General features: G+C 51.9%; 2 protein-coding genes and 1 long non-coding RNA gene across 3 annotated transcripts; 1 reads left to right on the top strand and 2 right to left on the bottom strand.

Moving 5' to 3' along the window:
- Positions 1–15,151: 15,151 nt before the first annotated feature.
- CEBPB (CCAAT enhancer binding protein beta) lies at positions 15,152–17,239 on the bottom strand. The gene has a single exon (XM_045574311.1). The coding sequence runs from the start codon at positions 16,840–16,842 to the stop codon at positions 15,793–15,795; it is 1,050 nt and encodes a 349-aa protein (XP_045430267.1). The 5' UTR covers positions 16,843–17,239; the 3' UTR covers positions 15,152–15,792.
- Positions 17,240–31,065: 13,826 nt separating this feature from the next.
- On the bottom strand, positions 31,066–51,655 carry LOC118707454. Its single transcript, XR_004984290.2, has 4 exons — positions 51,641–51,655; positions 48,784–48,788; positions 46,913–46,918; positions 31,066–31,442 (listed from the first exon to the last, which is right to left on the bottom strand). It is a non-coding gene; the product is annotated as an uncharacterized LOC118707454 (long non-coding RNA).
- Positions 40,084–70,118, top strand: LOC118707452 (plasmanylethanolamine desaturase). The gene is made up of 6 exons (XM_036417740.1): positions 40,084–40,308; positions 47,681–47,800; positions 63,579–63,670; positions 64,434–64,578; positions 66,628–66,840; positions 69,104–70,118. The coding sequence occupies exons 1-6, from the start codon at positions 40,185–40,187 to the stop codon at positions 69,223–69,225; spliced, it is 816 nt and encodes a 271-aa protein (XP_036273633.1). The 5' UTR covers positions 40,084–40,184; the 3' UTR covers positions 69,226–70,118.
- The last annotated feature ends 314 nt before the right edge of the window (positions 70,119–70,432 follow it).

Below are 70,432 nucleotides of genomic sequence, written 5' to 3'. Positions count from 1 at the left end.
GCCAGGATTGTTGCATTTCCTCCTACTTCCTTCATCATTTCCCCTCTATTTACATTCTCTCTTGTACCTAATTGAGAGTCTGTTGTAGACATAGTGTCCTTTGACCACTGAACCCGGCGTTATGGATCTCCTGACGCCCTGTCACACACACCACACAGTTTTCTCAAATTCAGTGCACTTGTCATCCATAAGCATTCATAGACTCTGCACGCCATGTTCACCATTCCATGCTTGTCCCTATAAAGGTCTTATTGCTTTTTCCTGGTCCAGGTCACACCTAGCTTCCTCCTATTGTATGTAGGTTCTTTCAATAGCTCCTCGGTCTCTCCGTGATATTCTTGTCCTTGACACTTTGGAGAATGGTAGGCCAGCTATTTTGTCACGTGTCCCTCCCTTGGGATTTGTCTGATGTTTCCTTATGGTTATTACATTCAGGTCATGCATTTTTTTTCTTTTCTTTTCTTTTTTCTTTTTTCTATTTTATTTATTTTTTACAGAGAGGAAGGGAGAGGGATAGAGAGTTAGAAACGTCAATGAGAGAGAAACATGATCATTTGCCTCCTGCACACCTCCTACTGGGGATGTGCCCATAACCAAGGTACATGCCCTGGATTGGAATCGAACCTGGGACCCCTCAGTCCGAAGGCTGACCTTCTATCCACTGAGCCAAACCGGTTAGGGCAAGGTCACGCATCTTTGCAGGGACAGAACAGAAGTGATACTGTGTTCGTCTTGTGTGTCCTGTCAGGTGTCACACCATTATGACCTGTCCCATCGCTGGAAAATGGGGATAATAAAGCCTTCCGCCTCCCAGAGCTGGTACGGGGATTACAGTAGACACAGCTCAAAGCCTGCCATGATCATTATCATCATCTCCTTTGCATTTGGAGGGAGGACCTGGCACGAAGTGGAAGAGGAAGCAGAGGGCCGTCCCCACCCACACCTGTCTCCCGGCCCAATCCTTGCCCTGCCTCTTAGGCCCTGCAACCAGGATGGAGGGGACACACAGGAATGAGAATTCTAGTCCGACCTGATGCCGGCTCCTCCTGACCCCGAGTGACGGGGCCTGAGCCCCTGAGAGCGCAGAGGGGTTTCCCAGCCTCACACAGCCACCCCTTCGGCCTGCACACCAGGGTTTCCATCCGATGGGGAGACGTGCAGGGTCTGGAGACGTTTTTGGTTGTCCTAGCTGGGGAGAGGGCACTCCTGGCATCTAGCGGGTGGAAGTCACGCAATGCACATGACAATCTCCCACAACAAGGGGTGACCCTGTCCCAGGGCCAGCAGTGCCGAGGCTGAGAAGGCCAGGTCCACACGGCAGGCAGCAGGGGAGTCCCTGGCCAACTCACGCCACCCATTTCCTCCCAGGGCCCAACTGGCTGCAAAGAAAAGGTGGTTCAGACCCTTCAACCCTCCAACGTGCTCAGGCTCAGGAAGGGGAGTTCCCACGGCGCAGATGCGGTTTCGCTGCCTGAGCCTGTCTTTTCCTGAGTCCACGAGGGTTCCAATCCGCACTGCTGGGGAGGATTGGAGGATGTCACTACCTCTGAAGATCTGCGGGGGGGATCCAGGGGTGCCAGGGCCCTGGCCTGGAAACGGACGGGATGGAGATTTTAACCGCCTTTGGCAGCCGGAATGCTAGGTGGGTGGGGCAGTTACATCCTCAGTCTTTCCATCTTTCCTGGGCTCTGCCTTTACAGTATCTGAGGTTCAACTTGCAGGCAGAGAGAAGCTAACCCTGAGATGTGGCAGATTCTTATTAAATGACATGTTGGAAAAAATGAACTGTGATAGTAATTGGTATTTACTGAGCATTTACTGTGTGTCACGCACTGTCCTAAGCACTATGCGTATATCATCTCATTTCATCTCGCCACGCCCTAGGAGATAGGTACTATCATTGCCATCCCATTATGAATAAGGGGTCATTGGGGGGAAGACGGGGACATGTATTATATAACAATTTCAACAATAAAGATTTAATTATAAAAACATTACTGAATCTGAAGTCTGGTTACAACTCTACTTTGTGGAATAACAACCCAAGCCCAAGTTCCCTGGCTCCCTGGTCCTCCCCATGCCAGCCCCTCTCTCTAGCTGCCTTAGGGGCACTGTGTCCCCAAACCTGAGCTTGAGGTAAAGACTTAAGGCATGAAGGTCTAATATAATGGGACCTTTTGTTTATCAAGGGCTTACTTTCCACCAAGCCCCACACTGCATGATAATCAGGGATGTGACGAGACCCATAGACCCATTATACAGATGAGGAAACTGAGGCTCAGAACAGGGAAGGCCCTTATTCCAGATCAAACATCTAAGTGACAAAGCTGGAATATCTGACTCAGGAGCTTGATAAGGAGATAGTGAAGGAACAGATGACAATCAGGAAGAACTGTCTGGCAGGGGGACCATGGAGAGGAAACCTCAGCTCATCCCTCAACCACACTCTCCCCAAACTCCATCTGTGTCCAGACAACCTAGCCAGTGGTTCATCGTAACCATGTTGGAGGCAACATCGGTGTCCATCACAAGAGGAATCGTTGGTTGAAATGCGGCCGATTCAGACAGAGGAACAGCACGCCTCACAGTAAAAACAAGGCCTTCGAGGGACGCAGAGCAATGCGAGGCGTCTCACAAGCACAGCCTTCCGGGAAGGGACGCTGCCCTTGCGCTGTGGCTGATCTGCTGTGGCCATCCACTGCAGCGCTGTGAGAGCTAAGAACATGTTGGAAACAACCTGAATGTCTGTCAGAAGAGGACCGGTTAAACAGTTCCGGTCCCTAATACAATGGATCACTAACAAGAACCAGGCAGCTCTATACTACTGGTGTGAGCAACATCCAAAACACATTATTGGATGGAAAAAGCAAAGTTTAGACCAGTGTGGAAAGTGATACATGTGTGATGTCATGTGTGATGTGTATAAATATCACACGTGTGTGTGTTTGTGCGTGTGTGTGTGTGTGTGTGTGTGAGAGAGAGAGAGAGAGAGAGAGAGAGAGAGAGAGAGAGACTGCTGGGTGACCTGAGGGGAAGGTAACTGGGAATGTGCAGGCAGGAGTGGAAGGCAGAGTAAGTTTTCACGATAAACCCTTTCACACTTTTTGAATCTTGAACAATTCGCACGTATTATGTATTCATATTAATTTAAAAATGTGAAGACTCGCACAGAGGCCAGAGGGGAGTCGAGCTGAGATCATCCACAGGAAAGGTGGCACAAGGTGGGGTCCACAGCAGGGAGAGGAGGCCTCCAGTTGGGGACAGAGCGAGCTGAACAATGTGCAGAGACTGGAAATTGGTTACATGTAAGCGGTTGGTCAAAAAAGTAAATATATTAAGAATGATAGATGCCAAAACTGGTTTGGCTCAGTGGATAGAGTGTCAGCCTGCGGACTGAAAGGTCCCAGGTTCGATTCCAGTCAAGGGCATGTACCTTGGTTACGGGCACATCCCCAGTGGGGGGTGTGCAAGAGGCAGCTGATTATGTTTCTCTCTCATTGATGTTTCTGATTCTCTATCCCTCTCTCTTCCTCTCTGTAAAAAATCAATAAAATATTTTTTTTAAAAGAATACTAGAGGCCAATTTTCTCACTGTCAAATGAGAGAGTTCCAAACATAGAAAGGTAATTGGAATAAATTGTGTGGTGTTGGATTGGAATTGGAGATATAACATGAACTTGTAGTTGGCTAAGTAGAAGACAGATAAATAATCATGAGATGCGGTTACAGAAAGAATACAGATCTGAATGTGTATCTATGCATGTGCATACACACAGTCCTTAGTTCTGCTCACTGAGAAGGCTGGGAGCAGTGACAACCCAGCAGCAACGAGCACACTTTGTGCTGAAACCTTGGTTTCTAATCACCATTCTCCCCTCAAAGGAGCCAAGAAATGGCTGATTCCAGGGCTGGGGCAGAGAAAGCACTAGATGAGCCCACAGCACCTACGCCAGAAGTTAAAGAAGTGCTCAGAAAATGATGGTGACATGCTGAAAGGGCACAGAGCCAGCTCAAAGGGGCTCCCAGTGGTCACATATTGGAAAATGTGAGCATAGTAACACTTAATAACAATGTACTAAAGCCTGTTTAATAAAATAGAAAACCATGAGCCCATAAAAATCAAGAACTACGGGAAGTTTGATGAGGAACAGATATGTATATATTATAGTTCTGAAGTGCCACCCCTCAAATACCTATTACTGCAAAGCTGGGGGGAAGGGGGGAAGTAGCTTTACACATGTGGAGTCTGGCAGACATCTCTTCAATCAATTATCAAATGAGCACCTTCATTCTCATCACAAGAAAAATAATTGTAACTATGTGAGGTCATGGATGTTAACTAAACTTGTGGTAATCATCCTATCTAATAAAGAGGGCATATGCAAATTGATGATCACGTGGTAATGGCCAAGATGGCTGAGCCCACAGCGGAGGCCGAGTTCCCATAACGAGCCTTAACGAGCAATCCGCAGAAACCAGAGGCTGGTGGGGCTTGACAGGGGACCTCAGGCTGCGCCCCTGCCCTGGCATCAGGCCACACCCCCCAGCCAGCGAGGCTTGATGGGGGTGGGGCCAGCGGGTCTGGGTCTTGCACGATTTCAAGGCCCATGTGGGTGGGTGAGTTCCCATGGTGCGCCCCAGACTCTGACAGGAGGAAGATTTTCGTATACATTTTACTAATTTTCTTTCATCTCTGACACTTCTATTATAGAGAAAGGGCAAATAGCAATATTAAAATATTTCCTCTTATTAATTCCTCTAATTAATTCTCTTTTAACATGCACAAATTTCGTGCACTGGGTCACTAGTTTAATAATATATACATATAATAAATCATTATGGTGTACACTTTAACACATGTGATGTTATATGTCAATTATATCTTAACAAAGCCATCGACCATGGGACAAAGAGAAGAACACAGCCTCGCTTCTGTGATTTACCGGCCAAAGATGCATAACTTGAATCTAACCACGAGGCAACAACAGACAAACACGAAGTGAAGGACACACTACAAACAGCTGCCTGTCATCCTCAAAAGTGTCAAGGTCATGAACATCCAGGAGAGACCCAGGAGTTGTTCTACATCAAAGGAGACTAAAAAAGACGTGGCAACTCAATGCAGTGTGATTCTGAACGAAGTCCTTTTGCTGGACATTATTAAGGTGATTGGCACTTATCAGAATGTTCATTTCCAGATTTTGGTGGTTATGTTGTCGTTAGATAGAAAATGTATCTGTATCTCAACGTTTTAGGAAGTAATAAGACAACAGGTGAGCAGTTTATTATCAAATAATTCAAAGGGGGGGGGGGAGAAGTTCATTGGACTTTTTTGGTAACTTTTCTAAAAATTTATTTCTAAACAAAATGTGCTATAAATTGAGTGTTTGTGTCCACCAAAATCTATGTATTAAACTAGCCCAATGTGATGGTTTTCGAAGGGGGGAGGGGGGAGAAGTCTTTGGAAAATGATTAGGTCATGAGGGTGGAGGCCTTGTGAATGTAATTAGTGCCCTTATATAAGGGACCCCAGCCTGGCCAATGTGGTTCAGCGGTTGAGCATTTACCCAGGAACCAAGAGGCCCCGGTTTGATTCCTGGTCAGGGCACTAATTATGTTTCCCTCTCATCAATGTTTCTATCTCTATATCCTTCTCCATTCCTCTCTCTCTAAAAATAATATATAAACAAACAAACAAATAAATAGGGCCCAAAATCACTCCTGTGGCCCTTTGCCATGTGAGGACAGAGTGTGTATGAATCAGGAAGCAGGTCCTTAAATCTGCTAGCAAGTTGATTTTGGACATCTCAGAATCCAGAATGGTGACAATATTCTATTGTTAATATAAGCCACCAAGACTATGGTATTCTGTTTGAGGAGGCCAAACTGACTAAGATAGTTTATTTTAAACAGGAAAAAAAAGTAAGAAATTGAATAACATCTAGTGTTGAATACCATGAACAGGAATTAAAACACGTACTCACAACATTTCCTATGAGTCAGCAAGGCGCTCCCAAAACATGCCCCGCTGAAATATGTACATATGTTCACCAAAAGACATGGATTCTCGAATGGTCATCACAGCCCAAGTCTGAAGAGCTAAAAGCTGGAAACAACCCTTATGTCCCTCAGCAAGGAAATACACAGGTGGGCAAAGGTAGGTTTACTGCTGTTCATATGGAAAATAAAAGAATAAAAAAGAATAAGAGTAAACTCTGCTTCGCATACTCACAGCAGTAGAGCTACTTTTGCCCACCCCTGTACTGTCAGTCCAGGCAATGAAATTCAGTAACAAAAAAAAGCAACAAATCCTGATAGGTACACACAACAACTTGAGTAAATGTTACGGTCACAATATTGAATAAAAGAAGTCAGATATAAAAGAACACATAGTATCATTCCACTTATATTTACAGAAATCGGCAAAATACATGTTTGCTGTTAGAAATCAGGATAAGGATCGCCCTCAGGTGCGGGTGGTGGCTGGGAGGAGAAGAAGGGGCTTCTGGGGAGCTGGCGTGGTCTGCCTCTGTGCCTGGATTCGGTTCCGTGAGGGCTTCCAGGCAGGGAACATGCATGAGCTGTGTGCCTGCGTTGTGTGCGCTTCCCTGTGTTTGCATTTCACTAAGAAGAAAAGGCATAAAATAAGGGATGATGCCCACTTTTGGGGGGGTGCTGTGAGGAGTGGTGGCATGGATGCAGGGAGCTGGAACAAAGGAGGAAAATAAACCAAAAGGCAATGCAAGGGCTGATGGCAAGTAGAATCAGCTACATGCTCTGCCCCTGAGTTTCAAGGCCAACGGAGTGACAAGATCCCATGATCTGCGTGTCCCTCACCAACACCTGAGCGGGTCAGCAAGGCAAACTTGATGACAGGCCCCATTTAGCACTGGAGGACAAAGGCCTGGCTTGAGTGTGGTACCCATGCCCCAGGGGGACCAAGCCTGTCCCAGTCCTCGCCCCTCCACAGCTTGCTGACCCCCGCCTACCCGTTTCTCTGAAGAGCCCTCCTCCTCCCTAGACACCTCTGACCCCTCTAGGGCTCCAGGGCTGGGCCTGAGGGGCAGGGATCTGGTGACAGCTATAGAAGTAAACGCTCTCCTGACCAGCTCCCTGGCCTACAGACTCACCTCGCAGAGAGTGCAGCTGGGCTGGCCCCAGGCAGGCTGGCAAAGGGCTCCGGGGAGCAGCTGGTGGCAGCAGCATGGGGCAGAGGGGTTATTCGAGGTGGCACGGTATCTGGTCCCAGTGAGCTGCAGCAGGGCTGGCCCTCTCCGTCTCCGAGCGGAGGGCTCCTTGGTGGATCTCATATGGAGGGTGGGGAGCAGGATCTGAGCTCACCAGAGTTATCAGAAGTGCCCGGCCAACATGGCTTAGAGATTGAGTGTGGACCTATGAGCCAGGGGGTCACCGTTCCAATTCCCAGACATGTGGACTCGATCCCCAATGTGGGGCATGCCGGAGGCAGCTGATCTATGATTCTCTCTCATTGTTGATGTTCCTCTCTCTCTCTCTCTCTCTCCCTTCCTCTCTGAAATCAATAAAAAATTATTTTTATAAAAAGTTATCGGAAGAGCCGAAACCGGTTTGGTTCAGTGGATAGAGCACTGGTCTGCGGACTGAAAGGTCCCAGGTTCAATTCTGGTCAAGGGCATGTACATTGGTTGCGGGCACATCCCCAGTTAGGGGTGTGTAGGAGGCAGCTGGTCAATGTTTCTCTCTCATCGATATTTCTGGCTCTCTGTCCCCTCTACCTTCCTCTCTGTAAAAAAATCAATAAAAAAAATTTTTTTAAAGTTATCAGAAAGAGATTCTGTTCACTCCCAGGGCCTGGCTCATGTCTGCCCTGATGCACACTGAGGTTTAGAGTCTCAGGGGAGATGGGTATCTGAAGACACACAGAACAGTTTTGGGCCAGATGTCTCCGAGCATTGCTGCTGCGGTTAAAATGAATGAAAAGAAATGCTTCCACCACCTCATCCTTCCTCACCAAAGCGCCAGCCCTCCGTTCTGTGTTTCCGTGCAACAGTGTCCGTAGACATCCTCAGACCAGGAAGCACTGGGCAGCCCTCGGAAATGCAGGAACCAGAACAGCTCATTCAAGTCGATTCTGCTTTGGCAAATGTATCAGAAATAGACCCAGCTGCCAGTAACACGGAGACGAAATGACAGAGACCTCAATAAGCAGAGATTTATTTTTGTATCAGGTAAACAAGGCCAGAGCCAGGCAGGCAAGGACCTGTGTGGCTGGCTGCTCCTCCACCATCAAGAACCCACCAGCCACCCTAGCCGGTTCGGCTCAGTGGATAGAGCATCGGCCTGCGGACCAAAGGGTCCCGGGTTCGATTCCGGTCAAGGGCACGTACTTGATTGCAGGCTCTTCCCTGGGCCCCGGTCAGGGCTCGTGCAGGAGGAAACCAATGGATGAGTTTCTCTCACATGGATGTTTCTCTCTGTCTTTTCCTCTCCCTTCCACTCTCCTTAAAAATCAACAGAAAAATATCCTCGGGTGAGGATTTAAAAAAAAAAGAAAAAGAAGAAGAAGAAGAAGAAGCCAAGAGCCTTTTGTCTTCTGGTTTCACCACCTTCACGACGTGACTCCTGTGCTTCAGTGTCTGCCTCATGGTTCAAGATGGCCCTGAAACTCCGCCATCACAGCTGAGTTCCAGGGAGGACGGAGGAAAAAACAACGGAGGGAAAGGTGATGGCAGAGGAGAGAGGGAAAGGGGAATGTCTCTCATAGCTGAGTCAGGCCCCTTTAAAGAACTTCCCTGGACTGCCGAAGCTGGTTTGGCTCAGTGGTAGAGCGTCGATCTGTGGACTGAAAGGTCCCAGGTTCGATTCCTGGCAAGGGCATGTACATTGGTTGCGGGCACATCCCTGGAAGGGGGTGTGCAAGAGGCAGCTGGTCGATGTTTCTCTCTCATCGACGTTTCTAGCTCTCTATCTCTCTCCCTTACTCTGTAAAAAGATCAATGAAATATATTTTTTAAAAAAGAACTTCCCTGGACACCTCACCTATAGCTTCTATTTATACCTCCCTGGTCATCTCCAGCTGCAAGAGAAGCTGGGAAATGTAGTCTTTACGAGGGTACGGACCCCAGGAATACAGGGGTGCCACTGCTAAGGAAAAAGAGGAGTATCAAATAGGGACATCAGCTATAATGAAATAAAAATACACATGGCATGAAAATTCTAGGAGGAAATACAACTGCCACATACACAGTGTTCTCTCTCTGACCATCCTGTATGAATTAACCTGTCAATGCTTTATACAAAACCCTGGGAGACGTTTTATTCTCTTCTTGTTACCAGATGGGGAAACTGAGGCACGGCAGGATATAGTCACCTGTCCCAAATCAAAACTAGCCAGGTTGTAGCATCTGGGCTCTCGACCCACCAAAGTAGTAATGATGTTATTAATAATGATGGTGACAAATAATGGTGTGCAGGCACTGCTCGGGAAACATGTTACAATGATTAACTCCCTTAATCCCCACAACAATCCTATGGGGCAGACACTAGTCCATTGTGTAAGGAAACTGAGGCACAGAGAGGTGAAGTGACTTGCCCAAGGCCACACAGCATGTGTTAGCAGGGCTTATTTCTGGATAGTGGAATTATTGGTGCTTTTTATGTTCTTCTTTTCTGATACCCTGCATTCTCCAAACCTCCCACCACAGTCGTGCATTACTTAGGAAATCAAATAAAAACCGCCTCCTACCTGCCCCCCGCCCCTCCACACACACACACACACACACACACCACACACACACACACTGCCTGCCACTCCCACCCCAGAGGCCTCCGATGGGCCTGGCCCTGCCTCCCTCTCCAGCCTCCTCTCTCCCTCCTCGGTGCCCTCTCCCCTGCAGTCACGCTTCCCAAAGAACTCTCCCTCTCTTGGCTGCCAGCCTCTGCTCCTTGGGTACCCGCCTCCTGGCATGCCCTTCCCCTCATTCCTGCCTGGTGAACAGCTCCCCGTGGCTCCGGGCCCTGGGTCAGAGGCTCCTCACCCACAAGGTCCCCTGGGCCCAGGCAGGGGGCCTCCCTGTGCCCTTCACCCACTGCACTCTGCCTCCTCCAGAGACCGGGCGGCCTGTTTTTTCCCATCAACAAACTTGTCAAGGGCTTTCTGGGTGCCAGGCCTTGGCATGAACACCTAGTCATTCATCCTCAAAACAACCTCTCTCCGCCTCACCCTGGCCCCTGCAGCCCCCGCACGACGGCCCCTGCACCCTCTGCCCTCCGCGCCTCCCCCCACCCCGGCTTCCTCCGCTCCGTCCGCACTGAGGTCCGTCCTGTCTCAGGGCCTCTGCACCTGCGGCTCCTTCTGCCCAGAACGCTCTCCCAATACCCTTCCCAGCCGCCCCTGCCACTCCCCCAGGCCTGTATCACAATCTAAAAGCGACCTGCCCTGCACCGCTTGTGCGTCTCCGGCCAGAATGTCAGCTCCAGGGCCACGGGGCCCACCTGGGGTCAGAGTGGGCGCTGCCGTGACACTGGCTGCTTGTGTGCGCGGCAGCCGGCACTGCTCTCACCCACACCAGCCAAGCACCTTGCCCAAGGTCACCCAGTAAGGACAGAGCAAAGCTCAGAGCATCCTCTCCCACCACCTTCCCCCTGAAATGGTGCTATCCTCGCCGTCTGTTCCCCCACAATGCTGTGGCCCGCAGAGCAGGAGAACAGCTCAGCCTGAGGCTGAGACAGAGCTGGGTTCAAATTCCAACGCCTCCCCTTGGTGGGCGAGGGACCGTCCTTCTCAAAGCCTCTGCCCCACTCTTTGAAATGGGGCTGCTACCTCTGGGCTTCAAAGGACACCTGGGAGGGGCTCAAATGCCAACCATCTGGAGCCTCAGCGCCCCCCACCCCATTCCCAGCCCACCCCGGCCGCCCTCTCTGCCCGGTCCATGGCCAGTCAATGCAAGGTTGAAAAGCCCCAGTGAGGGGCAGATGGCCAGCTGGGGCCCCTGGGACTCTCCCACGAGTCATGCAGGAGGTCAGCCAAGGTAAGAAAGGATAAAGTGGGGTGGGGACGGGAAGGGGGGTGGGGAAGAGGGCAGAAAAACAGAGCAAATGAGAGGTTTAGGGTTATGGTGGGGAAGCCGGAGACAAAGGCCTCTCAGGTCCAAATATAACGTGTGCATTCAAATCTCACAGCAGCCCCTCATTCACCAGCTGTTGGGCCAGTGACTTCGCTGCTCTGTGCCTCGGTTTCCCCACTAGGGAAGGGGGTGATGAGCAGCACCGATGTCAGTGTGAGGATAAAGGCACTGATACACGCACAATGGCACCTGGTGAGGAGTGAGTGCTCCATCAGCAAGGCTCTCCCCCTTCACACCTCACCTCCACCAGGCACCTGCCAGCCGCCACCTCCTAGCTCAGGCCGCCCCGGACCTCCCACCCCTCCCTGCCCCACTTCCCTTCCTTCCTTCCGAGCCCTCATCTCCACCTGTCACTATCTTGTTCCTGTTGCCGGACACCTAGTCTCTGTCTCCCCTTGTAAACTGTCGCCTCCATCTCAGTCGCCCCATGTCCCCAGAGCCCAGCATCGGTCCTGCGCACAGTGGGTGCTCAACATGCTCACTGATCAAATGGAAAAAAAAAAAATAGCTGGACGAATAAATGTCTTAGAGACGGGGATAAAACAGTGCCAGGGCGGTCTAGAGAGGACTTCGGGAGAGGAGGGAGCATTTGTTAGGTGTTTCCATGGAGACTAAACTCCATCTAAAGTCCACCTTCTTTCCTTCTCCGCTTCCACCATTCTTAGCTGTGCGGCCTTGGGCAGCTCGCTGCCCCTCTCTGAGCCCGTTTGCTGTTGGCAGGGAAACGCCAATAGCAAAGCGGATCCTTCAGCCCAGAATGCTCTCCAAAACCCTTCCCAGCCACCCCCTGCACTCCCCCAGAGGCCTGTATCACGCAAATAACTATGCGTCCAAGCCCACCTCAGAGGTGAGGTGTGAAGGGGGCAGAGCCTTGCTGACGGAGCACTCACTCCTCACCAGGTGCCATGGTGCGTGCTTTATGTGCCTCTGTCCTCACACTGTCATCGGGGCTGCTCATCATCCCCCTTCCCTAGTTGGGGAAACCGAGGCACAGAGCAGCAAAGTCACAGGCTCCGGGAGCCTGGTTACACTGACAGCACGCTCCGAGCGCCGGGCCTGGCAGCTGGCGGAGTCTCCAGCTTTCCTTTCTGACACCCACTTTTCTCCTTGGTTAAGATCACTAGGCCAGGGGGCAATTGCGTAAGATGATGAGGTGTGAATGTGTCTGTCACCTCTCCCGTCCTGAGCAAACACTGGCTGGGCTTCCCAGCCAGCCTCAGTGGTCAGCCCCACTGGATGGGTCTGTGGTTACGGTGGCCGGCCTTGTTGGAGAGACGCAAGGATGCCGCCTGGGAGGGGTGCTCTACACGCTGTAAGCACTGAGCTTGCTTCCACGATGATTCCTAACTTGTCCCTAGCCTCCTCCTGAGCATTTTGAGCACCTACTGTGCGCAGGACCGATGCTGGGCTCTGGGGACATGTGGTGACTGAGATGGAGGCGACAATGTATAGGGGAGACAGAGAATAGGTATCCTTTTGCTTCACCCATCTAATCTTCTCTTGGGGGGGAAGAGAGAGAGAGAGGAGGAGCGGGGGGTGTATGGGACACTTCAACCAGCTGAACCACACTGGTCAGGCTCTACTCTTTCTTGTTGCCTGGCTTTTGAATGATCTGGTCCCTCCTCCTGCAAGCCTTTAGCCCTCCGAGCCCAGGGATCCACGGGGCAGGTATTCCCCAACCTGTGACATTTCCTGAAGTCCTTTGACACAGCTCTGTCCACCATGCTCCCACCTCAGAGCCCCACACCTGGTAACTGTGTGTCCCAGCCCTCCTCTTCAGGGGCAGTCAGACGGGCTCAGGTTCGAATCCCCTTATCTGTTGCTTCCAAACTGTGAAACCGTGTGCAAGTCACTGAACCATGGTGCTTGGGGTGCCTGCGTTCGGGGCCAGGCCAGGCCAGGCGCCCTCCAGGGAGGGCCGGGGACTCAGGGCAGGGGCCTGAAATGACACGCCAGATCCCAGCCCGAGCTTTCCCCAGACACCCGGGATCGTATCACTGGTTCCTCCATGAGCACGGATACCACCTCTGCGGGCCTCGGTTTACTTCTGTAAGATGGGTGTAATGCCTTCCACGGGATGTTATGTAGATCAAAGCAGGACACGAGCGTGTAAGGAGCTGTGCTCCAAGCTGGCCGTGGGTGAAAGGGGCGCTGGGTGTCACTGCTCCCTCCTGGCCTCCTGTGTGTCCTCTGCAGAATGGGTGAGCAGCAGCCACCAGCTGTCTCTCAGTGACAAAGGGGAGAGCAGGGATTGGAGAGATTCGTTCCTGAGTTGTGACACCCCTTTCCCCCAAAGACTGAGCCACCGCCTCCCCCAGGCCCTTAGCCCCGGCCTCGGCACTCCGGCAGGTAAATCCCAGCGGTAGTTGAGCAGATGTGCTGTTGTTGGTTCTGGACTGGATTGGAGGCTCCAGGGTCCTTCCTGGCCAGTCACCTGGCCACCCAGGGCCGCGGGGAGGCCTGTCCAGAGCCAGACTGGAGGCCCAGGCCCCGAATGAGGTGACCTCTGCCCAGCAATCAGCACAGCCATCGTGCACACACAGGGGACACGGGCATCAGGGAGGCAGAGATTGCCTGGATCCTCAGCTCCATAACAGTGGGGCTGAGTGTGTCTGTCCCCCACGTCCCAGGCTCCCAAAGGGGAAGGGAGGGAAAAAGCGTCCTGCTGTCCTCAAAACACAGTATCAACAGCTGCTCCCCAAACCCCCAGGCTGCCCCAGGCCCTTGGCAAAATAATATATGGACCCCCCATTTCACACACACACACCCCACTGCTGAGTTCCTACCCACTTTCTTACCCGCTGGGATTTGGCAGTCAAAAGCTGCTCTGCAAACAGGCCCCGCAAGAGTACCTAACTCTCCAGAGGTTGTGAAGTTGAAATGAAACAGGGCAAGTCCAGGGTTTACCGGACGCCTGGCCCTTGGCAAGAGCTCGGCACACTCACTGCTCTGCAGACTGGGGTGCCAAACGCCAAGAGCCTCCCGGTGAAAAATAATAACAAGAGCAAAGGCTTATATAACACCTCCTGCGTGCCAGGCACCGCAGGACGCCGTACGTGTATCCACTAACCCCTCTGTCTACATCCTCAACTCTCAGGAATGCTGTCCGGGGCTGGAATGGGGGTGTGGGTGCAGCGAAAGGAGGCGGGAGGCTATCAGAGGGCAGGGATGGGGAAGCCTTGCCAGGGGCTGTTTCTGTCCCAGGGAATCAAGAACAGGGGCCTCAAGTTCAAATCCAGGCTCAGCACCTTGAGCAAGCAGGTGAGGCGGGCCTCAGTGCCCACATCGGGGCCAAGGGCAGGGGTAAACCTCCCGTTCCCAGGAGAGGGAGTGGGAGTGCAGGAACCCTTCCCCCCACCTCCCTCCATCTGGCCGGGCTTCTCCCCTCCTGCCAGACAGGGACACCCAAACGGGCGAGGGACACACAACACAAGCTCGCCCACACATCCAGGCTCCTCTCTTAAAATATATAAACGCGCAGAGTTTTGTTTTTTTGTTTTTAAACAGCCCAACCCATTACACTTACCCAGAGAATCTGTCCCAACTTGGGCTCAGCAGGACCAAGACCTGTGGCCCCTCCTCCCGCAATCACAGTTCCTATACACTGTGCAGGGGACACAGACCTCCAGGTTCCTCCAAACCCAAACCTAGAACTCAGGACCTGCCAGAGGCCCTGGACCCCCTCCCCAAACGGGGTTCCCAGTCATTCCTCCGCAGCGCCCAGGGGCCCTGAGTCACCCTGAAAGCCTGACCCAGCGGCACTCTTCTGCTCTTCCCTCCCCCTCTCCCGCCCCCCAGTTCTGGTACCTGCATCTCCAAGCAGACTTTTGGGAGGGGGAGTAGCAGAGAAGAAAAACCAGCTGCAACACCCCCACCCAACCGCAAAAAAAGCCAAAAATATTAGCAGCCCCCACGCACCACCCCCCCCACACACACACACCAGCCCGTAAAGCAAAAATAAAACCATAGAGATCCAAAATGAGGGGGGGAGAGGGGGGAGCAAAAGCCAACTACTGCTCCCAAAAGGTTTTTTACACTATTCTCAAAAAAAAAAAAAAAGTTTATTAAAAGTGTTCTTAATGCTTGAAACGAAAAAGATTCCCAAATATACAGACGCCTCTTTCTCATAGAAATAGATTATTTTTTATAATACAAAAAAAAAGACCAAAAAAACAAAAACAAAAACATCAACAGCAACAACCCGGTGGAACATCTTTAAGCGATTACTCAGGGCCCGGCTGACAGTTACACGTGGGTTGCGTCAGTCCCGTGTACACACGCGCTCAGCCATGTTTAAGCCGATTGCATCAACTCCGAGACCGACCGCCCGCCCGCCCGCCGGCGCCCGGATCCGGAGCGGAGGGACAGCCAGAGTTTATCATTCATCTGTACACACAGGAATTCTTCTTCTTTTAAATATCACGGGCGGGCGCCCGTCTGCATGTGCGGCTGGCTTGGACAAAAATATAGATATATTTATATATATATAATAAAATATTAAAGTTACCGACGAGCTCCCCGCGCTGCCAAGTGCCCCGGTGCCAAAGTTCTGCCGGCGCCACCGCGGGCCGGGCGGGGGCGCGGGCGGGGGCGGCGCGGGCGCTCCCCGGAGTCTCGGCCGCCGCGCGCCCGCCCGGCAGCAGCGCCGAGGCCGGCCGGCAGGGGGGCGCGCGCGCGGGGGGCCGCGCTAGCAGTGACCCGAGGAGGCGAGCAAGGGCTCGGGCAGCTGCTTGAACAAGTTCCGCAGGGTGCTGAGCTCGCGGGACAGCTGCTCCACCTTCTTCTGCAGCCGCTCGTTCTCGGCCGTGAGCTCCAGCACCTTGTGCTGCGTCTCCAGGTTGCGCATCTTGGCCTTGTCGCGGCTCTTGCGCACCGCGATGTTGTTGCGCTCGCGCCGGATCTTGTACTCGTCGCTGTGCTTGTCCACCGTCTTCTTGGCCTTGCTCTTGGCCTGCGAGGGCGCCGGCGCCGCGCCCCCGTAGCAGGCGGCCGGGGGCGCCTTGGCGTCGGCGGGGCTCGGCGTGCCGGGCGGGCTGGACGACGAGGACGTGGACAGGCTCCCGCTGCTGCCGCTCGGCACGGCCTGGTAGCCGAGGTAGGCGCGCAGCGCGTACGGGAAGCCGGCCGCCATGCCTGCGCCGCCGCCGCCGCCCGGCGCCCCGGCCTCCTCCTTCCGCTTGCAGTCCGCGGGCTCGAAGCCCGGCTCCGCCTTGAGCTCGGAGGGCTGCGGCGGCGGCGGCGGCGGCGGGTGCAGCGGCGCGAAGCAGCCGGGGTGCAGCGCGCCTTTGGCGGCCCCCAGGCGCCCCAGGCTCACGTAGCCGTACTCGGCCGCCTTCTTGCAGTTCTTGCCCCCGTAGTCGTCGGAAAAGAGGTCGGAGAGGAAGTCGTGGTGCTGCCCGGAGGAGGCGGGCGCGGGGGCGGGCGCGGGAGGAGCCGCCTCGAAGGTGTCCGCGGCCGGGGCCGGCGCCGCCGGGGCCTGCGGCGCGCCCAGCGGCTCCAGGTACGGGCTGAAGTCGATGGCGCGCTCGTGGTCTCCGATGCTGCCCAGCTCGCCGGCGGCGGGGGCGCGCGGCCCGGCTCTGGCCGCGGGGGGCGCCGCGGGGGCCGCCTTGCCGCCGTACGCAGCAGCCAAGCAGTCCGCCTCGTAGTAGAAGTTGGCCACTTCCATGGATTTAAAGGCAGGGGGCGGCGGCGGCAGGGGGAGACATGCTGGGTCCCAGGCCACCAGGCGTTGCATGAACGCGGGTGCCCGGGGGGGAGGGGGCTCAGGGCTGCCCGCTCCGGCCGGCCCGCAGGTGGCGCGGCCTCCGCGCTGCGAACCGGGGCCGCTGCGGGGCCGCTTCGCTGCTGCCGCTGCTGCTGCTGCTGCCGCTACCGCTGCCGCTGCTTCTGCTGCTGCCGTCGGGGTGGCTGCTACCAGTGCGGGGGCTGGTGCCGGACCCTGTGTCAGGTCCCCTTCCCGGTCCCGTGCGCGGCTCGGACTCGGTAAAGTTTCTCCCGAGCCGCTTATTTATAAGGCGGCCAAGGCGGCGCATGGCAACGGTGCGTCACTGGCGGCCGCCCCGGCCCCTCCCGCGGCCCCCGCGGCCGCCGGGACCCGGCCCCGCCGCGGCCGCCGGAGACCCCCGCGAGGAGGGCAGCCGGACGGAAAGGGGGGAGCGCACGCTCCGGGGGACCCCAGCCCCGGAGGGGGCGGCCTCGCGCCCCCTGCCCACTCCCCCCCCCCCCTGCGGCTGACCTGGGATTGGGAGCGAGAAGGGGCGGCGCGACCCCGCCCCCGGCCCGCCCCCTCCGGGCTCGGAGGCCGTCCTGGAAGTGGGAGGGGACCCGGGGAGGGGGCCACGCGATCGGCTTACCCCACCCGAAACGCGGCGGCGGCCCGCCCCCTGCTGGAGAAGGCGGCGGCGGTGGCTTCGGGGTCAGCGGCGCCCGGCCCGACGCCCCACAGAGAAGGTCCTCCTCCTCCTCCTCAGGCCGGAGCCTGGAGACCTCAACCCCAGCTCTGCCTCCTGGAGAGGTGAGCAGCTCCTCTCCTCTTCCTCGGACGGACGCGGCTCTGCCCCTACACTTGCCCCCGTGCCCAGTTCTTGGAAGGAAAAGATTCCACTCCTGTGGTGACTCCCCTCTAAGCCACGTCCAATGGGGGGTGAGGGGGTTGGAGGGGAAGGAGGTCAGGGGGGCGCTCCACTGGGCCTCTGCGGGGGGAGGGGGGCGTGTTAAGCCGCTCCCCTCCCGTAGCCTCATCTGCCACACCTGGGTCTTCTCCAGCCCCACCCCAACCTGGCCTGGGCCCCCAGGAGGGTGGAAAGGGACAGAGTGCTGGGTTCTGCCACACGGTGTGACCTTGGGCAAATCACTCCACTTCTCTGAGGGTCCATGAAGGTGTCCTTCCCGCTATTAGTTGTATAAGTTTAAGTCCATTTGGGGGTGCATATCAGGAAGAAGGGCCTCTCCCAGGGAGTACTAGGGGTCCAGAGGGGCCTCGCACACTCAAGGTCTCACGGCCTCGTGTCCCCCGTTAGTCTCGAAAGGATAGCCCTTATCTGAGTGCGCTGAGACCTATTTGCCCACCCAAGGCCACAAAGCCTGCGTCTGAGGCTGGTGGGGAGGGGGTCAAGCCAGGCAGGAGAGAGAAGGGACTTCCCCCATATTTGCCAAGTCCCTACCATGCACTGCAGGTGGGCCTGGACCCAGGGTTCATGCTTTCACCCTGCCCGGGAGGAGGCTCCTACTGCCCCCGGTTCACAGGGGGGCAAAACGGATGGCCCATCCCGGACTGAAATGTGTATGAGTGGGCTCAACAGCCCCTTGCCCTCTCCAGCCCAGTGGTCAGCAAACTGTGGCTCGTGAGCCACATGCGGCTCTTTGGCCCCTTGAATTTTTAGCAAAGGCCAGCTTAGGAATACCCTAATTAAGTTAATGACAATGTACCTACCTATATAGTTTTAAGTTTAAAAAAATGGGGCTCTCAAAAGAAATTTCAATCGTTGCCCTGTTGATGTTTGGCTAATGAGTTTGCGGACCACTGCTCCAGCCCCATTCCTAGGCCATTTGAACAGCTCCTTGGGCCCACCCCTCTGGTACTCAAGCCCAGGCAAGAGCTCCCAGCCGGCCTGCCTGGGGCTGACCCCCGGCCCACTGACCCCAGCCCCGGCCCTGCCGGGCAAGCAGGCATTGCTCAACTCCCAGCGTTATCTGCCGAGCTGGGGTGACCTCTGCCCCGGAGGGCTGGAGAAATGACATCTCCGAGCACCCTTGGGGGGTGGAGGGCAGGGAGGGACGGGCTGAAACACGGGCCCAGCCTGCTGGCTCTGGGGGCCTTCCCACCGCTGAGGCAGGATCCGAGGCCCCAGGGCCACACAGCCAGGCCTTCTGAGATGCCTGAGAACACGCAGGACTGAGCTTGCAGCCCGCCGCCTCCAGGAGGCCCTCCCTGCTCCACCTGTTGGTGAACTTCCTTCCTAGCCCTTATCTCCAGCTACCACTATCCTGGCTGTCTGGTCCACCTCAGTCTCCACCCAGACTGCCCACTCGGTGAGGGCTGTCCCCTGAGTATTGGGACTCCACGGCCAAAATGCATCGTGACATTTCCTACCACCCTCTGGACCAAGAACGCTTTTCCCCCAGGTCTGCCCGAGGCTCAATTCAGAGGTTACCGCCTCCAGGAAGCCCCCTCCCTGACCTCTCCTTTGAAAGTCCCAGGTTCTCAGTCACTCCTTTCACATCCTCCTGCTTTGTTTCCTTCACCTTTCTCATGACTATCAACATTAGGTTGCACCTATCCATCGTGCTGTCTGCCCCTGCTGTCTCCTCCTCAGGTCTGCCCGCCAGGATAGGAACATTTGCTCTGGTCACTGTTGTTCGTTGCTCAGTGGATGAAGGTGAGGTCCCTCGCTAGCTGGGCCGTGTGGCCTTAGGTAAGATGGCTCCCCTCTCTGAGCCACAGCACTCTCCTCCTAACTCTCGGGGTCCTGGGGAGATTCGATGGGACCTGGGGGTTGGGGGCCATCTAAAGCTAACTGGAGGGTTTCCTGTGTATCCTCAAGTCAAACCTTCTACCCTCTCCGAACCACATTTTAAGCCCTTTGCATGTATGAACTCACTTAATCCTCCTGATTAAATCAGTGAACTGGTAGAAAAGGGATCAGGTCCTATTGTTACAGCCACTTTACACATGAAGAAACTGAGGCCCAGCAGAGCCACGTTGTCTGCTCGAGGCCACATTAAGGAGAAGGGAAGGAGAATTAAAGTCTTTCCAGCCTGACCTTCCCCTTTGGGTTATAATAAATAATAACATGTCTGGCGATGTGAACCCCATTTTCTGAGTAGAAAAACTGAGGTCCAGAGAAGGCTGACAAGAGATCACACGGTTGGTCCAGAGGCAACCCAGACCCTAGGGACTGGCCCCACCAGGTCTTGCCCTTCTGGCCTCTGGGCTGGGCCTAAGCTCACCAAAGATGGAGCCTCTTGCTTTCCACCCTGTCCTGCCCTGGATTCCCCAATCTGGCCTGAAAGTAAAATCCGTGCCAGGTGCACCTCAGTGCCACCCCAGGTGTCCCGCGGGGAGGCCATGTGCCTCCTCAGGTGACGTAAGCCCTTGTCACAAGGCTGGTTGCTCAACAGGCCCTGCCTGCTGCCTCCCCATCAGGACTCGGCCTTTCCCGAGGAGGGGCTGATGGGAGCTGAACGGCGATGGCCCAGAGGTCCTGGGCACGCCCACCAGCCCTGTAGGCAGCGAGAGCACAGAAACCGGATCCAGCTGGCACCACCCACGGTGACCTCTCCCGCGTAGGTGTTCGCAGCAACCTGGACCGGGAAGGGTCTCAAACAGGCAGCTGGTGGCCAGATCCAACCCAGAGACCGGTTCAGTTTGGCCCCCCTGGTGTTTTGCTTTGTTTTGTTGTTTCTATGAGTTTATTGCCAGCATGTAAAAATCAGGAGACTTCACATCAAAATTCAAATTTCCAGCTCCTCTCCCCACCCCCACCCCCAGCTTCTCTTTTAAAATCAATAGCTGTGGGCTGGGCCCACGTGGCTATGAGTGGTGGGCAGGAGCCCGGTGGGGGCTGTGGAGGGAACAGGCACTTTGCTACCCAGATGCTCTCTCCTCTGCCCAAAAACTGCTCTCAGGATCCCTTCTCCTCGCCCCTGCAGCTTTTCCTCAGCCCTATTTTCAGGAGGCGGGAACTGGAGTGACTTGCCCAGAGGAAGTCCCATCGTGACTGCTCTGACACAGAGTGGTAAAGGTGTTTGCAGAGGGGCTTAGAAATCGGTCAGCGGGTAGAAATATAAAGCAGAAAGCGGACCAGAAGATCCATGGAGATCATCTCTAATGGATCTGCAGTGGAGGGATGCAGGGGTCAGACCTTTGTTTTTGCTCTGTAGCCTCCTGGTGGTGGCACTCTGGTGTCCCCTCTAGACCTCAGTCCCTGATCTAACCTTCTATGTAATAAAAGGCTAATATGCAAATTGACCAAACAGCCAAAACAACTGGTTGCTATGATACACACTGACCACTAGAGGCAGACACTCAATGCAGGAGCTGCCCCCTGGTGGTCTCTGCGCCCCCACAGGGGGAACGCCACTCAGCCAGAAGCCTGGCTCATGGCAGCACTAAGGATGTCCCACTAAAGCTGTCAGTCAGACATCCCCCAGGGGCTCCCAGACTGCGAGAGGGCACAGGTCAGGCTGAGGGACATCTCCCTAGCACGTGAACTTCAGGCACTGGGCCTCTCGTAAAGGAATAATATCCCCTCTTTCTCTCTCGGGAGTTCTGAGCCAGCTGGCACATGGGAGCGAATCAGACCTGTCCCTAGCCCCACAAAAGTAAAGTCACACAAACCTCACAAAGCAGGCAGATGGAAACAGGCCCGGAATGTTTGGCTTCCCCTAAGAGCACAGTGAACTGGTAGGAAAGGGGGACTTAAAAACCAGACCCCCAGATTCTGGTGTCTGAGATTTTCCCCATCATGCCTCTTGTTTGAGCCTCACTTTCCCCTTCTGCCTAATGGGACTGAGAGTAAATCCCTGAAGGCTGCTAGGCCCAATGTCCTGGGCTTTGGAATTTGGGAAACTGAATTTCCTGGGAATTAATCGCTGGCGGCTGGCTAGCAAAACTTACCTGAGCATATGCTGCCGCCAGGTGGCAGGCTCTGGTAATGCAGGAGTGGTTTAAATGAATCCTTCTGAACAAGGACCTACTGGGGACTTGGCTTTGGGATTCAGAGGTTAGCCCTGTGAATAGATGGATCAGTGGTCGGCAAACTCACTAATCAACAGAGCCAAATATCAACAGTACAACCATTGAAATTTCTTTTGAGAGCCGAAAACCAACTTCTGCGCATGGGCCATGAAGTTTTAATTGCACTGTACGCGCGTGCCAGCACATGGTATTTTGTGGAAGAGCCACACTCAAGGGGCCAAAGAGCCGCATGTGGCTCACGAGCCACAGTTTGCTGACCACTGTGATAGATGCTCACGGTACATGAGCAGCCATTGAAAGAAATAAAAAATGTCCAGCAAACAGTCAAAAGGTGCTTTCAATTAGCGATTCAGCAAATACTTTTTCGCACCTACTGTGGCTCGTGCCCTAGAGATATATATATTCATGCACAAGACAGAAGCAATTCCTGTTCTCATGAAGTTGACACTTCCCTTGGGGAAGACAGGCAATAAACAAGATAAATGAGAAAAGTATACATTGTGTTACATTCTGGTAAGCACCAAGGAGAACAGTACAGCAGAGGAGGGGAGTGGGGAATGCAGGAGGGAAGGGGGGTTGATTTTAACTTTAGTTCAGGAGAGGCCTCAGTGGAGTCACAGTTGAGCAAAAACATGAATGTGGTGAGGAAGTGGGCTAGGCAGGTAGCTGTGGGGAAAGTATACCAGCAAGTGCAAAGGCCCTGGGGTAGGGGCATGCCTCACCTGTTCAGTTGCTGTGGGTGGAATGCAGGAAGAGTAGCAGGAAATTACCTCACAGAAATGGGGCCATTGTAAAGACATCGGCTCTTACTCTGGATTAACAGGAGCCACGAGGGGTTCTGGGCAGAAGAGGGACAGGCTCTTACAGGTTCTAACAGAATCCCTCTGACTGCATATGGGGGGTGGAGGTCAGGGCAGAATCAAGGAGCCAGTAAGGAGGTAACCGAGTTGTGTAGGCACATGATGGGACGGTGGACTCCACCAAGAGGTAGCCATGGAGATGGGGAGAAGTGATCAAAAACTGAATCTATTCTAAAAATAGAACATTCAGGATTTGCTGGTAGGTCCGGTTACAAAACAGCCACACAACAGATCACCCCATAGCCATTTAAAGGGAGAGGGTATCTGGTATCGAAAGCACTGGCAACCGAAAGAAAAAAGTAGATAAATTAGACTACATCAAAATTTACAACTCTGTACAGCAAAGGGCAACATCAGCAGAGTGGAAAGAAAGATAGCCTGCAGGATGGGAGAAAACATTTGTAAATCATCGATCGGATCAGAGGTTAATATCCAGAATATAGAAAGAACTCCTACCAGTTGGCAATGGAAAAACCCAACTTAAAATGGCAAATGACTCAAAGTAGACGTTTCTCCAAAGAAGATGCATGGATGGCCAAAAAGCACATGAAAAGATGTCCAACATCACTTATCCTTAAGGAAATGCAAATCAAACCCATGACACGAGACCGCCTCACACCCACGAGGTTGACTGCCATCAAGAAAAACAGAAAAGAAGTATTGGCGAAGCTACGAAGAAATTGAAAGTCTTGCCGCTGTGGGTGGGAGTGTAAAATGGTGCCACCGCTATGGGAAACTGGTGGTTCTTCAGAAAGGGGAACGTCGAATTACCATGTGAGCCAACAATCCCACTTCTGGGCACAGACACAAAAGAACTGGAAGCAGGATCTCAAACAGATACTTGCATGCCCATGTCCATGGCAGCATTATTCACAATAGCCAAAAGAGCGCTCAGTTTTGGCTCAGTGGATAGAGCATCGGTCTGCGGACTGAAACGTCCCAGGTTCAATTCCGGGCAAGGGCATGCATGTTGGTTGTGGGCACATCCCCGGTAGGGGGTGTGCATGAGGCAGCTGGTCGATGTTTCTCTTTCCTCGACATTTCTAGCTCTCTATCCCTCTCCCTCTCTGTGGAAAATCAATAAAATATGTCTTTAAAAAAAATAGCCAAAAGGGGAAAGTGACTCAAGTATCCATCCATGTGTGAATGGATAAACAAAATGTGGTCTAGAGATTAGTCAAAGAACATATATGTGCCCAGGCCAGTGTTGTTCAGTGGTTAGGGTGTCAGCCTTCGCACTGAAGGGTCAATCCACACCGCGTGCAGGAGGCAGCCAATTGATGCATCTCAACGTTTCTCTCTCTTACAACAAAAAAAGAATATACATGCATAGCCCATGGACACAGGCAACAGTATGGTCCATGGGCTATGCAGAGTGGGGGGAGGGGGTGGCACTGAGTAGAGGTGGGTAAAGGGGGAGGGGGTCATGGAAGACATTAGTAATAGTGTAAACAATAAATAAATGCCCTAACTGGTTTGGCTCAGTGGATAGAGCGTCAGCCTGCGGACTGAAAGGTCCAGGGTTCGATTCCGGTGAAGGGCATGTACCTTGGTTGCAGACACATCCCCAGTAGGGGGTGTGCAGGAGGCAGCTGATCGATGATTCTCTCTCATCGATGTTTCTAACTCTCTATCCCTCTCTCTTCCTCTCTGTAAAAAATCAATAAAATATATTTTAAAAATAAGTAAATGTGGTTTGTACATAAAGGAGATATTATTCGGTCTTTTTTAAAAAGGGGCAAGCATGCTATAGCATAGGCAGACCTCGAAGTCATTACGCTGAGTGGAGTGAGCCGGTCACAAAAGGGCCACAAATGCCGCATGATCCCCCTTATCTAAGGTGCCAGGACAGCCAGATCCATGGCGACAGAGAGGAGCAGGTGGCGGCCAGGGGAGGAACGGGGGCCGGTGTGATGGGTACAGGGTTTCAGTCTGTGAAGATTGGGAAGTTCTGGAGGTGATGGCAGTGACGGCTGCACAAGAACGTGCTGTGCCTCGGGCCACCGAGCTGTCCCCTCAGAAGTGGTTAAGACGGGAAATGGTATGTGACGTGAACCTGACCACACATTCGAAAACACAAAGTAGATATTCGCACGTCAACAAGGACAGATCCCTGGTGGCCCTGTGCCATGGAAGGAGGTGAGCAGACGGTCCTGGTCTAGTCGCTTCCCTTTAAACCTTCACGGGCTGCTCTTTTGTCTCGTGTGACAGCTCACTGTCGATGAAGGGGGGGGAGGAACAGGCTCTCTCACACACTCCGTGGTGGTGCAGAGCAGCACCGCCTCCAGCTTCAGGTCATCTGGCCATGGCTGTTAAAGTGCAAAATACGGCCGGCTGGTGTGGCTCAATGGTTGAGCATCGATCCATGAACCAGGAGGTCGCCAGTTCGATCCCCAGTTGGGGTATGTGCCTGGTTGAAAGCTCAATCCCTAGTACAGGAGGTAGCCAATCAATGTTAATGTCTGTCTGTCTCTGTTTCTCCGTCTCTCTCTCTCTCTCCTCTGAAATCAATAAAAGTATATTTTTTTGTAAATGGGAACTATCACTGGGCCCAGGAATGCTGAGCATTTACACTACACAGGTTCTCACACCTGCCCAAAGACAGATGGACGTTGTAATAGCAGAAGCTGCTGTTACCAGAAAATAGCAGCTGCTGACACGACTGAGACGTCTCTGTGGGAGAGGACCGGGCCGGCGCGGCCCCACACACGTGCAGGGACGATGGGACGTTGTACGCTGTCCTGTGCCCCAGAGGAGCTGCCAGCCGCATGCGGCCACCGAGCGCCTGAGGCGCGGCTGGTGTGTCTGGGGAACTGGCCTTGTTCTTTTGTTCCATGTTAATCACAGTTAAATGGCCTGTGGGTGGGGACTGTGGTCCTGAACAGCACGCATCGAGAGCCTGAGATCTACTGTCAAGTGAGAAAAAGGCCACGTGCCGGCCAGGACGTGCGACGCCCACACACACGAGGGAGGTTCGGGAATTCACTCGTGTTGGTTGGAGGACGTCGTCTCCCGCTGGGGGGGCCGTCAGAAACCGGCAACCGGCAGGCTGGGGCCCAGGGCGCTCTGGATCAGGGGTCCTCAAACTTTTTAAAGTGGGGGCCAGATCACGGTCCCTCAGAGAGCTGGAGGGCCGGACTATATGAACTACTAATTCCTACTGTAACACCTCGGCTGCGCTCACTGCCCAAAAAACCTGGCGGGCAGGATCAGACTCCTCTGCGGGCCGCATGTGGCCCGCGGGCCGTAGTTTGAAGACGCCTGCGTCTGGATGCTCTGGATGTTATTGTGTAATGACATACCCCAAAATGTAGTGGTTTAAAACCACCGCCGCCCTGTGGGCCAGGAATCTGGACAAGGCGCCAGGGGACAGTGTGTCCCCGCTGGCTGCCGGCGGGAACGCCCACGGTGACTGCGTTCCCACGTGTGGCAACTCCGCATGGCTGGCCCCCGCTTAGTCCTCAGTTCTCAGTTCCTCCGTCCTCCGTGACCCAGTCTCTCCTCCCCACGTGGTCTCTCCAAGAGACTCCTGCTCCCGTGGCCTCTTCACGAGGTGTCTTCACGTGGCTTTCTACGTGGTCCCTGCACAAGGTCCACGCTGTGACTCCATGTGGCCTTTGCACGTGGTCTCCCCAGCACAGCAGCCACACTTCTTACACGGCGGTCAGCTTGTCCCAGAGCACAGAGGTGGCCGCTGCAAAGCTGCTCGGCCTTCTTTAAGCTTAAGCCCCACACTGGCCTACCACCATTCCCATCACAGCCATCCGTCAGCTCAGAAGAAGGGCAGGAGGGGATAAGGGGGGGGGGGGGGCATGCCAGGCGGCTGGTTCCCGGGGAGTCCCTACAGTGAGTCTACCACAGGAGAAGGGCTGGGGGCCTGCGGTGGGAGGGGGAGCAAGACCTGCATCCTCCTGGCACTTTAAAATGCTCGCCGGGGGGAGGTGTTACCTTACTGCTTGTTTGAGTTCAGAAGGCCGTACGTTGCGTGGTCCTGCCTCCACACCTTTGCTTGCACTGATCCCTCTGCCTCCAACACCCTTCCCTTTCACCTCCAGCTGAGAAATAGCCAGAGGAACTTCCCCTGGATGTCTAAGTCAAAATCCTCTACACTTCGTGCCTCTAGGATCTTATTCCGCCCCTGCCAGGGTTAGTTTTGTGTAATCTCGCTCTCCGGGGAGCCCCTGGAGGTCAGCTCAATCTAAGTCATCACTGTACACACGCACGCACGCACGCACACACGCGCACGCGCACACACATGACGCACGCACGCACAGGAATCAGGCAGGTGCTCAGTGATTTGGGACCCAAAAAGATAAACACTTGCCTGATCCCACAATCTCCCTCCCAGCTGGCCCAGTGCTGGCACTTGTGGTTGCGTTGTCCAGAAAGGCCACCAGGTGGCGATGAGGCCCAGCCTCCAACCTCCGCAGTTACTACCAGAGCTGAGAAAGATGGGTAAGTCTGGGCCAGAGACCCCCCAGGGCAGGAGACTCCAAGCCCAACTTTTATGAGAAATTTCCCACCTTCCTTGTCCACTCCTCTCCTTACAAAATCTGCTGCCTCCTCCAGCAAATTGACTTTGGCTATAGGCATGCCAGCCACTGGATGACTCCGAAATCTTGTGCCACGAGCAAGATACCAGACACAATAGAATATGTGCTGCCTGATTCACTGGCCTGAGGCTCCAGAGTGAGTGAAAGCAATCTGCCCTGGAAGATACAGCTGGGGGTCGGCAGGACGGACGGCAGGGGCCCGGGGCACTTTTCGGAGTTGTGGTAAACGTTCTGTGTTCCTTTCCCAGGCTTCCTTAACAAAGTCACACAATAGGTGGCTTAAAACAACTTACATTTACTCTCCAGCAGTTCTGCAGGCCAGGAGGCTGAGACCAGGCCACGCTGCCTCTGCAGTCCCTCAGGAAGAACCCTTCCTTGCCTCTTCCGGATGCTGGTGGCTGCCAGCAGTCCTTGGCTTGGAGGCACATCCTTCCAATCTCTGCCTCTGTCTTCACATGGCCCTCTTCCCCCTGCGTGCGCCTGCGTTCAGATCTTCTCCTTTCTCTTATAAAGCCGTTGGGTTTGGGGCCCACCCTAATCCAGCATGACCTCATCTTAGCTCAGTTATATTTGCAAGACCCTATTTCCAAATAAGGTTCTACTCACAGGTACCAAGGGCTAGGGCTTGAGTATATCAATTCAACCGCCTTCCTGTTCAATGTCTTAGGCAGATGTATTTGTTGAAAATAATCTAGAGTACACCTAAGATGAGTGCATTTACGAACAGAGGAACAAACACTGGCCTCTAGTTAATGCTGAGGGGGTGAGGGGTGAGGGGAACTGGTGTCTGTGCATAGTGACCCAGGTCTCCTTTAGCTGGGAGCAGTTCCTCAGTCTTTCTTTCTCATTCATGACCTTGAAGCTTTTGAAGAGTTTAGGCCAGTTACTTCGTAGAACGTCCCTCCAGGGGGGCTGTCTGACGTTTCCTCCACTCCTTGTAGGTGTTCTCCTCCATGATTCCCATCAGGAGGCACCTGAGAGCTGTTTGTCCCTTTCTGCAGGTGCTACACTGACCTCACGGTTAAGGTAATGCCTGTCAAGCTACTGTTTTTCTCTCTGTAATGTATGTTGTGGGGATATATATATATATAATTGATTTCATAGAGGAAGGGAGAGGGAGAGATGGAAACTTCAGTGGTGAGAAAGAATCTTTGATTGGCTGCCTCCTGCACTCCCTTGTGGAGAGATATTTTTAAACTATTTAAGTTTCCTCCAACTTCGACCACTTTTTTTTTTTAATATGTTTTTATTGATTTTTAGAGAGAGAGGAAACATTGATGAAAGTGAAACATCATTGTTCAGCTGCCTCCTGCATGCCCCACACTGGAGATCGAGTCCACAACCAGGCATGTGTCCTGACCAGGACTAGAACCAGCGACCTGTTGGTGCATGGGTCAACGCTCAACAACTGAGCCACGCCGGCCAGGCTCACCCACTGATTTTAACATCCACTTATATGCTCCCCCCAGTCAATCTATTGCTGTGTAATAAATGACCTCCAACCTTAGCAGCTTAAAATATTCATCATTTTCTCACTGTGTTTTGTGGGTCAGGAATTCAGGCGTGGTCTGGCTGGAAGGTTCTGGCTCCAAGTCTCTGCGAAGGCGCAGCAAGGGGTCAGCTGGGGGTGGTTACCTGAAAGCTCCCCCGGGCTGGAGCATCCCCATCCAGTAGGAATAGAATGTGAGCCATGTGTTTGTTTCATTTTAAATTGTCTGGTAGCCACAGTTCAAAAGGCCACAGGTGAGCCTGGCTGGTATGGCTCAGTGGGTGAGCGTCGACCTAAGAGCCAGGAGGTCACAGTTTGATTCCCTGTCAAGGCACATGCCTGGGTTGCAGGCTCGATCCCCAGTGTGAGGTGTAGAAGAGGCAGCCGATCAATGATTCTCTCTCATCAGTGATGTTTCTATCTCCCTCTTCCTTCCTCTCTGACGTCAATAAATATATATTTAAAGGTTGTTTTAAAGGCCACAGGTGAAATTCATTTTAGTAATATATTTTACTTAACCCAATATACCTAAAACCTCATTTCAACATGTCCTCCGTGTAAAATATAATTGACGAGATATTTGGCATCTTTTTTCCATGCTGTCTTTGACATTCACTGAGGACTAGCCACACTGCCAGGGCCTAACAGCCGTGTAGTATGTGGCTTGGGGCTATTGTATCGGACAGCTCAGTGCTGGCCACGTGGACCTCTTCTCAGGGCTGCTTGAGTGTCCTCATGACATAGCAGCTGTCTTCCCCCAGACACGGATCTGAGAGAGCGAGAAGGAAGCATGTGCCTCTTATGACCTACTTTCCCGGCACAGCTTCCCTTCTGCCATAATCTAGTCATTAGAATCGAAAATCACCGAGTCCAGCCCAGAAGTGCATTAGAGTCCACTTCTTGAGAAGACTGTCAACAAATTTGTGGGCATATCTTACAATAACACAGCCACTTTGTTTATTCATTTACTAGAGGCCCGATGCACGAAATTCGTGCAAGAGTAGGCTTTCCTTCCCCCTGCTGCCGGCACCGGCTTCCCTCACAGCCCAGCTTCATCCATAAGGTCACCTGGAAGGACGCTTTTATTATTATAGATGCCAGTATGGATTTTATTTTATTCCCTGGGTTCTAAATCCATCATTACCATCATTTAGTTTGATGCTCCAGTTGACCCAGATTTGGCCAGTGTAATCTCCCTTGCCTTCCCACTGTAGTTTGACAGTCTATTCAATGGTTCTTTATAACTATTTTTCCCCATTTCTTTTCTTTAAAAAATCTTGCAACTGCAGACTAGAAATAAACATACAATAACAAAAAACGTTTGTGTTCCAATTTCAACGTCCAACAGTTCTGAGTCCCAGTTTCAATGTCAAATAGTTCCTTGTGTGTACATGTCAGCAGAGGATATTTTTAGAGAGAGCAGAAGGTGGAAGAGAGAAGGAAAGACAGAGAGATATATCAATGTGAGAGAAACACACTGATTGGTTGCCTCCTGCACGCACCCTGACCAGGGCCTGGGCTGGGAAAGAGCCTGCAATCCAACTGAGGTACATGCCCTTGGCCAGAATCAAACCCAGGACCCTTAGGTCTGCAGGCCAACGCTCTGTCCACTGGGCCAAACCAGCCAGGGCTCACTTAGTCACCTCTTTAAAGACCTTATTTCCAAACACAGAGATACTGGCAGTCAGGACTTCAACATATAAATTGTGAGGGGAGGGGGACATATTTGGCCCATAACATCCCCCTTACCAGGTGGGCATCATCACCCTGCTTTCCAAAGGACAGTGATTGCCCAAGACCTCCCGGAGCTGGGTCTGCTCAGGTTGGGCAGCTGCTTCTCCACACACCAAGCCCCAAGGAATCTTCTCTCATTCTGCAGCTGCATCAGACCCTGGGGTGCCAATCCCCCTTCTAAGCCCCTTCCTCTGTGAGCTAAGACTCTGCTCCACCATTGGCTGTGCACTTCCTCGGAGCCAGATCCCCCCGTTGGCGTTCCATGTGCAACTACAAACACCAGCCACAGCTCCTTCAGGCACCTACTCAGACCTCTCAGAGTACCCTCCCGAGCACCTGTAACACTGTCTGTTTGTAACAATGCCTCTGCCCACACAGATCCAGCTCCGGCTTCGGCTTCATTTTCCTGTAGAGCAAACATGTCAGACTTGAGGCCCACAACAAATATTTTTGCTGCCCAATGTAACGGTATGTAAGAAATGTTTTCATAAAAACTTCGTGATTTAATTCTTATACATAATTATTAATAACAAACTACAGCATTCGCTAATGACTGATTACTATAATTGTATTGCATTCATTTCCCTCCCATGCCTTATGTGCAAGCACACCATTTCTCTCCACTACCAGCAGCAAATATTTTAGCAGCCAATGGCCACATCATTAGTCTCGGACTGACTTGTCTGATGTGTGCAACAGGAAATATTTTGCATTCAGAAAACAAGAAAAGTAAGCTTATTTGCATTACATGTATTAATTTGTGCAGATATTCAGTGTCTGATAAGTTAATGTTCAAGAAAAAAATATTAATTTTTATTGCAATGTTCTATTATTTTATGTTAATGATTACTCATTTATTTTAACTCTTAGTAATCAGCATGTCTCTATCAAAATAAGCCTATGTTTCTATGAAAATTAAAGCTTTTGCTTTTTTGCAGCCCACATAAACTTAGGCCTTGTTTATCTGGCCCATGCTAGCCTTTGAGTTTGACATGCTTGCTTTAGAATATCATCAATACCTTATACATATGCTTACTTCTTTACTGGTCCTCTTCCTCCCCCTCCCCCCCTCCAGACTATAAGCTCCATGAGGTCAGGCTCTGGGTCCTGGTATATCCTTAGGTCCCAGATGAGATTCCCAATCACCATCATCACAGGTACCCAATGTTGGCTCAATAAATAATCAAATAAATCCACTCACTCATTGAATCTTCACTTAACTCTATATGATGGGCCCTCGGGTCCATATTTTATAGAAAAAGAAACTGAGGCTCAGAGAAAGACCCAACTCTGCCTAAACTCACCCAGCCAAGAATCAGTGAAGCTGGAATTCAGTCCCAGGCCCATGCTCTCAGCCTCCACACCCAGGCCAACCTCCTGACCGGGCCTTCCTCCCAAGTCTTTCCTGCTCTGTGGCTTCCCAAACCATCCTCACTGCTCCCGGAACCTCTCTTGTTCTGGAAGTTCTCTTTGCTCGGCTGCTGGGCTGCAGTGTCATTTTGTGCCAGCAAGTGTCACCAGAGAATTCCCATGTCCATTGCAGTTTAATGCTCTAAAGTCTAAAACATGAATGTACCATAGTTTATTTAAATCACTTCTGCCGAAACCGGTTTGGCTCAGTGGATAGAGCATCGGCCTGCGGACTGAAAGGTCCCATGTTCGATTCTGGTCAAGGGCATGTACATTGGTTGCGGGCACATCCCCAGTGAGGGTTGTGCAGGAGGTAGCTGGTCGATGTTCCTCTCTCATCGATGTTTCTGGCTCTCTATTCCTCTCCCTTCCTCTCTGTAAAAAATCAATAAAATATATTTTTTTAATCAATAAAATATATTTTAAAAAAAAAAGATAAATCACTTCTAAGGATGTTTCCAAGTTTTTGCTCCACAAACTAAGCTGTATCCTTGCACCTGTGTTCATAAGCTATGAGGTGACAACTTCTCTGGGAATGGGTTCCTGGAAGTGAAATTTTAAAGAGCATTGAACATCTTGTCCCTGAATAGACTCCATGATCTCACTAAGCCTGGTTTACCACCGAGGCATGTGGGGCCAAGGGAGAGCACACGGGTTATGCAGGGAAACCCAGCAAGCGAGTGGAAGGGCCAGGATTAGAACTGGCCACCCCCGGCCACGAATGTTTCCACTGTACCTGGACGATGCTCACACCCTGGGCTCGAGTTTGGCCTTTGTGCATTTTTATATGTGTGTGGGCCTGGATCGGACTGTCTCTCTGACATTCAATCATCCATTCCATCATTCAATAAATGCATTGGTGAGAAATAGGTCCAAGGCTGTAAGAAAGGCTCAAGGAACAAGTGTCTCCTGGACAAGAAAATAGTGAATTTTCCTCTCTCACATCATCTGAATGGGAGCAGCCAGAGTTTGGATGGTGGCTTCATGGTGCCAGGGACCCAGGCTCTATCTTATCTCATAACGCTTCCATCTTCAACCAGCAGTTTCCGTCCCATGGCCCAATGTGGCTGCTCTAGCGCAGCCATCACATCTGCGTCCCTGCTGTTGGCAAGTTGAGAAAAGGAAATAGAATTCAGCCCCCTCAAGGGCACAAACCAGAATCTCTCCTGCCACTTCCATTCTCATTCTATCGGCTGGAATTCGTCACATGTCCTATACTGCCGCAAGAAAGGCCAGGACAGTAGTCATTAACTAACATAGCTAACATGTTTTCTGCTAAAACTCGGCGTTCTGCTCCCAATGAACATATTGTCCCAGCTCTGCCACTCATACATTTCTGAGCATCTACCCTGTGTAGGAGAAGGTGCAGCAGACCTGACCCAGGCGAGGGTTGAATCCTGACTCTGTCTTTCCCAGCGGTGGGTCATGACCTTTGTGAGCCTCCATTTCCTCGTTCACAAAATGAAGACAGGCTGAAACCGGTGTGGCTCAGTTTAGAGCATCGGTCTGCGGACTAAAAGGTCCCAGGTTCAATTCCTGTCAAGGGCATGTACCTTGGTTGCGGGCACATCCCCAGTAGGGGGTGAGCAAGAGGCAGCTGATTGATGATTCTCTCTCATCGATGTTTCTAACTCTCTATCCCTCTCTCTTCCTCCCTGTAAAAAAAAAAATCAATAAAATATATATATTTTTTAATAAAGACAGATGAGTGCGGGTGCTCACCCCACGTGGGAATTGTGAGCGTGACAATGCACTAGTAGACTCAGCACTGAGCCTACTGCACGGCTGGCACTAAAGAAGTGGCAGCTGCTTTTCTGAGAAGCCAGACCCTGAGCCAGAGGTGACTCAGCAGAGGCCCTGCCCTGGGTTTCAGTGGGGAGCCATTCTAGGGCAGCTTCCTGCCTGTAAAAGCCTGGAGTCATAGCAGCACGTGTCCTCAACACGTCAATCATGTGTGAGTCAGAAGCAGTTATGACCATAAGTCATCGAGTAGCAGCTGGGCCCAAGGTAGCTGGCATCCTTCCAATCCCACCTCCCCAGCCCCATTGTACAGAAGAGCCACGAGAACAGCATGCCTGCACTGTTTTATTTATCAGTCTCCTCCCGATGGGGCATGAGGGTCAGTTCCAGTGTGAAATTATCATAAAACACGCTTGGCTGGGCCTCCCTCAGCCTATAAGACCCGGTTTTCCAGGGTAGCGGGGGAGAAATAGAATTGCAGGGGAGGATTTTAAGTCCACAGGGCACTCCAATTGTGGCAGAGGAAGGTGTCTCTCCCCGATTGATGTATAGCTCAGAGATTCTGAACCTCAGCACCACTGGCATTCTGGGCCAGAGAATTCTCTGTGGCGGCTGGAGGCTGTCTGTGCTGGGTAGGATTTGTAGCGGCATTCTCGACCTGAGCCCACAAGATGCCAGTAGCCTATCTCTGCCCCCCCCCTGCCCCCTGCGATAACCACAAGTCTCCAGACACTGCCACGTGTCCCCTGGGAGCCCAAATCACTGCCAGCTGAGAAATGCTGACATGCACAGAGCATGTGAGAGGGATTTCTGGGCACAGATTCTCTCAGCAGCTTTGTGAACACAATCGATTTTCTTCTCTTCGGGAGATGCACATCAATCTCTTTGGAAGATGGTACAATGACCTTGGTAGTCACCGGTTTAAGGATAAGGATTTCATGCCATTATTGAAACAACTGGTGAGATTTAAACATGGACAACAGCAATTATATTACAACTTTGTATCAACGTGAAATTTCCAGATTTGAAAACTATACTATGGTCAAGTAAGAGAATGTCTTGATTCTTAGGAGGTGGGCGGTGAAGTTTAGGGGTAAAAGGACCTTGTGTCTATAATGTAACTCCTAAATGAGTCATAAAAATGACACAGACAAAGAATAACAACTCCACGTGTAGCAAAATGCTGGCAATTAGGGGATCTGAGTGAAGGAGATGCGGAAGTTCTCTGTACTATTCTTGCAACTTCTCTGTAAATTTGAAATTATCTAAATAGTTTTCAAAATGTTATCTGTGTTTTAGTCTAGTTTTTGAAACATGGTTTTAATCTGTTATCTCCACTTGCTCCCATTAAAAAGAAGAGTCCTGTCGTGATTGTACCCAGGAAACCGGCGCCATTCAGGCCATGGTCCCAGCAAAGCGCGCTCAGTACCAGTGTGGCGGGCAGGAAGACCTCTTGCATTGATTTGCATCTGTGAAATACCTAGAAAGAGGTTTCACCCAAGTTAACAGCGGTTAGCAATGACCCTTCCCTTGCCTGCAGTTTTTTTTCTCGAGTGTCCACCCACACCGCCACCCACTAGTCAGTCCGGAAGCCTCAGGAAGTGACTTCAACCCTAGATCTCTGAGAAACCCTGATGGGTCTAAGGGTAATCTTATCCCCCCGCTAGTGATTGGTCCAGGAATGGGCATATGATGCAAGAGAGCCAATAAGGAACAAATGGGCTCCAGACTGGTGTTGACTTGCTTTGATCAATAAAATGTGAGGAAGTGACTTTATGAGACTTTTGAGCCCAGGATTCTGCCCTGAGAACTCCACGTGAAGAAGCCAGTCCTGCCCTAGCCAGGTTGGCTCAGTGGATAGAGCATTGGCTTGTGGACTGAAGGGTCCTGGCTTCGATTCCAGTCAAGGGCACATGCCCGGGTTGCGGGCTTGATCCCCAGTGGGGAGCGTGCGGGAGGCAGCCGATCAAAGATTTTCTCTCATCATTGATGTTTCTCTCTCTCTCTCCCTTCCTCTCTGAAATCAAAAATATATATAAATAAATAAATAAATAAAAAGAAGCCAGTCCTCTGGAAGATGAGAGGCTGCAAACAAAATTTCCCTCACCGCTGCTGGGCAAATGGATAAGGCCATCTTGGACCTTCAAACATAGGTGGGCGCTGAATGAAGCTGCATGAATGAGCCCAGGTAAAACCAGAAGAGAAACTGCCGGCCAGTACACAGAGTTGTGAGAAGTAGTAAGTCGGTCTTGTTTTAAGCAACTGTTTTGGGGAGGAATGGGAAGACTCACTGAGGATAGAGCATGACCTGCATGAAGAAAGTGCTCAATAAACGGTCCTCGTTGTTGACCATGCATGTCTGCTCTCCTCCCGTGCCAATCACTGCCTCCGTCTTCCCCATCCAATGAAGCGCCCCCATCATCCTCTACCCACCTCTGCACCCTGCTTCATTTCCACACACTTGCCCCTCACCTGACATTAGATTACCTCTTTACCTAGTTATTGTATGTCCTATTGCATCTGTCTTATCCGCTGCTGCGGTGCCAGAATTTTACACAGCTTCTGGCCCAAGCAGGTCTCAGTAAAGATTTGGTGAGTAAATGAACGGGGCGATCCAATCACCATGACAGAAGACATGGAAGGCCCCATCCCCCAATAGCGTGACACCTTGTGGGTGTCCATCGCAGGCAGCTTTGCAGCCTGGGCCTCAGAGCTAGGAGGAGCTGGAGGACAAAAACCTGAAGGAGGAGAAGGAGCCAGCCACATGACTCAGGGGACAGCATGAACCAGGAAGCAGGTACAGTGGAGCCCCTGCTCTCTCCGGAGAGTAGATGTCAGGAGAAGTAACGGGAGAGTCGGCAGCATCCACTCAGCAGAGCCTTGAAGGGCAGATGAGGTGTGGATCTCATCCCATCACCTTGCTAGTCAAGTGTAACAGCAGCGGGCGGTAACAGACACCTCTGCAGGGGCCCCTGCCTGCCAGCACTGTGAAGCAGTACGCCTGTGAAGCGGAAGGAAAACGGGCCCACATGGGCTCAGAAACACAGCTGCGAAACTCCACGCTCCAAAGCCTGGGCTCCTTCCAAATGCCCATCGCCTCACTTTCCCTCCCTCCCCATCTCATCAGCCAGCGGATCCTGGCTGCTCCACCTTCAAAACACATCCAGCGTCAACCACTTCTCCACCTCCACAGTCCCCGTGGTCTGACCCGCCATCCCCTCCTACCTGGATCCGGCCTCAGCACGGTCCCGAGTTCGTTCCACACCCACAGCCAGAGGAATCCTATTTTTTTAAAATATATTTTATTGATTTTTTACAGAGAGGAAGAGAGAGGGATAGAGGGTTAGAAACTTCGATGAGAGAGAAACATTGATCAGCTGCCTCTTGCACACCCCCTACTGGGGATGTGCCCGCAACCAAGGTACATGCCCTTGACGGGAATCGAACCAGGGACCTTTCAACTGAGCCAAACCGGTTTTGGCCAGAGGAATCCTATTGAAATGTAAAGTCACGGTCACTGCACGATGCTTTACCAGACTGTCCTGTGGAACGTTCTGCGGTGGCGGAAATGTTCCCGCTCTGCACTGTCCGACTTGTTACCCACCAGCCACGTGTGACCACTGAGCACCTGAAACCTACTGAAGGCCTGAATTTGTATTTACTTATTTATTTTTAATTGGGGTATTTTCCATTGGTTTTCAGAAAGTGGAAAGGAGGGGGTAGGGGGAGGAACATCCATGTGAAAGAGACAGACTGGTTGCCTCCTGCATGTGCCCCCAGTAGGGGCAGAGATCAATTGGAACCCTCGTATATTGCTGGTAGGGATGCATGGAAAACAGTTTGGCAGCTCTTCAAAAACCTAACATAGTTACCATAGGATCCAGCAATTCCACTCCTAGGTGTGTGTGTGTGTGTGTGTGTGTGTGTGTGTGTATACAATAAAATAGATCAAGAGAAATGAAAATGAATGTCCACCCAAAAATGTGTACGTGAATGCTCACAACAGCAGTCTTTATAACAGCCAAAAAATGGGAACAACTCAAATGTCTACAACTGAATGCAGAAGCAATGAAATGTTACTCAACCATAAAAGAAATGAAGTACAACATGGGTGAACCTGGAAAACATTTTGTTAACTGAAAGAAGCTGGACAAAAAATAATAATGATTCTCTTCTATGAAATATTGTAATATATATACATATACATATACATATACACATACACATACTAGAAGTCCGTTGCACGAAGATTCATGCTAGAATTGGCTTTCCTTTCCCTGGCTAATGACACTGCCTTTCCACTCCAGCCCAGCCCCTTTCCACTCAGGCCCTGGAGCTGCCTCCTTCTGTTCCAGCTCTGCCTTCCCAAGCTGCCCAGAGGCCCTGAGAGACCAGGGGTGGGGCAGAACATCTGTATTGTTGCCATGGTGATGATGCAAGCGTCCAGCCCCAGTCACTCAGGCCTGTGTATGCAAATTAACCATCATTTTGGTGGGTTGATTTGCATATCACTCCTGATTGGTTGGTGGAGTAGCAGAGATACGATCAATTTACATGACTCTGTCATGTCTCCTACTATTTCCCTAGAACAGTGTCTGGGCCAGGTTGATGCTTAATAAACATGTGTGGAGTGGATGAATGGATGGATGGATGGATGGATGATCTCAGGCTGTCTATTCATCTGTCATCCATGATGCTGGCCACTAGGAGGGCTCCAGACACCAGACACCAGTAGTAGCCTGCCACCTCAGACAGTTTGGAAGTCTGGGACACATACAGAAAACTTTGGGCCCTGACCGGTTTGGCTCCGTGGATAGAGCGTTGGCCTGCAGACTGAAGGGTCCCAGGTTTGATTCCGGTCAAGGGCATGTACCTTGGTTGCGGGCACATCCCCAGTAGGAGATGTGCAGGAGGCAGCTGATAGATGTTTCTCTCTCATTGATGTTTCTACCTCTCTACCCTCTCTCTTCCTCTCTGTAAAAAAATCAATAAAAAAAAATTTTTTTTTAAACTTTGGAAGGTGTTTCTCTGAAATCTGAGATCCAGCCCTAAGGCAAGCTGCCCCTGGGTTGAAAAATCCAAATGTGTCAATAAAGGCCAGCAAGCCCTCCCAGTTTCTCCAGAATTTACCAGAAGCTGGGCTGCACTCTGTCCTGCCATCAAAACGAACGTCTGCTTCCTTGCAGGAGGTGAGGAAAGCAGGGAAAGAGCAGGGGCCTGGCGAGGCACAGAGTCTGCCCAACAGCAGGAACCCTGAGGAAACAGACCTGAGGTGACTGGGGTGACCAGCAGCTGAGGAATCCTTCAGAGAACAGGGGCAGCATGGAGCTTCCAGACCTGGGTCTTACCTCCCTTCCTTGCTCCTCTCTTGGGTCTTTCCGTGGCCTCCTAGGTGGCTTCTGTGTGGTGACACTGTGGGGAACGCGTGTGAATGATTGTGTACTTTGCAGTCGGCTGGACCCAGGCAAAACCCTGCCCCTGTCATTTACCTGCTGAGGGAAGTAAAGCATGTGACTGCGCCTCCATTCACTCAGCAAGTATCTGCTGAGCCCATCCCGTGCCCTGCTCGGGTTAAGATGTGGTGTTCGGCTGTGACCAACGCCAGTCCTGGCCCTCCCTCGCCCTGGGGAGCTTGGTGTCTGCTGGGGGCAGGTGTGAACTGCAAAGCCCATGGCCCAGGACAGGCTCTGTGAGACAAGACGGGGTGATGTCACAGTGCCTGGAGGAGGGGCAGCTTTGAGCAGGGCGGTCCGAGGGGCCTCGGAAGAGGACTTCATTGGTTATTAGCAGTAAATGAAACCTGCCCTCTAGCTCCTGGCCCGGCGCCTGAGGTTAAGCGCTCACCAAAATCTCATAGTGCAGCCTAATGTCCTTCTCATCAGTCCGGTGCCCTCTCCCTCAGGAGGACAGGAGCTCCCGGGGGTCAGGCGTTTCTCCTCCAGGGCGCACTCCTCCAGGGCGCACGGCACGGGCGGGCACAACAGGGGTACGCACGGTCTTCGAACCCCTAACCCGCGGACGGGCTCCATAAGCCGGCCCAGCGTGCCCAGGCTCCAGCCGGGGAGCTCTGTTCCAAGTGTCCACCAAGCGCTGGCCCCTGGCCTGGGCCCGGCGCCCTCGCGTTCCTTGCACACAGTAGGCGCTCGTCGGTGCGCGCTGTAGAAATGCGCGATTCCAGGGGCGGCGGCGCACGACCTCGGCACGTTACACCGGGCCAGACCGGACCGCGAGCCGGGACTGACTTGGGAGGCGCCGCGGCCGGCGTTTCCGCGAGGCGGGCTCTGGGGCTCAAGTCGGGGCGGAGCGAGGCGGCCGGGACGCACCCCCGCCCCCCGCTTCCGCGCCCAGCTGCGCCCAGCTGCGGCCCGACCTCCGGCGCGCCCCGGTTGGTCGTGGCTCGGAGGCCGCTGATTGGCCGGCGCGTCCCCGGCGCGGGCTGTGATTGGCTGTGACGCGCGGCCGGGCGAGGCCCCCGCCGGCGCCGGCACCGCCCTCGGCGCTGGGCGGTCATTGGCGGCGTGATCTCGCCGCGGTTCCGCGGCCCTGCCGCCTCTGCTAGCGGAGCGCATCGGGAGCGCCGGCCCCGGGACCATGGAAGGCGCCGAGGACGGGCTGGGCCCGCAGCCGGGGCTCGACGAGGACGAGGCGGCGTATGGCCGGCGCTGGGGCGCGCAGCACGCCGGGGCCCGCGAGCTGGCCGCGCTCTACTCGCCAGGTAAGGACCTCTGGGCTCCCCTCCGGGCCTGCAGTGCCCAGATCGGGCTGCGGGCAGCAATCCCGGGTCCCCAGGTCGGAACCCCGGCCTCAGGCCCTGATGCAGAACTCCAGCCTCGGCTTAGGTGGCAAGTTTGGGTACCCCCATCCCAGCACCACTTCCAAGTCCAAGCCAGAAGCCAGCCCCGAGGCTTTCTGGATGCTTAGATTCCCCAGATCAAGGAACTGCAACATCAGCTCTCGGGACTACAACCTGAGCTCCCATCGCACCCCCAGATCCCACTCCGAGCCCCTCGGCACCTGCGGCTGCAAAGACCGCCGTTGGACTTGGAGACACCACACCCCATAACCCATTACGAGCTGGAGGTTGCTCCTCAGCTACAAACTCTGCCCCTGAGCCCCTGAAAGTTACACCCCATCCCAGGTTTCCCAGATCCAGCATTCACACCCTATGCCCCCTTCTGCGCCTCAGCTGGGGTCCTGGGCTGGAAACAGTGACCTCAGCCCCCAAATCTAGGCACATCACCCCCCTGCTCTAGGAACCTCAATGCAAGGGCCCCTAGCTACCGAATGCCCCAAGCGCCCTTACCCGCAAACCCATCCTAGTTATAGATTCAGAGGCTGAAAGTACAGACCACCATTCCCTCCCCTCCTCCATCACTGCCCCCCAACCATTCCCTGGGTAAGGACACCCAGCCCCTCACCCGGTATTCCAGAATTCCTGGTGGGAAGGGCATTGAGAATCCTCCAGTTTAAGCTCCTCCCATACACAAGCCACAACTCCACCCCTTTCCCCTCCCCCATGTGGATGGGTATATTAGCCCCCTCCCTTAGGACCTGTGTGTGGAGCCCACATAATCCCTAGACCACAATTTAGAGAAGCTTGTTCAAATTCTGCCCTCAGGCCAAGGCCCCTGTCTTCTTACCCCTGTGCCAACTATTGATGATGCTCCAGCAGCATCAGTCCCCACTCACCTTCTCTGCCTTCCGAGCCCCAGGAATCTCCTTGTCTAGCCCCAAGAAGGCCAAGTGGCCCCCGGGGTTAAGGAAATGCTTTTGCGAACTCCAGAGGCAGGTGACTGGGAGCTGGCTCCTCTGCTGAACACAGTCATCACTCGGAGCTTTGTTTGTCAAACATGCTGGCAATTTAACTCCGAGCTTTGTTTGTCAAACATGCTGGCATTTTAACACCTGCCACCATGCACAGCCCTGGCCTGGGGCGGGCAAGGGTCCACTCCCACCTTCGGCCTGACTGGCCTGGGTTGCGTGCTCTCTCTGACATGACTGGGGCTACATGACAGTGGGCCATTTGCTTTCTCGTTGAGGACCAGCAGAGGCCTTTCTGGACTTGTAATTCCATGTTCTGCAATTCCATGGCCCCTGCTGTCATGGTTTCTTCAGCCTTTTCCCAAAATACCTGGCCTATGGACTAACTCCCGCACTTCCTAGGGCCAAGCCACTTTTCCTCTCTTAAGCATCCGTGTCCTCACCTCTAAAATGGGTACAAGGTAAAGTTTATTTGTTCCTTAGTGTCACCAGGAAGAGGGAATAAGATCATCCACTTTGGCACAGTGCCTGGCCTAGAGTAGGCGCTCCCTGTTGTTAACCCCATAGTCTGACTTTGCCTGTGAATCTCGAAGTAAGCTGCCTCACCCCTCTGGTCCTCAGAGTCATCCCCTGGGAATTGAGGATAAGCATTCAAAGGCCTTCTCCTTTGCGCCCATCCCTGCCCACTCAAGTAAACCCTACCCGCTTTCAGCCAAATCATACCTGGGCATTCTGAGCCTCCCCCAGGGGCCACCATCTCCCCATCCCACCATGATTGCATCTTTGTCTGGTTCTGCTGTCGCCAAGGGCCTGTCACGCTCTGAAGAATAGCCCTGCAGGGATCTGGTACCACAGACAACCTCCCGGTACCACAGACCTGCAGCCAAGGCCTAACTCCTCCTGACCTGGAGTTTGGGGGCTGGGGTATGAGGAGTGGAAGGAGGGAAACTGGCCAGACTGGTTTCTCCAAATTTGTAGGCTTCCCTCTGTCCTTGTGTGGATTGATCCCTCCGGGTCTAACCTATACCATGAGCCACCTACATACTAAGCAGCTTTGTCCCAGTCCCTGTTCTAGAACCTTGGTGACAAAGTGGTGAACAAAGCAGGAAAAATGGGGCTGGCATTTTAGTAAGCCCAATGATAGGAGGGGAATACGTCACTTGCCCAGGGGTGACAAATCCTATAGAACAAATGTATAAGCAGAAAAGGGGGAGTGAAATGTTGGGAGCAGTGACATCTTAGACGGGGGCAGTTAAGGCCTCGCAGGTGACGTTTGAGCAGAGACCTGAAGGGCATAAAGATATTTGAGGAACCATTAGTCCAGACTAGGGACACAGCAAGTGCAAAGGCCCTGAGGTGGGAGTGTGCCTGGGATGTCTTTGGAACAGCGAGGAGGCTTGTGGGTTGGAGCAGAAAAGGGAGAGTAGGAGACGTTTCTGGGTTCCAGAACTAGATTCTTAAAATTCCGGGGGCCAGCCGTGGGTTGGCACTGTAACAGTTGGCAACAGTAACAAGGCAAAAACAACTTATTGAGCCCTGTCACGTCCTGGATATTTTCCTCACATGCCCCCGTGTCATCCTCACTGCAGTTGCCTGAGGAGCCCCTTGGCATGAATTCCATTTACAGGAGAGGGAACTGAGACACACACACACACACACACACACACCCATGGCCTCCTCATCGAGAAGAGCATGTTCTTCCTGCACTTGCCTTGCCTGGACTGGGCTTGCCCCTGCCCGTTCCGGAGGGGACGTTGGCTAGGCCACGGATGCCGTCCACCTTAACAGCATTTCCTGAGGCTTAGCAAGGAATAGCTCCCTGCCCGTGGTCACACCGCCAGTGGGCCTCGGGGCCAGAACCGGAACACTCACTGGTAGAGGACATTCTAGGTTCCGTGTTCCTAGTCTCTCTGGAAGTGAGCCAGCCCCAGGTGGGCGTGCAGGAGCGGAGCCAGTGCGGGTCAGCAGAGCAGAGAGAGTGGGTGCTGTCTGGGCAGAGGGCTGTGAGTCATCTGATTAGCACGATGTGGGGTGGAGGAAACGGTGAGGGATGAGGCAGCCTCAGCCCAATCCCATGGGCCCCGAGTGCCCAGCCAAGGAGTTGGGGCCTGGGCCTGCAGGCCGGGAGCCAGAGCGTCCCACAGCCTGCTCCCCTCTGGATTTCAGTATCGCAGCAGCAGCTGTCCTGTGCCAGGTGGCAGGATTTGTGAAAGGCCTGGCGGGCTTGGCAGGCTTCCCCTGGCCTCATGGGCGAGCCAGGAGGTGAGGCAGGTGCCAGCTGACGCCTGCCTCTGTGTACGGCCCTTCTCAGGTGCCCCAGGGGTGGATTCTAAGGGCTCTCTAGAGTCAGCTGTTTATCTCCCCACTGGCTAACTGCAGGTGCCCCCTGCCCTGGGAGGCACAGGGCCTCTTAGCACGGGGTTACAGGAAAGGTAGAGGGCGTTGGGAGCACTGAGCGGAGGTCCTGGCCTGTAGTCCCAGAGCTGAGCCTGGGTTCAGTCCCCCACGTGGGCCTGACCAAAGCCAGGGGACAGAGGCATGGGGCCCCTTCCCTGGCCAGGCCTGGTCCTTGCCACACTCTGGGCCAAGCTTTCTCTCTGCCTCCCTCAGTCTTGTTCTTTTCACATTTCTTTGTCTCTCCTTCCCTCTGGCCATGCTGTTTCTCTTTTATTCTCTGTGTCCCGATAATCTGTGCCTGTATCTGTTTTTCTCTTTCTTCTATCTGTTTCTCATCTCTGTCTCTTGCTTCCTATTCTCTCTTGCATCATTCTCTTCCCCCCACCCCCACCCCTCTCTCTTTCTCTCTCTCCCCTGCCTTCTCCCTCCCTCCTGTCCACACTTTCCTGAGGCCCAGGGTCTCCTTGTGGCCAAAGGCCGTCAGAAGGGCAAGTTGTTCAGAGCTTGTCTGACTGAATTACAAGATTTGGGCCTGACGCCAGGACTCTTGCTGCAGCCTGCCCCAGGAAAGCAGAGATGGCCGAGGCCTGCCTCCTGCCCTCCCCTGCACCTGCCAGCCCAGATTATGGGCCTGGCCAGGCCAGGGGTGGCTCAAGAAAACAAGGCCCAGCGCTCCGCCAGAGGCAGCCCGAGCGCTTGTGTCTGGAGCAAAGCCCTTCCCCTCCTTGGGCTCCAGTCCACCAATCTGTAAAGTGACAGCGTGTAAACCACTTGACCATGCAGGCCCTGTCAGACGGACTCTCAAGTGACTCTGAGTAAGTCACTTCACCTCTCCATTTCTCCCTCTGAAGGATGGAGCAAAGGTCTACAGAGTATGGTGAGGGCTGGCTGAGGTTACTGCTGGCATTGTACCTGGCATGAAGGCCATTTATTATTGTAGATGGGTTGTTGTTTTTTTATGGATCTAAGTTGAAGCCTTGATCTATAGAAGGACCCAGATTCCAGAGGCCAAGGAGCATTTAGACAGGAAAATATTCAGATTCCGGGACATTCTCCATGGCAGGGGGGGAGAGCTGGGCAACCTTTGGAATCAGGACAGGCCCAGACATTCAGGCTGTCATCAGGGGCCTGGCCAGGACTGCCACCAGGGAAAGCCACCCAATATGAGGCTACCCCCAGGGGAGGGACCAGGGTGAACTGGGAGCTCTTGTCCCCTTCTGATGGGGCAACCACTGCTGCTGGGCCCCAGGGTGCCAGAGTCCTCTGTTCTCCAGGGAACCAGGGAATGGGAATTTCATGGGATTTTTGTGTATGTGTGTGTGTGTGTGTATATATATATATATATATATATATATATATATATATATATATTTTTTTTTTTTTTTTTTTTTTTTTTTTTTTTTTTTTTAACTGAGAGCAAGCAGGCGTCTTCAAACTGCGGCCCGCGGGCCACATGCGGCCCGCAGAGGAGTCTGATCCGGCCCGCCAGGTTTTTTGGGCAGTGAGCGCAGCCGAGGTGTTACAGTAGGAATTAGTAGTTCATATAGTCCGGCCCTCCAGCTCTCTGAGGGACCGTGATCTGGCCCCCACTTTAAAAAGTTTGAGGACCCCTGTTAGAGGGAGTGGGTCCGTGGCATCTCTGATGTGGGCTAAAGCTGGCACCCCAGCTGTGATAGGCCTCCGTGGTTTCATCCATTGTTGCTGTTATTGTCATTTTAGCTCAAAAACTCAGATGACCAGAGGGGCCTGGCCAATACTGTTGCCAGGCTGGGCAGGGAGCAGACAGGTTGGCATTGTGGAATCACTGGGCCCGCCCCCAGCTGAGCCCCTCCTCAGGCTTCCTGCTTCTGATCCCCAGGCCTTGGCCACAAAGAGGAACCAGGTGGGGAAGGCCCTGCTGGGCCAGATCATAGTGTCCTTAGCTGGGGCTGCTGCGGTGGCAGGCCGCATGACCCAGAGAAAACAGCCCCTGACCAAGAAGCAGGAAGCAAGGGGTTCTAGGCCAGTGGTCGGCAAACTCACTAGTCAACAGAGCCAAATATCGGCGGTACGACGATTGAAATTTCTTTGGAGAGCCAGATTTTTTAAACTTAAACTTCTTCTAATGCCACTTCTTCAAAATAGACTCGCCCAGGCCGTGGCATTTTGTGGAAGAGTCACACTCAAGGGGCCCGAGAGCCGCATGTGGCTCGCGAGCCGCGGTTTGCCGACCACGGCCCTAGACTCTCTTCTGCTGCTGCATGCACCCTGTTGCTATTTCTGGACCTCGCTGTGCTCATCTGTATGAGAAGGGGCACCGTCCTTCCCCTCTCTGAAGCCTGGTCTCTTCACAGGGCACGGAGCGGGCAGCTCCTCCCCTCCGACTCAGGGAGCAGCTCGCTGTCGTAGGATCTGGACAAGGCCCTTTCTCTCTCTCTGAACCTGCCAGGAACAAAGAATGCTTCCTTCCCAAGCAGCTTTGGGGAGGGGAGCCCAAAGACAAAGCCTGGCAGTTTTTCCTTTAGGATTATCATGGTGGGCTTTTATGCCACAAGCATTTATTGAGCACCACCTGTGTGCCAGGGTCCTGGTAAACACAGCAGACAGGCCACCTGAGTTCACGTTTGGACACACAGTGACAGTCCCACTATGTTGGGGGAGCCCTGGGGTCAGAGGAGGAATCATGGATGGCTTCCTAGAGACAGGGGTTCCAGGTTGAGATTTTTTTTTTTTTAATATATTTTATTGATTTTTTTTTTTTTTTTTTTTTTACACAAAGGAAGGGAGAGGGAGAGAGCATTAGAAACCTCAACGAGAGAGAAACATCCATCAGCTGCCTCCTGCACACCCCCTATTGGGCATGTGCCCGCAACCAAGGTTCATGCCCTTGACTGGAATCGAACCTGGGACCCTAGAGTTCGCAGGCCAAACCTGTTAGGGCCCAAGTGGAGATTTTTAAGGGCCTGGTGTAGGGGGGCGAAGGGAACAGCACATCCAAAGCACTAAAGAGAGGAGAGGACGGATACAGGAGAAACTTTCTGTGCCTTGGCCCCTTTGATGGCCAATCACTCACTGCCTGGTCTATTGTCTAAGGTGATTCTGTCCCAGAATGTGGTCAGGGCCATGGCAGGAGCAGCCAGGGACAACAGGACAAGGTCTCAGGAGCCAGATCCTCTGGCCACAGGATCCTGGTCTGAAGCTGACTAGCTGGGTAGTTTTGAGTTACTTCCTTGGGACCTCTCTGACCCTCAGACTTCTCATCTGCAAAGTAGCATCACCTCAGCGGGTACCTGGCACATAGTAACTGCCTAGTGGATGTTGAATCGTTATCATGAAGAATCTTCCACGCCCTGAGACCTGCTGCTGGGAAAGCAGTATTCTCAGAGGCCCTGTCACAAATTCTGTGTCACCCACATGCTATTTTTATTTCCTATTACTTGTTAAATTTTTTATTTAAAATGACAAGAAAAGACTTTTGATAGTACTTCACAAATTTTAAAATCAAAAAGAAGTGAAAAGCTAGTCTTAACTGTAGTTTTTGTTTTTGATTAAATGACTCCTATTTGTGCTTCCTGGCGTGTCCTGGATATACTAATATGTGCACAGCCCGGCTTTTTTCTGGCTGCAGAGATGCTGTGGGCCAGGTTAATTTGGCTGGTCCCTCAGGCCATGGACACTTAGGTTATTTCCAATGATTTGGCACCTCAAACAAAGCTGCAGTAAGGAAACCAGCTTGTCCAAGCTCATGTGCCTATTAAAAATATGTGGCAACATTTTTTTTTAATATATATATATATATTGAAGAGCAAGAGCAAGTACAGACTTCCAAGTAGGCATGGGGGAGGGGTCCCTGAACTGACTCCTACGTCGGGAGGGGGCAGAGTCCCCCTGGCTTCTCTTGAGAATTGGAATCTGCCCTCCACACTCACCTGTCCCCTTTCTCCTCACAGGCAAGCGCTTCCAGGAGTGGTGCTGTGTGGTCCTGTGTTTCGGCCTCATCGCCCACAACTTGGTCCACCTCCTGCTGCTGGCCCGCTGGGAGCACACGCCCTTCGTGATGCTGGGTGTCGGTAAGTGCCCGTGGCTCTGTTGCCTGCCTCCGTTTCCACGTACCTAGTGTCTGTGCCCCTCTGATAGCAACGTGTACATGTGCGTACTGCGTGCTCCTGTGTGGGCACACAGAGTCAGTACGTGCTGTGGGAACTCCGCCTCTCATCTCTACCAGCGGCACCTGTCACTTGAGCCAAAATCCTGGGAGTCATCCTTAGCTTCTCTTTCACATTCCACATCCAGAGGATCAGCAAATATTCCTGGTTCCACTTTCAAAATGCATTCAGAATCCAACCATTACTCTTTCCCTGCACTGTCCCCACCCTGGTCCAGCCACCATCCTCTCCCGCCTGGACTGTAGGAGCCTTCTTCCTGGTCTCCCCACTTGCACCTTTGCCTCCATTCCCCCCCCCCCCCCCCCCCCCCGGCTAGAGGGCCCCAGTTAGAACCTCAGTCATGTCATGCCACTCCCCTGCTCTCCCCTGTATATTGAGAATGAAACTCAGGACTCTCTCCCCCTCCCCACATGGGATCTGTTCTGTGGGACTCACTCCTCCTCCCCACATGGGAGTCTATACTTGTTCTTCAATAAATCTCCACCTTTGCTATACAAAAAAAAAAAAAAAGAATGAGGCACCAACTTTTCAGCAGGCCTGGCCCCACCTCCTCCTCAGACCTCATCTCCCTCCACTCTTCTCTGGCTCACCTTGCTCCCTCCACACTGAGCTCTTCACCGTGCCTCTGCCATGGACTGGACACACTCCTACCTCAGGGCCTTTGCATATGCTTTGCCCTGTGCCTGGAACACTTCCTATAGATATCTACATAGTTGATACCTCATTCAATTCTCTGCTCAGACGGAGGTCATCTCTTCAGGAAGCCCCCACTTACTCCTCAAAAATAGCAGTCCTGTCATATACTAGCCCCTCACCCTACTCTTTTACACAATGCTAGAGGATTCGTGCAATAGGCTTTCCTTCCCCTGGCTGCTGACACCCGGGACCCAGGCTGCAGCGGAGACTTACGCCAAACCTTCAGGGGAGGCTTCAGTCTTCACTCTGTCTGCATATGCAAATTACCCCCTATTTTGTTGGTTTGATTTGCATACTCACTCCTGATTATTTGGTGGGCATCATGGAGGTAGGGTCAATTTGCATCTTTCTCTTTTATTAGTGTAGATATTTCTTTATTTGCTTATTATGTGTTTTCTCCTACTCAAATGTGCACTTCTTGGGAGTAGAGATTTTTGTGTGTTTGCCACTATGTCCCTAGCCCCAAGCACAAGACCATGCACAGTAGCTGCTTGATAAATATTTGTTGAATGAATGAGTGAGTGAGCAAGCTGCAACTTATTAGTACCTACTGAGTGTTTTCTCCCGGTCAGTCTGCACCCATCCACAGCCTCGGAGTTAGAGGCTACAGTTGTCATCATTTTTCAGTTGAGGAAACAGCTCTGAGAATGGACTGGCTCAGAGTCATACACACCTCAAGCCAGAAGCACAACACAGTTCTTTTTTTTTTTTTTTTTTTTATTGATTATTTTACAGAGAGGAAGAGAGAGGGACAGAGAGCTAGAAACATCGATGAGAGAGAATCATCGATCAGCTGCCTCCCGCACACCCCCCACTGGGGATGTGCGCGCAACCAAGGTACATGCTCCTGACCGGAATCGAACTCGGGACCCCCCCCCAGTCCGCAGGCCGACACTTTATCCACTGAGCCAAACCGGTTTTGGCACAACCTAGTTCTTAAGTAACTGTTTCCACTTGTATCGTTCACTCCCACAATCTCATAAAAGCATTCTGGCCACCTAAGCCAGTAGTGCTCAGGCTAAATAAGCCATCAGAGTCTGGGGTAGGAGTGAACATGTGCTGGGGGGCCAGGCCAGCTGGAGGGGAGACTAATCCATCCATCCAGCGGTGGGGAGCCTGGGCCCCCCTCATAGGAGCCAGATGCCCAGGAGTGAGCGGGACCTGCACCTCCAGCCTCTCATTCAGAGGCAGTAATGCAGACAGTGTGAGCCCTAAAGCCCCATCTGAGGTGGCTACAAGCAGGCTCCTGCAGACCTGGGCTCATGTCCCGGCTCCACCACCTCTCGGCTGTGTGGCTTTAGGCAGGTGTCATTGCTTCTCTGAGCCTCCTTTTCCACATCTTTTAAGTAAAGCTGCCCACAGTCCTTGCCTCCTAGAGCTAGTGTGAGGGCAAAAGGCAGGTGTGCATAACTGCTGAGAGGGCCAGTGACTGAGCAGAGGGGTGGAAGGCCCACTCACCAGGGCTTGGGCCTCTGCCTCAGTGGCCAGTTTAAAGGTGGATATTTCCTGAGTGCCTGCGAGGCCAGGCCCCAGGCTGGGCACTTTTAACTCTCGGTGGCAGCCTAGTGAGTAGCCAGGAGACTTGCCCATTGGCCCTCACCCAGGCAGCAGCAGCGTCTGGGATCACGTATTCAGATCTGCGTGGCTCCCGAACCAGGGACTAACTATGCAGCCACCAGTTAGCACTGAGAGGAGAGGGCGTTCTAGACAGGGGGCCCCGCTTGGGCAAAGAATCAGCAGCCTCCAAGCCTATGTGTGTGTCATCTGGGCCAGGACAGCGGGCATCCGAGGCAGGTGGTCAGTCCCTTCCAGGGTTAGGCCCAGGCAGCTGCCGGCCCTGGGCCCAGGAGATCTCTGACTGTCCAGTCAGGGCATCTGATTGCAGCTTCCCAATCTCCTACCTTCGCCTCTGGGCTGATAAGAACAGACAATCCCGATAGCAGTGTTTACACAGTGCTTAATCAGTTTAAGCAGCTGCGCTGATTTTTACGTTATCTGCGAAGGATGTAAGGGCACCGTGCCTCCTACGGGGCCCACCCCCGTCCAACATTATCTCCCAGAGGTCCAGGCGCCCCTGCAAGGCCTTTGAAACGAGAAAAAGCAGAAGCATGAAAAGGTGCCCGGTTAAAAAGCGCAACCAGATGGTGCAATGCTGCTGATACAATCACGATAAGGGAGTAGGCGGGGAAGAGTGAGGTCAGCGGCATCTGTGTAGAGACCTGGGAGGTGAGGCACGGGCCTGGCAGATCTCTGTGATGGGTATTCTAGGCAGAGGGAACTGCAGGTGCAAAGGCCCTGAGGCTGCTGTATGTCCGGTGCCTTGGGGGATAAAGAGGAGACCAGGGCTTTTATTCTAAGAGCTGTGAGCAGTCCTTTGTGAGTTTCCCAGGGAAAACGGAGAGGGCAGGGAGCAAGGGCCAGAGAGGAGGCAGCGATGGTGGCCCAGACCTGGGTAGGGCAGAGGAGGTGGTGAGAAGTTGTCATTTTAGGGGTGAGCCGTGAAAGGTGAGCTGCCAGATTGGCTGTGGAGGTGAGAGGGGTGGGGTCAGCGGCTACTCCAGGCGTTTGGCCTGAGAGGGTGAGGCTGAAGGAGCTGGCTTGAGGGCAGATGCGTGAAATGCCTGCTTGCGAGCAAAGGGAGGTTGTCTGTCTAGAAGCGAATTGGAAATCCCAGTGTAGAATCAGGGAAGGCAGCGAGAGATCAGAATCAGGGAGGCCTGGCCTAGCAGCCAGCGTGGCTCGGCTCAGGTTCGTCAGTCTCACGGTTCGATTCCCGGTCAGGGCACATGACCAGGTTGTGGGTTCGATCCTTGGTGTGGGGTGTACAGGAAGAAGCTGATCAAAGATTCTCCCTTTTCATTGATATTTCTCTCTCTCTCCCTGCCTCTCTGAAACCAATAAAAATATATATATATTTTTTTTTCTAATCTGGGAGGTCTGGAGGGTAGAGATGGTGTTTGAAGCTCAGGTGCTGGCAGCGTGCCCCCAGGAGCTGAGTGGGAGCAGAGCCCGAGGCCACTGGTGATTCCAGGTTGGGGATTGGAGGACGAGCCAGCCAAGAGGCGGGAGGCACGGCAGGATTGGGGGGAGGAGAGGAAGAGTATGTGGACTTGTGAGTCGGGCTTTGGAAGAGAGAACAGGAGTTTCTGCCAGACAGACACACAGGAGAGGGTGTTGCAGGTAGGGGTCACAGCGAGTGCAAGGTCAGCAGAGAGGACACAGGTCACATGGCCTCAGGTCATGGCTGGCCCGCTAGGTCAGGTGGAGTCTCTCCATGTGATTCTGAGCTCCACACTGGGGTTTGGCTCAGGACCACAGCCCTCAGCAGTGTCCACTCTGTCTCCATACCAGACAGAGGCGGAGAAGGCCCTGCTGGGTGACTTGTGGGAAGTGGGCCCCCACCAAGAGGCCCAGGTTTGTCTCAGGTCACTCAGTGAGTCAAGGTAGCCTGGAGTGAGCCATCCCTATTCCTACCCCCAGCCCAGTGTCCCGCAGACCGGGAGGTAACCGACCAAAGCCATCCCCAGGGTGAGCCGGCTGCCAGCCGCCACCCCCGGCTGGGACAAAGGAGCTTCTGTGTGCCACCTCTGCCACCCCTGCCCCCGTCAAAGCAGCCTCCGGCAGCAGGCCTGGAGTCTAACAGCGGCCATCCGCAGAGGCCTGGGGAGCATGGAGCCATGTCCTCCCAGATGGGAGACTCACTCTCCCCTGAAGTGATTCCTGACCTCTGTCCTAGCTTACATCCCTCCCGGCTCCGCAGCCCGCATAGGCCCGGTGCTGGTCATGTGACAGGCGACAAGACCAGGGCTCTGAGAGGAGAGAATGTTTAAACCACCAACCGTAGCTACAGCTGGGAGCTCTTACTGTGTCCCAGGGACCATGCTAAGCACTTGGCTTAATGAGCCCATCTCACTAACTTGATTTTAGTTCGGTGAAGTGAGTGCTATTAAAATTCGCATTTCCCAGACTTGAACAGGAAGGTTCAGTGTCGCCCTTAACACCGTGCTGTGGTCTCTGGCCACCTGCTAGGAGCCCTGACTGCCCTGTGGGGCCTGGGCAGTCCTTACCACCATCTCATTTTCTCCTCTGGAAGTCAAGATATGACAGTGCCCATCACAGTACACATGAAGTGAGATAATACACTTTTTTTTTAAATAGACTTTACTTTTAAAACAGTTTTACACCTATTTTTTTTCAGTATGTTTTTATTGATTTTTAGAGATCGAGGAAGGGAAAGAAACATCCGGCAATCCTCCTACTGGGGATCGATCCGCAACCCAGGCGTGTGCCCTGACCAGGAATCAAACCGTGACCTCTTGGTTCATGCGTTGCCACTCAGCCCCTGAGCCGCACTGGCTGGGCTAGGACAGTTTTAGATTTACAGAAAGTGAGCAGATAGTAAAGAGAGTTGCCAAAAACCCCTGTGCCCAGTTCCCCCTGATTAGGATCTTATATCTTACACTAGAGGCCCGGTGCATAAAATTCGTGCACTTCGAAGGCAATGACTCAGCAGTATCACTATACATACTGCGCAGGCACGCCCTTATATATCCCGTTAAGGGTAATGTAACACAGATGTCACTATTTGGCAAGAAGCCTCTTTTGTCTGGGTTAGTATAAAATGTGCTACTGAGCCGATGGCTGGCTGCTTTGTTAGCAATGGCTGCTTTGTCTGCGATAAAGCATGTCCCATATGAGTGCTGCTGTTCTCATTTTCTTCCAGTTCCCAGGGTCTAAAGTGGTCCCATTCTTAGCAGAGGGAGTCGGACCCAACAACTGGCATAGCTAGTTGGCAGAATTCTAAAGTAAATACCCGTCTGGAGAAACCAAGATGCCGGCATAGGGTAGACACCCGAATGCAGCCTACCACAACAAATTTGAATTTAGAACTGAAAAGCAGGGGAGGCATTGCCCTGAAGCGCCAGACAGCTGGCTGAGAGGAGGCTCTGCCATCTGGGAAGGAGAGAGAAGGCACGCTGAACCTCAGGAACTGTGAAGGTACGGAGAACTGTGTGCGTGAAAAGGCGCTGGCTTAATCCCGGTGCGGAGAGGAAGGGCCGGACCGAGATTGCTGCTGGCTTACTCCCTGCATGCAGAGAGGGCGGGCTGGGCTGAGTTCGCTACTGGCTTACTCCTGGCGCAGAGAGGGCGAACAGCTAACGTGGCTGGCTTTCTTGTCCGAGAGGAAAACAGAATCAGCCTATTGCTCTGATAAACGGCCCCAGACAGGGAGAGGCCAGACTGTCAGGCAGTGGGCAGAGATCTCTTGGAGGTGTGTGAAGCCAGAGGCCATTACTGCGGGACTTGGGGAGGAGCTGAAGGGAAAACAAAGTTTGTCTGCACCAACCTGAGACTCCGCCCTACCTGTGGCTGAGCACAGAAGCTCTCCCAGAGGCTGGCTTTCTCTAAGGAGGGACTTGCAGGAATCCAAAGCTTGTCTGCGCCTTTACCAAAGAGGTGTGCGGGCGCCTGCAACCAATCTTCCAAAACTCTCCACGAACAGGACTTTTCTAAGGCGAGACTGACAGGGAACCAAAGATTGTCTGCGCCACCCCGAGACCCCGCCCTATTCAAGCAGAGTACAGAAACCCTCCTAGCTGAGACACTGCTGATCCTCACAGCCAATTGGCTTGGAGATCAACGCTTCCCAGTGATACCAACAATAAGCAAGGCTTAACAACAAGACTGCACACACAGCCCACAAAGGGCTACACCAAGACTGTCCACCGCAGGTAATTGGGAAGGCTGTGCTACTGGGCTCTACCAGAACACCTAGAACACAAAGCTATTCCATCAAATCAGGGAAACAACTAAAATGCAGACAAGAAGGACACAAAGGAAGGAGATGGAGGAAAAGAAAAGATTGGACATTGAGTTCAAAACTACAGTTATAAGGTTATTCAACAATATCCTAAAAATAAATGAGACCTATGAGGATATGAAAAGGGAGCAACTAGAAATAATAAGGGATCAACAAGAAATGAAGAAAACATTGTCTGAAATAAAAAATATTATACAAAATCCTAAAAACAGACTGGAAGATCGCAAGAATCAAGACAAAGATTTAGAACACAAAGAGCCAGAGGACACTCCTCTGCAGAAGGGAGAAGATAAGAGAATCCAGAAAGTTGAAGATAGTGTAAGAAACCTCTGGGACAATTTCAAGCGAAACAACATCAGAATTATGGGGATTCCAGAAGAGAGAGAGCAAGATAACGAAAGAGTACTAGAAGAAATAGTGACAGAAAACTTCCCCCACCTGGGGAAAGAAATAGACTTACAAGTCCAGGAAGCCCGCAGAACCCCAAACAAAAGGAATCCAAGGAGGACCACACCAAGACATATCATAATTAAAATTCCAAGAGCAAAAGACAAAGAGAGAATATTCAAAGCAGCAAGAGAAAAGCAGGTAGTAACCTATAAAGGAGCACCCATAAGATTGTCAGCTGATTTCTCAACAGAAACCATGCAGGCCAGACAGGAATGGCAAGAAATATTCAAGGTGATGAATAGCAAGAACCTACAGCCAAAAATAATTTACCCAGCAAAGCTATCACTCAGAATCAAAGGACAGATAAAGAGCTTCACAAATAAAAAAAAAGCTAAAAGAGTTCATCACCACCAAACCAGAATTATATAAATTGCTGAAGGAGGTTATTTAAGAAGAGGAAGAAGCTAAAGATAAAAATTATGTTCAACAAATATGTAGCTATCAACAAGTGAATCTAAAAACCAAGGGAATTTAAAAATCTGATGAACAATATTAACTGGTGAATATAATAGAATCAGAGGTATGAAAGGGGAGTGGACTGATGATTCTCAGGGAAAAGGGGAGTGGGGGTGCGGGAAGAGACTGAACAAAAACTGTGCACCTATGGATGAGGACAATGGGGGATGGGGAAAGGACAGAGGGTGGGGTGGGAACCTGGTGAAGGGGAGCAATTGAGGGGGAGAAGAGGATCACATTTGTAATAATCTGAACAATAAAGATTTATTAAAAATAAAAAATAAAAAAAAAATAAAGTAAAAAAAAAAAAAATAAAAATAAAAATAAAAATAAAAAAAAATAAAATTCGTGCACTTTTTAACACCTGTAGCACCAGGCGCACGAAAGTGCTCCCGTGTTAACTGTTACCACAAACAAACATTGTTTTTCTGATGCAGGTGCTTCTCCATTTAGGATGGGGTTACAGCCCAGTAAGCTATCACAATTCAAAAATGTACTTATTTCTTTTTAAATATATTTTATTGATTTTTTACAGAGAGGAAGGGGTTGGATAAAGAAAAACATCGATGAGAGAGAAACATCGATTCAGCTGCCTCCTGCACACCCCCTACTGGGGATGTGCCCGCAACCAAGGTACATGCCCCTTGACCAGAATCGAACCAGGGATCCTTGAGTCTGCAGGCTGACACCCTATCCACTGAGCCAAACTGGCTAAAGCTCAAAAATGTATTTAATACACCTAACCTAGTGAACACCATAGTTTAGCCTAGCCCACCTTAAATATGTTTGGGACACTTAACATTAACCTACAATGTTAAGTTTGGGCAAAATCATCACAGAAAGCTTTTTTATAATGAATTGTTAAATGTCATTATTTATTATGTGTATCCCTTTGCACCACTGTAAAGTTGAAAAGTCCTAAGTTGAACCATCATAAGTCAGGGACATCTGTATTGTTTTTATTGTTATTTCTGTCCTCTGGGAGGATTAAATGCTTAGGATGATTACAGATGAGGTGTGTAACCAGCTTAGCACTGGCCTTGGTACAGTGTAGGGATTTAAAAAGTTAAAACATTTAAGGTGCTGGCATAGGGCCTCGTACTTAAAGTATCCAACAAATGTCAAGTAAAAATAAGCAGCTGAAATCTTCACCCAAAAGAAATGGGGCTTATGTCTACACACAGGTTTATAGATGGACATTTTCCCAGACATTCAGGTATGACATTTATTTTTTTTTTAAATATATTTTATTGATTTTTTACAGAGAGGAAGAGTTAGAAACATCAATCAGCTGCTTCTTGCACACTCTCTATTGGGGATATGCCCACAACCAAGGTACATGCCCTTGACCAGAATCGAACCTGGGACCTTTCAGTCTGCAGGTCAATGCTCTATCCACTGAGCCAAACCGGTTTTGGCTCTACTTCTTTTTAAAAAAATATGTATTTTATTTCTTTTTTACAGAGAGGAAGGTAGAGGGAGAGAGAGTTAGAAACATCGATGAGGAAGAAACATCAATCAGCCGCCTCCTGCACAACCCCACTGGGGATGTGCCTGCAACCAAGATACATTGCCTTGACTGGAATCGAAATTGGGACCTTTGAGTCCGCAGGCCGATGCTCTATCTGAAATATAGTGGCAACCATACTTTGGTAAAAACTGCTGTTTGAATTTTAACCCTTCTAGTTTGGCTCTTGCACCTAATTAAACACGGGGGAGGGGGATGGAGGTAGGACAAAACTATTTACCTTAGCTTTCAGGTGGAGACTTAGAGGCTAAGGCAATTTTCCCTTGCCTGGGACCAGGACCACAGGAGATTAATTCCCACTAACTCAGTAACTTCAGAGATAGAAACTGTAGATAACCTCTGAGCTCTGCTTCTGTGTTATTGGCTATCGCAAGATAGAGCCACATTCCAATGTCCAGCAGGATGTGACTAGCGACGACCCTGCCGGCTGACCCCAATCTTTAGAATGTAGTCTTTAGGATTTAGAATTTACTTTCACTTTTTTTAAAAAAAAATAAATTTTTATTGTTCATATTATTACAAATGTTCCTTTCCCCCCCTTCTCACCCCACCCTCTGCCCTTTCCCCACCCCCCATTGTCCTCATCCATAGGTGCACAGTTTATGTTCAGTCTCTTCCCACATACCCCTCTCCCCTTTTCCCCAAGAATAAACAGTTCACTCCCCTTCCATACCTCTGATTCTATTATATTCAACAGTTAATATTGTTCCTCAGATTTTTTTTTTTTTTTAGTTTCCTTGGTTTTTAGATTCACTTGTTGATAGTTACGTATTTGTTGTTCATAATTTTTATCTTTATTTACTTTCTCTTCTGAAAGAACCCCCTTCAGCAATTCATATAATTCTGGTTTGGTGGTGATGAACTCCTTTAGCTTTTTTTTATTAGTGAAGCTCTTTATCTGACCTTCGAATCTGAGTGATAGCTTTGCTGGATAGATTATCTTTGGCTGTAGGTTCTTGCTATTCATCACCTTGAATATTTCTTGCCATTCCCATCTGGCCTGCATGGTTTCTGTTGAGAAATCAGCTGACAATCGTATAGGTGCTCCTTTATAGGTAACTACCTTCTTTGCTCTTGCTTCTTTTAATATTCTCTCTTTGTCTTTTGCTCTTGGAATCTTAATTATGATTTGTCTTGATGTGGTCCTCTTTGGATTCCTTTTGTTTGGAGTTCTGTGCGCTTCCTGGACTTGTAAGTCTAATTCTTTCACCAGGTGGGGAAAGTTTTCTGTCACTATTTCTTTCAGTATGTTTTCGATATCTTGCTCTCTCTCATCTTCTGGGACCCCCATAATTCTGATGTTGGTTTGCTTGAAGTTGTCCCAGAGGTTTCTTACATTATCTTCAACTTTCTGGATTCTCTGGCCTTCTTGTGTCTGCGGAGGAGTGTCTTCTGGCTCTTTATGTTCCAAATCTTTGACTTGATTCTTGCGATCTTCCATTCTGTTTTTAGGACTCCATAAAATATTTTTTATTTCAGACAATGTATTCTTTATTTCTTGTTGATCCCTTATTATTTCTAGTTGATCCCTTTTCATATCCTCATAGGTCTTGTTTATTTTATCGGCCTTTTCTAGGAGATTCTTGAACAACCTTATAAGTGTGGTTTTGAACTCTATATCCAGTCGCTTTTTGTCCTCCATTTCCTTCGTTTGTGATCTATTTGGTTTAGGCATTTTCGCAGGCAGCTTTCCTGATAGGGCGGGGTTTCAGGGTGGAGCCTACAGCCTTGGCTTCCGTCAGCCCCGCCCTATGCGACTCCTGAGACTCAGGGTCCTTCAGTACTTGTTGCGAGCGCCTCTGAGAGAAAGGTGTCCTCGATTTTAGCCTGCTGCCAAACTGTCTATGCTCTCCCCCAATGAGTCCGGTATTGGGGTTCAGTTCAGTTGGTAGTGGGATTGGAGGTGGCGTTCAGAGCAGTCTGGAGCCCCTGTCTCCTTCCCGTCAGGGCAATCCCGCGGCACAGCCGGCCGGCCCTTCTCTGCGCGCAGTGTGCGCGCCTCCGGGACCTCCTTTCGCCGCTTCCCCGGAGTCCTGCCTTACAGCCCGGCTTCCTATGGATGAGCCTGGGTCCCCGGGGTCTGGCCTAGAATTGGGGTTCAGAGCAGTTGGAGCTGGGCCCAGCACAGTCGGAGCTTTTCTCTCCTTCCCGCTTGGGACCGCCAGCCAGGCACTCGGCCTCCCTGCTCTCCGGCTCTGTCCTCTCCGCGCGCACCACGTGTCTCCGTACCTTGGGCTTTTACAGCTCCTCCGCGCTTCCTTCTGGTTTTCTCTTTGCTTCTTGTTGTAGAATTTCCAGTCAGTCGACTTTCCTGTAGTTCTGGGTAATGTCCATTTTATATTTTAGTTGTATTTTGTTGAAATTGTTGTGTGCGGCTGCGGCTAGTTGCCTACCCGAGCAGCCATCTTGGATTCTCCAGGATTTAGCCAGGTATGACATTTAAATCATACCTCAAGCCCTGGCTGGTTTGGCTCAGAGCGTCGGCCTGGTTTTGGGCACATACCCAGTAGGGAGTGTGCAGGAAGCAGCTGATCGATGTTTCTAACTCTCTATCCCTTTCTCTTCCTCTCTTAAAAAAATCAATAAAATAGATTTAAAAAATAAAATAAAAACAAATAAATAACTCATACCTGAAAACAACCCAGACATCCAATAGTAAAATGGATAAACACACGGTGATAAACACATTCCAGACAATGGAATATGACTCGGCAATAAAAAGGACGAATTGCTGATGCATTAACTGCATGGGTGATTCTAGAAGCATTTATGCTAATGAAAGAAGCTAGACTCATAAAAGCACATACTATTTATGTGAATCCATTTATGTGAAGTTCTAGAATATGCAAAGCCCATCTATGACAAGAGGTAGATCGGTGGTTACGTGGAACAGGGACCAGAGGAAAATTAAGGGGCACAGATCACACTCACTGGGAGGCTGCCTTCACGTATAGGCAGCATTTAGAGCCATCAGTAGCCCTGGCCAGTGTTTCTCAGTGGTTAGAGCATTGGTCGCTCACTGAAAGTTTGCACGTTCAATTCCGGGTGAAGGGCACATACGTGGGTTGCAGTTTGCTCCCTGCCCCCAAGTTGGGAACGCTCAATCACTGAGCCACACAGGCCAGGCCCACTGTTTCTGAAAAGCAATGGAAAAAATATCCCCAGGCGGAGATAAATAATCAATAAGTAAATAGCTCAGCCAGCTTGGCTTCATGGTTGAGCATCAACCTATCGATATGAACCAGGAGGTCATGGTTCAATTCCCAGTCAGGGCACATCCTGGGTTTCGGGCTCAAATGTCCAGTGCAGGGTGTGCAGGAGGCAGCCGATCAATGATTCTCTCTCCTCATTGATGCTTCTATCTCTCCTTCCTTCCTCCTTGAAATCAATAAAAATATTTTTTTAAACATATAGATAGATAGATAGTGGCATTGTTAGTCAGAGTTGTCAGGATAGAGCCTCAGGAGTCACTTCACTATGTAAATAAAGACACTAAGGCCTAGAGGGGCAGGGAACTTGTCCAGGGTGGCCCAGCAGTATAGTAGCAAGAGATGAGGCCCCTGATTCTTGATCTAGATTCACCTTCGCTCTTGTCCACATACCCTGCTGTCGCTCCCGGTGGACACAGGTAGTGTGTACAGAGCATCCTGTAGTATACACTAGGAGCTCTATTAATGCCCCTGCACTTACCAAGGTGCAGCTCAAGGGCATGAAAAGGGTGCTGGTTTTAAAGGCAGATAGACCCGCCTCTTCCCTTGCCAGGGCTACCACTCCAGGGAGGGGGGACAACTTCTCAGAGCCCCTTTCCTTATCCAAGAGGAGGGATAATAAATGGCGCCATCTCCTGCCATGACAAGTGCCGTGGTGGAAATAAAGCACAGGGACGTGACCCAGAGCACCTGCCGAGAGGCTAGCTGTCACTGGGTGATGTTTGCCCTGAACGGGAAGGCTGAGGAGGAGCCTTTAGGGAGGGGCAGGGTGCCAGCCAAGGAAACAGCAAGTGCAAAGCCCTGTCTCCTGTCTCCCTGGCCTCCCTGACTCTTGCCCTGGTCCACCCTCCCGGCATTGTCATCGAGGGGACAGCCCAGCTCTGGGTGGGGCCCTGAGTATACACCCCGAGGGCCCTGCTAAGCCCTGACCCTCCCCACCCAGCCACCTGCGTCACCTATGGCTTACCTTTCAGCTTCCGCATGCCAGGAGGAAGTGCTTGTCCCTTCCTGCCGCCAGGTCTTGACACCAGGAACATGCAGGTGCCTACAGAGAGCTGTGTCTCCCTCCCCCCACTGTCAGTCCCATGTTTGATATCCATAGGATGGAGGCTCCAGGCCTCTGGAAAGTCTTCCCTCACGGCTACCCTTTAACTTGGGTCCAGATACTGCATGCCCACAGGGACTTGCATGCCCACTCTTGCCCCCTCATTCATGACCCCCATTCCGGGGACTTTTCTGCAGCCTCCACAGTGGCCCAGTGACCTGGTCTCTCGTCACCAAGGGGCCGAGGGCTCTCGCAGAACTCAAAGAACCCTTAAATGGCCTTGCTGGGCCTTGAACAAGTTCACCAGAGAAACTGGTGTGGGGAGGGGGAGGGAAAGGGCGTGCCTGAAGTCACATGACCAGTGGACTACACTTGGAATCACTGAGAACTGCATCGTTTTATAGCTTTTCCCCGCCTGTGTCTGCCCAGGGACAGGGAGCTCAGTGTCTGGTGCATCTGGTTGCGGAGCTCGGTGCACAGGACAGGGTCTCACAGAATGCGGCTTACAGACTAAATGACCGAATAACAACAGCATCGATGATAATAGGCATGGAGGGGCTACTGTGTGCCGAGTACTTCCCGTTTGCATTGATTAATTCAGTGAGTATGTACAGACCCCCTGATAAGTGCCAGGAACCAGGATGCAGCCATAAACAAAAGACCTTGTGGGCTGACATCCTTAAGAGGGACACAGAGATAGAAAATGCTGGAAGGTGAGAGGGATAACAATTTTGTTTTATTATTTTGTTATTTTTTTAACATGTTTATTGATTTCAGATAGGAAAGGAGGGGGGTGGGGAGGAGGAAACATCAGTGATGAGAGAGAATCCTTGATCGGCTGCCTCCTGCACACCCCTCATTGGGGATCAAGCCCACAACCCAGGCCTTTGCCCTGACCAGGAATCAAACTGTGACCTCCTGGTTCATGGGTCAACCTTCAACCACTGAGCCGTGTTGGCCAGGCAAGAACAGGTACAATTTTAGATCGGGTGTCCCTGGAGGCCTTGAGTGAAGAACAGAAGGAAGTGAAGAGTGAGCTGTGTTACATCTTAGGAAAGAATGTTCCAGGCCGCGGGGAAAGCCAATGTGAAGACCCAAGACATTAAGCGTGTGCAAGGGAAAGGGAGCACAGCAGGAGGGCTGAGATGCAGTGAAGGGGGAGTGTGATGGGAGTGGCACCGGGGTGTTCCCTGGACAGGTGGTCACCTCTCTGCCTCAGTTTCCCCAGGTGTACAGTGGTGATGGTTCATCCTGCTGTGTTAGATTTGATCCTCAAGGCTGGGTAAGGACCCAGCTCTGCCACTTGCCATCTATGCCACTTTGTTCTAGTAGCTTATGTTCTCCAAACCTCCGTTCCCATTTCTATAAACTAAAAATAAAAATGGTACCAACTTCTAACAGATTATAAGAATTTGTTGAAATCAAGCATGTAAAGCATTGTGTCTGACACTAAGAAAGTACTAGAAGTTATAGTTCCTCTTTTTTTAAGTCATCATCATCTATTTCTATCTCTAAGAAACTGGGGCACAGAGAGGTTAAGTAACATGCCCAGTATCACACAGCTAATGAGCAACAGCTGGGATTTGTGTACAGATCTAATAGCTCTTAACCTCTGGATCATACTAAACCCTCAAGTGAGTGAGTGGTATTGGGGTCTCTTAGGGGACCCCACTCCAGTTCTGAGCCAGTTGAGAACAAGGATAAAGAAAAGGCTGCTGGGTGCCAAATGACCATGGTTGTTGTTGATAAAAGCTAGGTAGGACTGGGGACTGTGGTGTCTGTCGGCACCTCATGTACTTCTCTTTCTGTTTCATTGTTGAGAGTATTACAGCTATCCCCCTGGAGATTGTTGTGCTAAGCAAAATAAGACAGTAAAGTACTTCTTTTTTTAAAAAAAATATATTTTATTGATTTTTTTTACAGCGAGGAAGGGAGAGGGATAGAGAGCAAGAAACATCGATGAGAGAGAAAAATCAACCAGCTGCCTTCTGCACATACCCCACCGGGGATGTGCCCGCAACCAATGTACATGCCCTTGACCAGAATCGAACCTGGGACCCTTCAGTCCCTAAACCGACGCTCTATCCACTGAGCCAAACCGGTCTTAGTGGTAAAGTACTTCTTGACACCAAACCCCAGAAAGACATTTCCCTCTAGTCACCAGCTACACTGTCACAGAGCAGGCTTCCCCGTGGGGGCAGCTGAGGGTCAGCTCCTCCCAGGGAAAGGTTAGGCCGATCTGAGCATGCCCAGTTTATCCTCCCCGTCCCCACACCTCCCCTGAGGCAGGACAGGCCAAGGGCCAGAGCCAGACTGAGACTCCATTCCCAGGAAAGCGCTCCCACCTAGAGAAGGTCCAGCCTTTCCCCTAACAAATGAGTGAACGCTCGACTCCCCGGTTTGGACCCGGCAGAGGGCGAGGTGTCCCTGTGTGTCCCCCGCCCCCCTCGCCATCCTCACTCTGTTCTCGTCCACAGTGGCCGGGGCTCTCATCGCTGACTTCCTGTCTGGCCTGGTGCACTGGGGAGCCGACACGTGGGGTTCCGTGGAGCTGCCCATTGTGGGGAAGGTGCGTATGTTGGCCCAGCCCCAGCCCGTCTCCTCTGGACGGGAGCCGGGCTCTCTGACGTTGGGTGAGTGAGTTCCCTTTCCTGTCTGAGCCTCTGCTTCGCTGTCTTGGGGTGGGAAAGAGGGTGGAGCTTGTCTCCCTCTCCCCACATAGCCCAGAGGGGCGGGGGGGAGGCAGGCCCAGAGGGGAGCAGGACCAGCCCGGGGTCCCTCCCCGGTCTTTTTGACTTATCTCCCGCTAGAACTAGACTGTGAAGATTGGGAGGGTCGTGGCCTCAGGGGCATGGTGTGAATGTCCTGGCACCCCAAAGCCACGGAGGTGAGCTCGAGTTATGCGTGTGCTGGAGACTGGGAGTGGCTGGCCAGCACAGACCAGTGGTTCTCACCCTTTCTAATGCCGCGACCCTTTCATACAGTTCCTCGTGTTGTGGTGACGTAAAATTATCTTTGCTTCTACTTCATAACTAATGTTGCTACTGTGAATGAATCATCATGTAGATATCCGTGTTTCCTGGTGGCTTTAGGGGACCCTCGGGTTGAGCACCGCTGCTGTAGAGCCTAAGACCACCACCAATATTTACATGACGATGCATTAACAGAGGCAAAATTACAGTTAGGAAGTAGCAGGGAAGATAACTTTATGGCTGGGGGTCACCACATGAGGAGCTGTATGAAAGGGCCGTGGCATCAGGAAGGTTGAGAACCACCGGCACAGACAGGCCGGCTGGATCTGTCCTCACGCCCGCCTCCCTGTCCCACCCCAGGCGTTCATCCGGCCGTTCCGGGAGCATCACATCGACCCAACGGCCATCACACGTCATGACTTCATCGAGACCAATGGGGACAACTGCCTGGTGACGCTGCTGCCATTGCTGAACATGGCCTACCAGCTGCGCACCCAGAGCCCTGGTGAGCGTGCCCGCTGGGGGCGGGCCTCCGGGGGCCACGGAGACTAACACCGTGTGCCCCTGAGCCCCCTGTGGCTTGTGTGTGTGCTTGGGGCCTCACAGTGTTATAAGGAATTAGTTCTCTTCGTATACAATTGGGATATTGGACATAAAGGCCTGTGTTTCCGGCTTCTCTTAAACTAGGGGTGTCGAACTCAATCAGAGAAGGGGCCAAAATCTAAAATCCAGCCTAAATCGCGGGCCGAATGGTTTACTGAACAGTCATAAACTGTCATTGTGATGGAAACGCAGCGGAGTGCAGTGATGACAGCGCGGTGCGGGCCACATTGCAAGGCCTGGCGGGACGGATTTGGCCCGCGGGCCTTGTGTTTGACACATGTGTCTTAAACAATCCCATCTGGCCACCCTGGGCCTTGGGCTTCTTCACTGGGCTGGAGCTGAGTGCAGCTGCCACCTTCAGACACGAAGGCCCTCTCTCCGGTTTGCCACAGTCCCCACTACTCCCTGCTGTCCTACCCCCTCACCCCCTTGCTTATTGGTATTACCTGCCTAAGAGCTGGTTTTGCCGCCCTGGCTTAGTGGGAAGAGTATCCGCTGGCTTAGTGGGAAGAGTATCCATAGTCCTGCATTCAGATCTCTGCCCTACCTATTTTAGGGAGGGAACTTGTCCCAAAATAAGTCACTTCATCTCTCTGAGCTTTATCTGTCAGGTGGGGGAATGAGTCCTGCCTTGGCCAGGTCTTGTTTTAACCATTTAGCACCTCCCTGACCCTCAAAGCAGCTCCCTGTGGGTAGGTGTGATGAGTGTCCCTGGCAGTAGGTACTGCGGTGCCCCTCCCACACCCTCTTCCCACGGGTGGGACTGGCCCTCACTGAGAGCTGCTATGCTAGGGCAGGAGGCCATAAGCCTAAAGCCAGTGACAGGAAACACCTACAAAAGACCAGCCCCCTCATTTCTTTCTTTTTTTTTTTTTCAGTCTTTAATATGCCTTTATTGCTTACATGACCCGACAATGTTTCCTTTTGGGAAATACATGAGCCTTATGCCTAATGTGTCCCAGACCTGTTTTTGTTTGTTTTTTTAATTTCTTTATCACATATTTGTCCTCATTCCCCCACTCCTATTCCAAACCCCTCCCCACATGCCTCCACCCTCCTGTTGTCCATGACCGCTGGTTAGGCTTATAGGCCTTTGGTGGATCTCTCTCCCTTTCCCCCACCCTCCCCTACCTTCCCTCTGAGGTCTGACAATCCTACCGATGCTTCCCTGTCTCCGGGTCTGTTTGGGACCAACTCTATGGAGCCATTAACACTCCAGAGTCCCCCTTAGTATCTGCTGAGGCAAGACTCCCCCACCCCATCTCTGCTCAGCGCTTCCCCTGCCCCACTTTCCTCATTCCCTCAGATGTTTCTCCAGAAGAGAGGATTTCCCTCAGTCCCCCGCCCCCCAATAACCCACAATGCCCCCAAATCCTTCTCAGGCTGTGCTTCTAGGGAACCTGGACAAAGACTTAGTTCCATTTTTTTAAATATTTTTTTATTGATTAGGGAGAGGGAGATAGAGAGAGAGAGAAACACCAATGATGAGAGAGAATCACTGATTGGCTGCCTCCTGCACACCTCCTACTGGGGATTGAGATCAAAACCCAGGCATGTGCCCTGACCAGGAATCCAACCATGACCTCCTGGTTCATAGGTCAACATTCAATCACTGAACGATGCCAGCTGGGCAACTTATTCCCATTTTACTGATGAGGAAGTTAAGACTCAAGAGGCAAGGTCACTGACCCAGGTTCATACAGCCAAGAAATGTCATAGCAGCAATCTGAGCCCATAGCAGCAATCTGAGCTCCAGCCTCCCACGTTATTATTTCTGCTTATTTGTTATCAGCCCACTGAGCTTGCTGCTGAGTCCACGTGGGAGGCTGGAAGGAAGTCTGGGTGCTACCCTGGGGTTGGAACTACCCGGAGCGAGTGGCAAGGGTCAGACTGGTGGTCAGCCCCCAACCCCATGTGACAATTATGTACCCACCCTCTCCCCACCCTGCAGAAGCCCTGGAGCAGCTGTACGCCTGGGAATGCTTCGTCTTCTGCCTGATCATCTTTGGCACCTTCACCAACCAGATTCACAAGTGGTCGCACACGTACTTTGGGCTGCCACGCTGGGTCGTCCTCCTGCAGGACTGGCATGTCATCCTGCCACGTAAACACCATCGAATCCACCACGTCTCACCCCACGAGACCTACTTCTGCATCACCACAGGTGCGGCTGTAAGGCGGCATAGAACAGGTCACCCCCTCCCCCTCCAGCTACACCTCCATCCGGATCCTCAGGGTCCGGAGGGCACAGGGCACAGTGCAAGGTCATGCAGCCCTTGCCCTGTGGGAATGCTCTCTCAGAACACATTTATTGAGCACCTACTATATGCCAGGCACTCTTCTAGGTGCTAAGGACACAGCCATAAACAAGACCCCACCTCATGGAACAAATATGTATTAATCACCTACTCTATGCCAGGCACTGCTCTGGGCATTGGACACAGCACTGAACAAAACTGGCAAAAATCCTGTCTTAAAGGCATTTACATTCTAATAGGGGACATTCCAGACAACAAACAAGCCCCACATCTGACAATGCTAACTGCTATGGAGGACAATAAAGCAGAGGTGGAAGGAAATGGGGAATTCGCCCTTTAAGAGGGGTGGTCAGGGAAGCCCTCACTGAGAAAGTGACTTTGAACTGAGGGAGAGAGTCATGCAGATCTGAAAGAAGGAACAGTGGGTGCAAAGGCCCTGAGGCAGGAGCATGCACTTTTGTTTGAGGAGCTGCAAGGAGGCTATTGCGGCTGAGGGAGTGCTTGAGGGATAGAGTGACAAGAGAGATGACAAAGTCCCGGTCTGAGAAATGCTACAGAGGAAAACATAGCAGGGTGAAGGGCAGAGAGGCATGGGATGTGGGGGGGAGAGGGAAGTAGCTGTGCATATAAGGAGGTCAGAAAGCTGGAATGTGGTAGGAGTACAAATACTTGCAAATAAATAAGGAAGGATCAGTTCAAACAAAGGGACTGGCATGTGCAAATGTCCTGAGGCAGGAAGATGTCTGAGGAACGGTGAGGAGGCACGCATGCCATTGGTAATGGGCCAGTGCCACCAGCGAGGCAAGTGAATCAGGTGAGCACGTTTCCTAGGGCTAGTTGGGTTTCTTCCAAGGTGAAGTACATAAGGTGCTCTCAGGCCAGACCAGGTTAGGTTCACCTATCATCTCCTCCATGGGTGCCTTTAGAACAGTGTTTCCCAACCTTCTCTCATGATGAGAATCACCTGGTGGAGTTGTTAAAACACAGATTCCCGGATCCCAACTAAGAAGTGCTAAACTAGAATTTTTGAGGACATATAGGTAAAATTGCATACCTAACTTAGTGCTCTGTATATAAAATCTGTCTTAGAGCACTAGTTAAGTATACAATTTTACCTATATGTTCCCAAAAATTCTAGTTTAGCACTTCTTAGTTGGGATCCGGGAATCTGTGTTTTAACAACTCCACCAGGTGATTCTCATCATGAGAGAAGGTTGGGAAACACTGCTTTAGAAGACTCAAGCCTCCCCGGATACTGTGTTTTTCATCTACAAAATGGGTGTGCAGGCACTTCCTTCACGTGCCACCTTTTCAAGGCTGGGTGTGAATGGCAAGGTGGCAGATACAAAGTGCCTGGCACGAAGTAGGTACTCAATAAGCTACCAGGTCTTGGGAGAGGGATTGTTCTCTTTTTCTGGAGGCAGAACTGAGAGCCACAAAAAGTATTTTTTTTGCACGTCATGCTCTTTGAGAGAAGGTGGAGAGGATACAATTTAGGCTGTTTAGGAGTTCAGTTAACCACTTAGCCAGGCCTGAAGTCAATCTTGGTTTGGCCTGCTACTGATTGGAAAACTCCCCTCTAAATCTCCATTTTCTCATGTGGGAAAATGGACTGATAATTGTGTCTACCTTGTTTGGTTGGGAGATTGTAATGCAGCTAGGAAATAAAATTGTGAGAAGATATGAATTGAGCACCTGTTATGTTGCAGAATACCATTCTTGGCACTGGGTCTGAACAGTGAAGAAAACATGAGGTCCTGCAAAAACATGGGAGTGCTGAATTAATGAGCTTAGTTGCGTGATCAGGAAGGCTGTAAAGAAATAAAAGAGGGCCACCACGGGCCTGGGTGTGGTGTACGCGGTGGTCAGGGAAAGCTTCCTGGGAGAGCTGGCATTTGAGCCAAGGGATAAGGACCGCTGCCACTGTGCTCAGCATAGAGTAAGTGCTCAGTAAGAAAGTGAACGAATGAGGGTCTGAGGGCATGTTGGAGCCCCTCTGAGCCCATTGGTGAGAGGCCCCTGTTCCTAGACTCCTTGATCAGTCCTTGTCCCCTCCCTCCTGCCAACCCACTCCCTATTGCTCCTGCCTCAGGTAGGACCGGCTCTCTCTCTCTATTCCCTCAGCTGCTCCTCCCCCATTCAACCCCTTGGTGCCCTGTTCCACTGCAGGTTGGCTCAACTACCCTCTGGAGAAGATGGGCTTCTGGAGACGCCTAGAGGACCTTATCCAGGGCCTGACGGGCGAGAAGCCTCGGGCGGATGACATGAAATGGGCCCAGAAGATCAAGTAACTCCTCCGGCCTGCCATCTCATTGCCAACCTTCCTTGGGCTCCCCAAACCGAAGCCATCTGCCAAACGTCAGCCTTCCTCGTGCTGGCCCCTCCATGTGGAGAGGACGCCTCCTGAGCTGGGCCTGGGCACCCCCAGCCCACCCTTTGTGACACAGAATACTTGAGCCACTGATTTTTTTCATTTCCTTTCTTTTTTTTCTCCCGTTTTCTTTCCTTGGCCCCCTCCTTAACTACCTGAGCTGCTCTGCCTGCCAAGCCTGGCTGCAGAGAAAGGAACCCCTTAGGTAGAGGGGAAGTTCCTTCACTCTCCACACTCTGACCTCCCCCAGCCCCACTGGGCAGCCCTTCCGTGTGGCTGGCGTTAGGGCCACTAATCCTCTTACCTGTCCCTCCTTGTCTTCTCCCAGTGGTGTAGGAGCCCCGAGGCACACCTGAGTGTCCCTGGAGCAGTGCCCTGCCATAGCCCTGCAGACTGACCCTAAGGGCCTTGGTGGACAGTCCCAGCCCAGCCTGTCTGTGTAAGGATAGCAAGGTACAGCAAGGGTCTGAGGGCAGTGGCCAGAAGAAGCCAGAACCCCTGCCCACGTCTGGACCGTCCTCCCTTCCCCTCCTCCATCTGCTCACGTGATTCCAGCCAGAGCTGACGTTTCCACGTGAAAGAAGGATGACTTCCCAGGGCACAGCCCCCGCCCTGGGTCTGGATCGTTTGGAAGGGGACACGGTATCCCTCCAGCCAGGGGTATGTCAGAAGGAAGAGTGGGCTTTTTTTTTTTTTTTTAAAGGTGCTTGCTTGTCTAATGTACAAATAGAAAGCCTTAATATCTTTTCTGTAACACGGAGTGATATTTTAATGTCATGTTTTGGATGTACATAATATATTTATAACAAAGCAGCAAGAGTCTACTTAACCTGGGCTGCCACCTGTTTCCTGGTTGGCCGGGGGAAGGGCCTAGCCTATTCCTAGCTCCCCAGTCCTCTCCCCCACAACTGGGCTCAGGATGGGGGCTCTGTCACCTGAGACAGTGAATTAATGTTGATATCTCCTTCCAACACTTGGAGGGGACTCATGATTTGGTAAGGAATGGTCCTCTTGCAGGAGATCATGATGATAGAGTATTGAGGCTGATCCCCATTAGTGAATTCCTTCAGCAAATGTTTACTGGCATCTAGTGTGTGCCAGGCTCTGACCTGGGCCCTGGGGCACAG

This window comes from Pipistrellus kuhlii, unplaced genomic scaffold, assembly GCF_014108245.1.
Source record: "Pipistrellus kuhlii isolate mPipKuh1 unplaced genomic scaffold, mPipKuh1.p scaffold_m20_p_6, whole genome shotgun sequence".
In the NCBI taxonomy this organism is placed as follows: domain Eukaryota; kingdom Metazoa; phylum Chordata; class Mammalia; order Chiroptera; family Vespertilionidae; genus Pipistrellus; species Pipistrellus kuhlii.
This window is presented reverse-complemented; position numbering and strand designations above follow the sequence as displayed.

Coding starts and splice junctions, on each gene's coding strand:
- CEBPB (XM_045574311.1), bottom strand. CDS start 16,842: ATGCAACGCCTGGTGGCCTGGGACCCAGCATGTCTCCCCCTGCCGCCG.
- LOC118707452 (XM_036417740.1), top strand. CDS start 40,185: ATGGAAGGCGCCGAGGACGGGCTGGGCCCGCAGCCGGGGCTCGACGAG. Junction 64,579..66,627: donor GCTGCGCACCCAGAGCCCTG/GTGAGCGTGCCC, acceptor CCCACCCTGCAG/AAGCCCTGGAGCAGCTGTAC. Junction 66,841..69,103: donor CTACTTCTGCATCACCACAG/GTGCGGCTGTAA, acceptor GTTCCACTGCAG/GTTGGCTCAACTACCCTCTG.